Source organism: Blennius ocellaris, assembly GCF_963422515.1.
Source record: "Blennius ocellaris genome assembly, chromosome: 15".
Taxonomy (NCBI): Eukaryota; Metazoa; Chordata; class Actinopteri; order Blenniiformes; family Blenniidae; genus Blennius; species Blennius ocellaris.
Genome location: NC_137664.1, coordinates 6,558,404 through 6,623,334, shown reverse-complemented (window position 1 = coordinate 6,623,334; position 64,931 = coordinate 6,558,404). Strand labels below are relative to the sequence as shown.

Here is a 64,931-nt window from a genome sequence, read left to right as displayed (position 1 = left end):
TAGTTTTAATGTTATTCCTCAGTTTTGTTCGTTATAACTTTGTAAACACTTTGTAACTTTGAATAACTTTTAACATGTTATTCTAATACAGCAGGATCGATGTTCGTCACCTTGAGACCTTAGAAATCTACACCTAAGCTCTTCACCACAGGCCCATTTTACAAAAAAAAAAACCCTCCACTTTTGGCTTGAGGTTTTAGCACGGACGACCGATTTCTCTATGCAGTGTAAATTTCTGTGTTGGTTTATTTTTCCTAAAGCTGCACAACACTTAGACTTTTACATTGTTACACTTGCCTGGTGCCTCCATGGCCAGGGGGAGTCAGTGTCTCATCATCTGGCTGTGCATGAAGTTAGTTAGGACACTTTTCCTTACTTCATTTAACTGCTGCATTGCACCAAAAATCTCACACACAGTGGGTTTTTTTTGTTTTTTTGTTTTGTGTTTTAACGGAGCCACTGTGCTTATGTTTCAAGTGACGGGTCCCAACTGATGTTTTATCTAATCCTGCAGAGCAAAGGTGAGCAGAAACACTATGCATCAAACTGCCACGTCCCATTTGGGCACTTAACCTCCGTCTCAACACCCTCACGTTGTGCTTTATACTCCAGGGACTGCAGATACAAATGGAGCACGTTCAGCTTAATGTAGAGTGATTTGGATTTTCTTATTTTTCGTTTGACACAGTTGTAATGTCTCACGCTGGTGTTTTGATAAGCAGATGCCAACAACTACTCTTTGTCTTCGGGTCAACACCGATGCTTTAAAAAAAATAAAATAAAAAAATGCGTTAACACTTTTCTCATCAACCATCGCAGATGTGAAGATGGGATGTTTCTTCCCTTTTTGCATGTGCAGTATATTTGTGTTTTGTCAATCTGAACACTGTGACTGCACCACTTTAAACTGGTATTGAGGTTTATGTATGCGACGGCACATTAAAAAAAAAAAACAGAAGCTTGCTGCATCCCCCCCCTGCAGCAGCGCTCGGGCCCGGTGAGTGATGGCCACTCAGTCGGTGCAGCCCGGTGAACTGACAGGTCTTCAGAGAGGCCACGCCAGTTTCATAAGCATGAGTTATCCTCGAGGGGAGTCAGTCACACATGCTGACATGTATTCCCTGCCTCCAGACATGAACTCGGAATGAATCGACTGCGACAGAAAACATGGCTTTAAAAACCTCCTTTCCCAAGCATGTCACGGTTTTCCAATGCAAAGCATAAATGATACGAGGTTGAAATAATAGCTTTTCAGCTTAATCTTTTCCACACTGCATGTGTAACCCTTCATGGAGGGTCGTATAATTACTTTATCAAGTGGCTATATTTGCTCAACTTGACATTTCCTGGAAACTCGCCATGATAAGTGCATGACATTTACAGAATATATGATTAAATATCTGCGGTAAATTAGGAATACTGTTAGATTAACGCCTATCTCAATAATTAGCGTTACATTAGAGCCTATATTATTGTATTCAGTTTAATCTAACACTGTCACATTTAATTTGGTCCCTCATGCAATAAAGGGAGAGGAACTGCTTGTGTAGAATTTTTTACAATCTAGAAAATGCACAGTATATAACACGTCTACTTTACATTGTTTTTTACAAAAACACACAGTGCACTGAAGTATTTGAAGTTGAAAATAAAAAGGAAACCAAGCAAAACATGAAAATATATGAAACAGCGGCAACATATTTGATTGTGTACACCACTCCCTATTGAATTAGTATAGACTCAGTGAATCTATACAATAAGTGTGCCCAGTAAATCATGCTCTTTGATTTGTCCTATTTAAAGAGCTGATAATTTGTGAAATATAGCATTTTGATTAGTTAGCTAGAGCATGTGTCGAAAAATTATCATGACTTCAAACAGGACTTGGAAGGATTCATAGGGCGACATTAAATGGCTAATACTGTGTGTCAGCCCCAAACCTGCACACAAATCACCACAGATGAAATAATGAATGGAGGGTCGATATTATGACTAAAATGTTCCTTCGCTATACTAAAAATGTTGCTCTGTTTTGTAGGTATATTCAGCGAGGCTACACTGATACAAGTATGCTGGTTTCCACTTTAATAGTGATAAGGTTTATTTATACCAGAACACATCATGAAATAATAGTATTTCTTGATGCAAAAATGTCATTGTGTTGTGCCTGTGACTTTTTTTTAATGATGATATATTTGAAAATAAACACAATGAACTTTTTATGTTAGCTGATTGCATTTTTTTTTAATCATTACAAGTCAATTTCCCCTCTGATTAAACTTTGAAATCACAGATTGTTGTTTTTGTCACATTTGAAAATTACAGCTCACTTTTTTTGGGGGGGGGGGATCATTGCCATTTATTTAAAACTATTTGAATGCAACTAGAGCCAAGATCTGAAACATCTGATTATGAAAATATAGTTTTTATGTCATTATTACTCCCTGCATTCAAAAATTCCTGTGTGATTGAAATGCTGCAGTTTCTGGAAAAAAGAAAACCCAACACTCTATTGTTGTTTTTTTTCTTAAAACATAACAATAAAGCCTCCTGGAGAGGCTGAATAATGGATGAACGGAACACATTGGCCTGCTGAGTACAAATCACAGTGGAACCCCAGTTTGCAGCATGCATGTACTCTCCCGGGAGTCACAGTCCTGGCAGTCGATATTTAAGAGCCACGTCAAGTGTACGAGCTGTAATTAAATGGACGGCAGTTTTTGGATTGCACTTGTTATTTTGCCAGCTCGAGTGACAGCGAACAGACTTATCACCATTGCAGCACGTCGTTTATTTGCAAATCGATGACACTCGTTTGGACATTTTCCTAATTTCACTTCCAAAATGTTGATGAACCTGTTATGAGCTGCTGTTGTTCTCTTGCTTCACTTTTGATGGAAGGTTGTATCGACAAACATAATCCTACACAACCACATAACTTTGCTTCAAGCCAGTGAAGATGGAAATGAGAGTTGAAGACCTGAAAAGGAGCTAAAAATGTCAGAACTTCGTAAACAGGTTCAATCAATGGCAATAGATTTAACTCAGGTGGAGTGAAACACAATCTGACACCCACACTGCATTGAATGAAATGCGTTTGATTCAAATGCTTTAAACTGCTGCAAAAGAGCTGCGGTTATCACAAAAAAAAGCACTGAAATTAATGATAATATTTGCAGTTTTCAGTTTGAAATACCAGTGACATTGCACAATTTTCACTTAATTAATCATCTTTTGCAACTGCTTCCTCTCGAGGAGCATCTACACATCCCAGGGACTTTCCGTCCGCTGTAGTCATTAGTAGAAATATCAAATGGGTATTGATGGATGATTACCCATCCAATATATCATTTGAAGAGACTGTTGGTTGATTTCAAACTTTTAAACACTAAAATCTGAACGCACTCATGCCACACAAAACAACGCATTTTCAGAATATATCCTCATCAGCTTATGAATTATGAATTATGACTTTTTTTTTCAGACAGTCCCCATTGCCTTCCATTAAAAACTGTTTTTTTCAATCTCACAAGTAAAACTAAAAGATCCATCCTCCAATGTTTGCATTTCATTTTGAAGAAAAGTTGTGACCGAGTCACCAGTTAACCCTACATGCATGTTTTTGTGGGAGTAAACCCAGACACACACAGGGAGAACATGCAAACTCTGGTTTCCACCTGCTCGTTCTGCAGAGTAAACATGTTGCCACTTACTCACAATGTGAACTTCAGACTTGTGGACTCAAATTACTCCTACTCTTACTCTGTAAAAATGAAGAAATGTTCATTTGGATCCCTGCTCGGTCTGATTATTTAAAAAAAATAATAATAATAATCTCACCTATTTGCAACACCTTTTTGTCAACTCATCTTTTCTCTCTCTGTGCCCCCACAGGCGGATGGTTTCCTCTGCTGAGCTCCGACAGGACTGAGGATCCTTTCGGCTCGACCCCGGCTGTCTCCATTCCTTGTCTGGTCGCTCCCATCCGATGGAATTAGACATCATTACTTAATCAGTTTCCTGGCGGCGCGGCAGCTTCTCGGTGCTAATAAACTGCCCCAAATCTTGCTCTGTCTGGGAAAAACAAGCTCAAAATAAAAATAAGCAGGTTTCCTTTGTAGCCATTGGTGGAATAAAAGTGGGAAAAGAGCTGACTTAAGAAGACTCTGAGTGCCCGCTATTTGTGCCAAGATGGATGAAACGCATAACAACAGGACTTCCTTGGCCAAAGGTGCCAAGGACATCGCGAAGGAAGCCAAGAGGCACGCCGCCAAAAACTTGAACAAAGCTGTTGATCGCGCCTCGGATGAATACTCTTCCCATCGCAGCTACAACCGCTTCCAGAACGAGGATGAAGAAGAGGACAACTACAACAATTACACTCAGCAGGACGGTCGCTACGCCGACAACGCGGCCAATGACGAGGACGGGGCCTCCAGCGACGCCACGGAGGGCCACGACGACGAGGACGAGATCTACGAGGGGGAGTATCAAGGCGTGCCCGCCTACAACGACGGCAAGCCGCGGGACGGTCAGGTGGCCGTGGGCCAGCCGGTCTCCGACAGCCTAAAGAGCCACAAGGAGCTGGAAAATGAGAGGCAGGCGGACGAGGAGGAGCTGGCGCAGCAGTACGAGCTCATCATGCAAGAGTGCGGCCACGGGAGGTTCCAGTGGCAGCTGTTCTTTGTGCTCGGGCTGGCACTCATGTCGGACGGCGTGGAGGTGTTTGTGGTGGGCTTCGTGCTCCCCAGTGCAGAGACGGACATGTGCGTCCCGAACTCTGGTGCTGGATGGCTCGGTAAGGACCGACGTTACAATTTGGAAAGAAAAACCCTGTCTTTCTTTCAGATACATCCCTATGAGGAAAACAACAGTTACAGTAACACTGAACACTTTTGCTTTGGTCTGCCATTTTTAGTAAGACCGTTAAATTTAATTTGAATTCATTTTGGCAACAACAACAAAAAAAAAAATCTACTGCTACCACTTTAACTAACAGTTTGACTACAAGATCATTCAAATTCAAGAATTTACAATTAAGTGTATCACGAACAAAAATCATGGACTAATAATTGACAAATATTTTTGGATGAGCTGCATCAGAATCTGCTGTGTCTCTGTGAGCTGGACTGGCTCCGCCCACACATGCCCATCTTGGGAAGAAGAGGAAGTACTTCCTTTCGTGGTGCCATATGCCAGATCACATGGCGTCAAAGGGAAGGCCGACCTTAATTGGGATTGGCTAAACCCCTGATGACACTATTTAGGGTTTGATATCTGATTTGCTGATGAGCACACTTTTTTTTTTTTTCCAATGAAACAAGCCAGGGAGAGAGATGACAGACCTTCACTTCTGGTGAAGTTATGGGGATACATAGATAATAGAAAACCATTAGAAAGCGAATTTTGCATAATTTGATTGAGGACAAGGTTAAAAATAAAACCCAAAGCAAAGCTGTTTTACAAAGTAAAGAAAATGCTCTAGATTTTTCTCCAGAGCCAAAATGATTCATTAGGTTTTCCAATTTAAGAGGAACCACAGCATTCTTATTAGGTCAAAAATGAGCTGGGAGAGTTTTAATACCAAATATTTTGTAAAAATATCACTTAATGTGACACAGGTGACTACTAATTGAATTTTTTTCTGCAAAGGTACAAAAATAAATAAGTCTTTGTGTGACTGTTTACAGTAACTTGCACAACAAACATTGCACAGTAATTGTCTTCCCTTTATGCAGATGTGCATTTCTTTGTACTGTAATACCATCTGGCACAATATGACATGTTGAATAATGTTGCATAACTGATTAGTGCTGTGCTTAGTAGAGAAAAATAACAAGCCCCCTGCAAATATTGGCTTTGTGGTAATCATTGCAATCACAAGAACATGATTATTTGGAGGGACTTGTAAGGGCATTCGTGTAAAATGACGTGACCCTCAAAGGGTCAAATATATACATGAATGAATACCCAACTCAATGTTGGAGGTTTTAACAAAGCATCTGTGATGAACGCCACCATAGTCAGGAAGAACACACAGCCTACTTCAAATGACAGTCTCACAAAAAAAGTGATAGAAACCAAGATGTCTTATTCTCTTGTGCTGAAGTTAGTATCGTCTGTAAAATGCTTCCTCTTTAAATGCCTGAGATTTTGATTCAATGTGGGGAAATGTTTGACTGTCACTCAGTATGTGAGGATCACAAATATCTGGCGGTGTGAGTGACAGCGGTTCTCCTGGTCTGGACAGGTCGGGGAGACCAGGGACAGATGTAACACTTCCATTTTCTCCAAAGAGGATAACTCTGGACATGCAGAGTTCAATGCATTGCTTAATCCTCATGTTAAAAAGAAGCTTTGGGGGCAGGCGTTATATTTAAAGGAGCTTAACACTGAATGTTTTGTGGCGGAACACCTTGTTTGTCTCTGGATGCATTCCTTGCAAGTTCTTGAGGAATGAGCTGCTGCCTGTAAGGTGGAGCTTGAGGGGGACAAACACGGGATTAGATTAGTTCTACAGTAATTCAACAACCTGGATGAGACACACAGCCACATCAGTGTTGTGGCGTTTTTGAGCAGGGTTGAAGGATTTAGCTCAAAATATGTTCCAGATCTTGAGGCCGATGTCCAAATCGTGACAACGATCTTCTTAATTTAATCCAGCTCTGTTTCCACATGCAGCACATTCAATGCAGAGAGTCGAAATTGATCCATGCAGACTGCTGACAAGGACCGACTGGTTGAACTATTGAATGTCGATGGGTTCATCTTTCTGCCAATGATTTGTGTTGGTAATGACATGCAATGTTGTGCATGCAGACTGGTGGTGGGTGTCACTTCCCACTATCACTTCATCCCTTCCGGAGCTGCCAGCAGGTTGTCATGACTGCAGGTATTTGGATACACGAGTGGGAGGTTAACATAGCTGCGTCTCACCCACACTCGGGGTGAGACGCAATTTTTTTTCTTTCATATCAAACATAGCTGAACAGCTCCAGCCTGTCTTCCTCCACTGTGCATGGATGCTTAGTGATACATGGACGTTTTAGTTATTTACAAATACCCCGAGACGAAAACACAACTCCTCCTGTCAAGTTATGAATCTATGGTTTTATAACCCAACAGTGGAGGAGAGAGAAGTAACCTTGTTTGTTCAGATGGAGCAAATGGATTTATTATTCACCCAGATTCCTATTCTGACTCATCTCTCAGTGGGAGACAGGAGGGGAAAGAATAGAAAGAATGAGTCACTTTCACACACACACACACACACACACACACACACACACACACACACACACACACACACACACACACACACACACACACACACACACACACACACACACACACACTACATAAATAAGGAATGTGTCCAGACACTCACTTGTAGGCGTACTCAACCTTACGCTACCAGGCTGATTGGTGCTTTGATTGTAGATAATTGTGAAGGTCAGTGACTCTTTCAGTGGACAATATGAGGGTCCTTAGTGGATGTTGTGCTGTAATACAAAAAAGAGAAAACGATGCATAAAGTTCCTGCACAGCTCTGTTTAGTTACTGCTGACACTGCAGTCTGTGATGTAATGACTTGAACATGAGCCTACTATTATTTTACCATTTTACCATTATGAGTGATGAGTAATGAATCACTATCATGAAGTTGTGCTGCGGAGCTGCTGTCTTTCACCATCATGCTCAAAAAAGCTGACTTTCAGCTTTCGCTTGTCAGTTGCTGTTTCAGTGGTTGCTTTTTCACTTAACTCCAGTTTGCCGGAGGATTGCCCCACACGGTACTAACAGCTAGCTGTGGCATAGAAACAGTACATCAGTACAGATGTGTGCACATTATTAGGACCAGGCTAATTAACACAATGTGAGAGTTAACTCGTCATTTTTTTATTTGCAGTAACTTACAGTTTGGTTTTTAAAAGGAGTAGTTCGTGCCTGTACTTACTAAGTTTTGTGATGAGTGCATCATTTATGTACATTAAACCTTATTTGCAGTAAAACTCTATTTCCAGTGTTATTTAACATTGTGTTCACCCTGGACCTCTCTGTATTACTGAATGATTTTTATTATCGGAGGAAACAAAATCTATCCTCCTTTCATAATGGCAAATCTGCATCATCAGCAGACCATGCTAAACTCGTAAAAAAAGGCATTTTAAAATTCAAATGATGCACACAGAATCCAGTGTATAGATCAACCAGTGAAGATATAAATGAGAGTTTTTCTCTTTGTACTGATGCTCACGTAATGACTGATCCTGGTTGAACTTCACCGAATCAATGCACAACTTGCCAAAATGTCAGCAAGCACAGAGGTTATTGCAGAAAAAAAGTTTGTTAAAGCTTTATTGTTGAGGTAGCTTCCATTTTATTGAGTTTTCGTGACTATAAGTTCCACTTTTTTTTTAGTTGGCTGGTCATGGACCTTATATTAGGGGTTGATATAATTTATTAACCATCAGAAAGGCCAGTGGGGCTGGAGATGGACTCAGAGAGGAGGATCCAGTCCAAACTGAGGGCCTGTCCACACAAAAACACATCGCTTTTGGCCAATCATCCACATGGCGCAGCATTTTGGAGCCTGAAAATATGTTGGGTTTTTTTTAACACGGGTTCCAGAGTGTGGAAATTCTAAAATCGCCAGTTCAGATTTGAGGTGTGGGTAGGACATTTGTGGGAAAATGTCGTCTCTCACATTGTCTATGATGTCCTGGCCAGCAGGCCTGTTTCAGCATTGCATTTGGTGTCTTTGGGCATATTGTGTTCTGGAGATGGTTCAAGGAATCCATACTGAAGTGGAATTTCCTCTTTAAAATCATTCTTATTGGCTGGTAATTTTTGATTCCCATCCCTAATATACTTCAAACTGCCTATTTTACTCAACATTTTTCTTCCCTTTGATAAAATATAAAAGGTGAGATGATAACTGGATACGGCACATTCCTGTTTTTATCCCTCTTCTTTTTTTTTTTTTATCCCTTGCGTGTCCTTTGTGTTACCCGCCTGCTGTAATCCCTCTCTTACACCCTCTCACAGCCTCTCTGTGTCTCATAACCACGGCGGCGATCTAAAGATATGGGCCAGAGTTAATCTCTGCAGCATTGTGCTTCACTGCAGTTTAGCCATGGTAGACTGGCTCACGTACCTCCCGAGAGAAAAAGAAAAGAAAGAGAGAGAGAGAGAGAGAGAGAGAGGGGGGGGGTGAGCAATGCTTCTATGCATCCATTTTTTCCTTGTTTCCTTCAACACATATGCTTCCATTTGTCTGCAGGTGTTTTTCTGCACCGCAGTTAACATTCTGAGTAAGTTCTGTTTAAAAAAAAATTAAAACTTCCTCCTCAAATGAAGCTTTTCTGCAGGTTTTGAACAAACTGAGCACATTGAGGGCTTTTACTGAATCAGTGTCACTTTCGAGGAGCTTTGCGCAACTTTTGCAAATTTTTTTCACGACTTCAGACGGCTTTGTCTGGCGCAGCGAGTGTACGTGTACGATCACGCGAACGATGCTGACAGCTATAGTTGCTCAACACAATGCGATGATGAATTGGCTCAGCTGCAACTTGTGGTTAGCTCATTAAAATTTAAGGGATAACAACAGTTTGCTCTCGTCTCACCGTGACAATACAGCCTCACCATAAGACCTATTCGGCCGTTTACTGTGCGGGTGGATTTACTCTAAAATATGAACGGCTGAAGCCCCAGTGTGATGTATTGATTAGACATGAAAACATATATGTTATTAATGTAGTTTTTACAGTACTATAAAAGGTCTTGGGGAGAGTGACGCATCAATAAATCTGCGTGATCAAAAACCGAATTTAATAACACAATTACAACTGCTGTAAAGACGGTTTGAGAGCTGCAGAGCTGCTGCCTCTCTCTATATTTACTATAGAGTTGACCCTGAAGAGCAGTTTTGCCACACGGTTGTTGTCGTCCCACTCAGGTGAGACACAAGTGCTCAGTATTTCAGATAAACTCCCCCGTTGCAAAATACAAACCTGCAGGTGTAGATGTAATTAATACTCCAGGACGGTGCTTCACTCTCTGGGGTCTTCTCTTCCTCTTTTCTTCTGTCTCGCTCCCCGATGCATCCCGGCCGTCAATCACTCACGGCCCCTCCGAGAATCGCCCTCATCTGCTAAACTCCTGAAACTCGTGTTACTGAATGTGCTGAAAGTTACCGCTGAGGAAATTAACGTGTGATTCTGCCACCGTGACTGCTGTCTTTCCCAGTGTTTGCGCTCTCCTCTCATCCATGTCAGGACACTGTACGGTGGAGAGAAGCAAAAGCAGAAAAATATCAATAGGGAGCTACACTTACACATAAGAGCTAATTACAAACGGAAGAGAGAAGCCTGCTTGGAGACCGGTGTAGACATCTTAAGACTTAGCTGAAATAATCCCTTTGGGTGCCAAGACAAGCTGCACAGTGTACCATTTAAAAAAAATATAAAGCTAAAAGGATGTCTGCTCTGGCTGAAAAAAAAAGATTAACTTTAGAGTTATTGTGCAACTTTACACATTAATATTGACGTGAGCCAGAATTCATTCAGTAGTACTTGTAACTTCCATGGGCACTTTCTATCTCTGGTACAGGAGAATTGCCTTTTTGGCTGGAGATGTTGCTTCTTTTATTCGCATTTCAGGGTTGATGTAGTTCCCTATTCATATCTTTTTCCAGCTGCTTTTCTTGTGATTCACTACTCGTTGCTGCAATGTTTGCGAAAATGTCGATTCTCGGAACAAGAAGTTCCCTACAGACAGTCCTGACATATCTAAAGCCAAATCGGAGGAATTAGTCGATTCTGCTGTGGTTAAAATGCTAAGTTATACTGTATTCAATTTGGTTTGATTTAAACTGAAACTGCTGGAATTAGACTGCATGTGCGCAGTTCACTTAATGACATTACAGGAGCCGTCTTCTCAGTCTCAGTGCACAGCAAAGAAGTGACACGAGCCCAGATAAAACAACTTATTGACTGCTTATAAATATCATCTGGAATCATTCCTCCATCCCATTTCTTCACATCCACACACAGACACTCCCAACAGAGAGTATCTCTCTTACTAATGTGTCAATAATTAATAGGCAGTCAGACCACAGGAAGAAACTCACCCAGGCACTTGTGAAAAGTGCAAAACCTACACAGAAAAAAAACCTTGTACAGATGAGAACGTAGTCAGAATTATTTATACAACATATTTTTAGCAAAGCAAAACATTTGTGTGCCTTTACTCATTTGATTTATACGGTGTTAAATGGAACATATAACACCAAGATGTACATCATGTGGTCAAGAACAGATCTTGGACTATGCTTTTAATATAAAGGTGTTGAGGATAGAAAGAGACTCTAAACTTCTTCTATTCCGTTAGATTTTTCAGTTTCAGTTGTTCCCTCTGAACAATTAACACACATTACCGAACGTAAAGATCTGTGACGTTCCACACCGCAGACCAACTGCTGACAGTAGTAAACACATTTGTTGTTTGATGACTACTAATAAAGCTAAATCTCAAGAAAAAAAGGAGGTTGTGTGTGCACAGAAGGAATCCAGCAGTGAGATAATTAGTTTCGTTGTTTCCATGCTGCAGATTCTTCCTCTGATTGGTTTGCAAAGTGGTTCATCTCACCCCTGTTGGTGAAAACCGTTTATTCTGATCAAGGTTGGTCATCTGGAGAATTTTCACTGTTGTTTGACTTTTAAACTCATTTTAATGAGAATATAAAAAGCCCTTGTTACAGGCTTGTTGTAACTTTCTAAGACGATGTCAGAGATGTCCTTCAGTATGACGTATTAGGTAAACCTGATCATTTCCAAACCTACATGATCTTTCACTTTTCTTTTCTTTTTTCCACTTGCTTTTTCAGCCATGGCTTCATGTATGATACAAAAACACCCAAAAGTCAAGTGTCGTCTCTCGGTTCCAGCGGGTTTTAACTGACCTTTTGCTAATTTACACGAAAACCTTCAAGGTCTGACCCCGGTTTGAACCCAGCAGGAAATCACAAATCCAATCTCAGAAAGATTCATACTACCCCATCACCGCCGCCACCCTCCCCCTTTATTACAGATACAAACCCAGCATGAGCGTGGCCATAAAACAAATGAGCCAGTTTTTACAGATAGCATCTTCTTCAGTACACGCGTTCAGATTGTAGCTACACAAATCAAAAGATGCTGTGCAGAATGCAGCAGCTTTTGATGCTCGGCTTGATATTTGCGCGGCCGCTGCGGCGTGGCTTCCTCTTTATATCCTGCTGCCTATAGGAGAGCCCGCTCTGCGGCAGCACTTGCACAGATCCAGTGGCTGTCACCTGTAATGAATCACTAGCTCTCAGCATCATGTCTGCGCAGCTTGATAAGCCCCTCTGCTTTCAGCATATCTGTCCCATCACAACAAACACAACGAGGGCAGGGGGAGAAAAAAAAAAATAGAAAAGAAAGAAAGCTTCCTTTTCCTCACCGAGCGTTCTCTGTGCCGCCGCCCCATCAAACAATCGCATCTCCCTTTCCACATGCATTAGCATTTTTATTAGCACATAGAGAGTAAAGTGGATTATTTACTAGGCTGACAACCTTCACCTCTCTCCACCGCCGCTAAAACCGGCCCCCTTTTTTCTTTATGCTGCCTTCTTACGACGAGGAAGAGAAATGACCTCAACTTCCTACGGGTGAGCAGCAGTAGGAGACAAATGTCTGGATTTAAAAACACACCAGGCTGAGTTCAACTACTGCAATGATTTCTCGACAGTCACTTGAAGAGTCGTTACCTGATGGTCATTTCATCAAGAGGAATAATATCTGGAGTTGAAGCTTCATTATAAACTGTTGTGAAAAAGGATGTTTATTAAAGTGACATTATCAGGCTCTTTTTTTTTTTTTTAACTTAAAATGAGTTAAATGTCAAATGATGTGGTCACAAAGGGAGAAATATAGTTTGGAAAGTCCACTCAGCGCCGTCATTGTCCAGCAATGAGACCAGCTCCGTAAACGATTTGCTGAGTATGGTACCGCCACCTGTAATCAAATTACTCGTCTTTTCAAAGCCAAATGTGGGGCACGCAAATATTGCATATAAACAACTTGATAAGTGCAGAGTTTATTCATATAGGATAGGAATATCTATTATTGACCAGGAACATTGTGTTACATTTCAAAAGAAAGGATGCCGAGTTTAAAGCTGGCTTGGCATGACTATAAAGACAAAGGTTCATGGACACATCCGGGCGTTTGTCTCCCACACCTACATAGTCGTCGATAGGCTTCCTCACTTCCAGCCTCTTTCCATGGTGGCCGCACTGTCTACGCAGGCAATGCTGCAAATAAATCCTGCTGTCAATATTTGTTGTTGCCTGCCAGCGACAAAGAATCTCCTGACCTTCTGCTGCACTGTTTGGTTCAACAGCAAGGACCTGCAGGAGGTGGTGAGGGCGGCACATTGCCTCATAAATACACCACTACCGCACCCCAGAGATAATCACTCGACTGACCTGCAGAAGCCGAAACCTGTAAATGCTGTGTTTTGTTACACAACAGAAGAAGAGACGGGAGGTTTATCGTACCTCCAACTTTCAATTTTCATGGGGCATAAAACCTGTAACGTCCCCTGCAGTGTATGGAGTACTCACATTTATTCTTATAAGTGCCATAGTAACATTTTCCGTGTTCCTACACGTGTGGCCTTTTTCACTTTTGTAAACACCTTTATTATAAATACCCGTGTAAACACCAGTATAAATGCAGTTTTAAAGAGAATAATGCCAATACAAGCATTCTTCATTCATGTTTTGTAAAATAGGTTTATAAAACATTTTTAATTCACTCTCTACACCTCATCATGTAATGTTGGAGTAAAATATTTAAATCTGATCCAGATCCTGCCTCTTGTGAACCGGACCACATCCACATCCAGACATATTGAGTATCGATAAACTGAGGTAATTAAATGCAAAATCTCCAATGCAGTTAAAGCAAAGCGGCGGAAGAGTATTGTTGACGAGAGTTACGGAATTACGTGTTGTAGTGCCCCAAGCGAAGTCCATTTAATCGATCCCTGTGGTGTTTTGTGCACTCTCTCAGTGGTCTGTCTATAGTTTGGAATAATGCACTTGGAAAGAACCATTTGGGCTTGTATTTGGGAGACCACTGCAATATCCGAGCTCTGACGCTGTACCTGTAACTGCATAGGGTGTCTGTAAACTGTCACTACAGAAAATTCATCCTTCATCTATTCTCATTTAATTTGTTTTCACAGTGCTCGGACTTCACAGATCTGCATTACTTCCACTGTTCTCGTCAGACACGTTTGCACCTAAATCCGTTTTCACCAAAATCCAACGTACTGCACACTCACTACCTGCACCGCAGCAAATGGCAGGAAGCCAAAATCTGTCCTGAGCTCCTCAGAGGAACATTTTCGTGTAGGCATCAGTTTGGGAGCGTCGTTTGAAAAAAGATCACATTGCAGCAGATGCTGCTGCGGCATGGAGAAATCTTTGTATTTGTTAATGGAATGAAGGAGCTACCTCTGAAATAAAATACTGGTGATGAAAACTGTAAAATAATCAGAGATTATTTGGTTTAAGGAAGGATTTGTATTTTTTCTTTTTGAAAATTGGATTTTTATTAAAATATCCTTCAAGACAGTTGTTTTTTTAGACCTCTCTAAAAAAGGATTTTGTTATATTTTATTAGCTGCTGTTGCCTCCCTGTTTGAAATTGAACCGGGACTTTTCTGTGTGTACTTTGCATCTGGGCTTATTGGGGTTTGTTTTTTTTGGGGGGGGGGGTTCATTTACTCCAGCTTACACTTCTAATGACATGCTTCTTACGTGAATTACCGGCTGTAAATGATAGACTGCCAGCCGAGATTCACCCTCTCACTCATTGTCTGAGATAGTTTCCATCACCTGTTATCCAGCATTTACCGATTATCCAGTGAGCATATCACTAACACGCATCCATTTCTCCTTTTGTAACGGCGCAGTTGACTGCAGTGTCGTTAAGTCTATGGACAATTCATTTTGTTGGCCTCACGGAAATGCCCTTCATTTTGAGCGAGCTACTTGAAAGTGTTGCAAGAATGCATGAATGAGAACAAGTGCAGGCTGTCTCCGTCTCTCAAAAGTGCGAAATGTATTTTATTCACTCAGCGGTTTGACTAACAAACATTTGACTCCAGATGGTTGTGATCACACCTCTCTCTCTCTTTCTCTGCTCCTCTCTCTCCAGGCAGCATCGTGTATCTCGGGATGATGTTTGGAGCCTTCTTTTGGGGCGGCCTGTCGGACAAGGTGGGCCGAAAGCAGTGTCTGCTCATATCCATGTCCGTCAACGGCTTCTTCGCCTTCCTCTCCTCATTTGTCCAGGGCTATAGTATGTTCCTCCTCTGCCGCATGGTGTCTGGCTTTGGGTGAGTTCGCTTTTTTCTCCACTTTGCACCCCCCCCCCCCCCCCCCCCCACGTGTTTGAGGTACTGGAGGAGTTCCCCCTTGGAGGATTTCCCCCATACCAGCCTCCCACCAGTTCCTCCACCGTCTCCAGTCCCCCAAAGTCAAAGCGCATGACGAGGTTATTTTAACTGCCTGGCAGGAGCTCGTCCTCGCCCTCCCTGAGCGGGAGAAGCCGAGGCACAGCAAAACAGAAACATTTGCAGAAGCAAGCCAAGCACAGGAAATGAACATCTGCATGCTTTAGAGCAAGAGTGGTTTGCTTGAAAAATGACATGGCCTCCAATCGCTGTGATCTGACATTCTGTTGAAGCAGCATTGATGGCTGCAACTGATGCAGGTCTACCAGGAGAGCAAAATATAAATTAAAGTCAGAAGGAGCCATTGTGCGCCTGCGGGCGTTCGTGTGATTTGTTTATAAGTGGCAAAACGAAAAGTAAAGACGTATAGGAAATAAGTATATTGCCATACAGTCTGTAATTGTGTTGGCATTAATATGCAGTAGTAGTGCAGGATATATACAATCATATATACAAATATCCACTTACTGCATATTTCAACTGGATTTGAATTATGCATATCTGACAATGCAGTTATCAATGCAAAGCAAAAACTCTAGATTTAACTATGTATAATTGTATTTGTGTTCAAAATAGGTCATCACACTCGCTATAACACTCAATGAAGGTGGATAATTTAGTGAAAAGCAGCCACACAAGTCTCTGCAATGATGACTTAACACCATGTAGTTTCACCAGCTTTGATTATCATTGATTATCTGCTGTTACTGATAAAAGACTCATTGTTTGTGAAGGCAACTTCTGGTACCATCACTAATTACTGAACCGTTGACTGTTTTCATATGTTAGCTTTATAACCACTCACTCTGTCTGATAATGAATTTTCTATAGCTCGTTCACTTATTTCTCAGCTCTTGTTTTCATTTTGTTTTTGTTTTTTGTTGTTGTACAAAACCTATAGTCTGACCTCTAAGTACAAGGAGATTTATCTGCATTACTAGTATAATTGTTTCCAATTTCAAATACATATTTGTCAGTTTTTATTGAATACGCAAAGATCTCACCATTTTATTGAGTAAAAAAAAAAAAAAATCCGTCCTTCTGAATACGTTATTGAGTTGATTTGCTCCAAACATTTATTCCCCAAGCTTTAACGTTGGCCCACTGCTGCTAACTGATTCTTTACTCAGTCTGTCTCACAGATTTGAACAAAAGACACCCCACTCCCACAAACCTTAAATAGTAATTACTGCTTGCCAGCTGACATTAGTGAGTTGATTTCGTTGCATTTCTTTAAATGGAGAGTAAAGTTTATCACAAGTCATTTTTAGACCGCGAACAATAAACCACTGCACTGCTCACGTTCACCATTTCTTATGTAAGGTCAATCCACTCATCCACTAATAAAACCCGGCAATTTAAAAGGTATGATATTGGCACAGTCTGATCTCTGGCAATTCAGCAGTTTCCAATAGAAACAACATAAGCTCCTTGGAATATATAAAACTGGTGATTTTATTTGCTTCGTGACTCCATAAAAGGAAGTACATATAATCACATCTTTTTTTAATACATATACCTGTGATGTTATTGAATGACCAAAATGTGCACATCTCCACAGGCTATTATTAAATTCATACTAATATTTACTTCTTGAATGATAGGATCAGGTGTTTAATGGTTCATTATAAACCCAATCAACACAGGTTAAATAACCAACTGTGCATGATTGGTGTCAAATGTCAGTTCTTAATTTGCTGGATGGGTCACTTTGAAATAGAATATTAAAAATTATATAATAAAGAGCCTATACAGACTTTTCAAGGCACCGCTACTGCTTTAATCACAGTTGCATAAGCCACCAGAAAGTCTCTCACTGTGGCTTAGTTTGAAAAATGGCTTCCACCCTAATGGCTTTAAATTTTTAATTAGCGGCTTTCTCTTTTACGTTCTCACTTAATTCTCAATCTATATGCAGAACCAAATGTATGTGGGACAATATATGTATTTGTCTGTGGGGAATGTGCAACATTTTTTTGTGGAAATGTGCCGAAATAAACCAGAGATGCTAAGATTGTTGCCTTTTGGAGATCCTCAGTCGTGGAGAAATTATGAGGAAGCATTGAATGTTCTCACCAGTTTGTCTGGATCCGGCTTGTTTCATTAAGCTTTCCCTTACCTCATTAACTTTGGCACCATGAGCCATCTCAACAAACGGTAATGCAGAAAAATGCGATTCACTGTCACTTTGTTAAATCATGCAGATTATGTTTCTTTGATGCTCCTAATGACTTACATAAAAATATTAGTTGAAATTGCTATTTGCAAGATGTCCTTTTAAAATCATTCTAACTTCTTGTCAGATGAAGTGTGTTTTAACTAAACTATGTTTTAGTGATGAGAACCTGTATGCCTTAAAAAAAAAAAAAAAAACTTACTGTGGGACAGTGTTATTCTGACGTCTTCGTTTTAAATGAGGACGGATATGGGTGTGCAGACTCCTTCCATATTTCTCGTGCTCTCATGAATTAGCTCGTCATGCATGGATGTAGTAAGAAATCAAAGCGTCACAGTTGGCTGCTCAGGAGAGGCAGCTCAGTGGTAACAGCTTGTTATACAGCACGGATCAGACTTTAAAGGGACAATTCAACAATTTGGGGAAAATGCACGTTCCCCAAGAGCCATTTTGCCTCTCGGCGATATTTAAAGTGTAAAGTGAAGCAGCAAACTTTGTAGCTTTACTGAAAACTGTCAATCACACAGAAAAAAAATTATTAATTATAAAAGGACAAGTTGGTCAAATTAGGTTTCAACTAACAACATCTAGACAACAGCTTAAAGCTCTTATTGATTTAATGTAGTACGTGCAAATCAAGATCTCGCGATATCAAGTGTGCAAACGGGTTCTTCAGACACAATGCCTCGAGAATCTTCAGCAGTTTCCGTGACAGCAAGACGTGAACAAACCCGGGGATGATCCGTGAAATTTAAATGCTGGAAATATGTGTTTTTATGAGTGTAATGATGAGTTTTCTCCAGAATGGTATTGACAACGTATTAGAGATGTACATCAACAACTAAAACTGGGTCCTAAATATTTCATTTTTACCATGTGGATTCTGTAGTAACTTCAAGTATTTTTGACTATTATTTCATCAGGTAGAAGTAATATTAGTTCAGGAATGTGTTATTTAACAGTAACAGTAGATAATCCCTGAATACCCAGCCTGCACTGTTTTTTTTTAATTCCCTTACCTTACTTGTCAGTTATTTTTACACTTAGCTTTTCTTTCTTCTGATACATGTTTTGCGTTCTTGAGGTTATGAGACGAACCGCAGACACTCTGCAGTGACATCGGCTCCTGCTGACTCTGTTGACACTTCGCTGGCGGTCCAGCCCAATGCAGCGATCCATCACTTCAACACGAGACACGATATTGTGTCTGAGCCGGGAGATGCAATGGGAAACCTCCACGCCGTCGTGAAAATATTTATTTATAGGCCTGAACATGTGCGATAATGAAAGGAAGATCAAGGAAAAGACATGAAGATGCAATGTAATATCCTGTGTTTAAGACAATATGGCTCCTTCTCGTTTTCTTTGGTCAGAAACCAAGAGTCTACTTTCTCCCACCAAATGTTAAGGTCGCGCAGTGTGTTTTGTTTATAATAGTACAAATGAGGCTTCTGATGGCTAATCTGAGGAAACTATATCTGCAGGATTGGTGGCGCAGTGCCGATAGTGTTCTCGTACTTCGCGGAGGTGTTGGCTCGGGAGAAGAGAGGAGAGCATCTGAGCTGGCTCTGCATGTTCTGGATGATTGGAGGAATTTATGCCTCGGCCATGGCCTGGGCCATCATCCCACACTACGGTGAGTAACTTTTTTTTAAAAATAAAACTGTTGGTGTTCATTGAAAGTAAAAGGTAAATATGAGTTTTCTCGTTGCATGTTAATTATATCACTTTCTCTAAATAATCAGTTACCTGAAATTGTGTTCGTCTCTTTAGTCAAATTAATAAAGTTGGATAGAAAAGTTAAACTATTAATCGTAATCAGACATGATCCGCTCACGTAATACGTCCAATAGTTGGAGCAACGTCATTATCTAATCACAATGTAACTATCAGGTTGAATTTGTACCAAGAACCATAATATTCACGCTTATTGCATTTGGATTTATTGGAATAATGTTAATTTTAACTGTAATTATAACTGTAGTGTGCAATCATCAATTCTAATTCTTTAATCGCAACTTTGAAACATGAAAATTCGTATCATCTCCCGTTTTTAACTCTAATCACATGAGTAAATTATCCCAAATGTGCGAAAAGAAAGAAAAGCCACCATTTTAATGACTCAAGAAACACAAACACGCTTGCCGTTGATTTAACTACACCAATGAACCCATAAAGCACACACTGCAGTAGGAAACTGAATAACACTAAGAAAACCCATGAGGAATAAACCAACTCCACACAGAAAAGCCCTTTTGGCCGGCAGCTTTAAATCGTACCACGATGGTAAAGTAATGACCGCTACTCCACCATAATGCCATGTTTCCTGGATGAGCCATCTGAACTCTATGAGAAGTTTTACAACTCGATGATGTACTGCCTCATCTTGAACTGGATAAAGTGGTATAGAGGATGAGTTAAAAGCATTAAAGTGATTGCTAATAGTATTTATATTCCTCTTTGACTAGTCTATTATGGTGACTATTCGGAGCTAAAACTGAGCTTTTAAACTTTAAGCTTAAACGTTTCTCATCTTTGCTTTTAAAGAGTTTCATGTGAGAATCAAAATGACTCTGCTTCATTGATTTTCAATTCCACGATTTCTAATCTCTGTGTCTTGGGTTCGACAGTTATTTATTAGTTATTTTAAATGTATTGGAGAAGTGTTTTTCTTTTTTTCTTTTTTTTTCCTTCACACACTGTTACCTGTGAACATTTCGTTTCGGGGCTGAGATTAGAATACAGTGTGCTGCAGTCATAAAGTGTGGAGGATATAACGACATCGATGACCTTCTTAAGATCTGTAAATGTGAAGAACGACCGGATCTTGGTTGTTTACCTCGGCTGAATGAAGAATCCACCACTGTAGTCACTTGAGAATCACTGCTCAGAGTTACAAATTACATCATTATTGACTGTTTGAAAGGAAAAAAAACCTCCTAAAATCACGAGGCTCTCTATTTTTTTTTAGAAGAAATTAAACTATTTATAATCAGTTCATAAAACACACAATTTTGCAAAAAGCCAAATATGGCAACCACGGTGTCTGATTTTAACACGACAGAGCTGAAATTGAAAGTCACTTCACTCACTTTCAGACCCCAGCGAGCCAGGTTTCAACCAGGAAAAGTTCCACTCGCATCACTCGTCAGAACATTACCGCAAATAGAAATGGCTGTACAGTTTGACTCGGCGGTTTACTGTTTGTGCCCCTGACGATGAAATCCCCCTCCGCCGTAGTGAAGCACGAACACCGCAACGCGACTCTCAACGCACAGGGAGCGCGGCAAATAGTTCCTCCGACCGCGGGAGCTTAATTTAGACATCTCCGGGGGGGGGGGGGGGGGGGCATTTGTTGTCACACATGGATAACACATTGCTTATTGAGTGTACTGATGCACACAAACAAAGAGGTGGGCTGAAATATTAAGCTGAAAAGACCAATGCTTTAAGATTTTCCCCAAGTTTTACATTGTCTTAAAGGAGAAATATCACGTCTGTTTCACCTTGTCAAGTCCAATATTATGAAATACACTTAACCAGCGACGTCTATTAAAATGTGGCGCTTTATGAAGGGAACTTCACTACACTGATCCAGACCAACAGTTTATATGCATCTCAAATATTTTTGTCCATTTCGCTTCAGTTTATTTTTCTTCCAGAAAGCAGTTCCTCTGTATGAGAAACTTCATAATGTGTATAGTATGAGTGGGAGCGGGAGGATAGCGGCATACGGAGGAGGTGTGTGTCAGAAGATAAGAACAAAATGAGCGAAATGAAATCAATCCGGTATAGAGGGCTGCGGAGGAGAAAAGAGGAGCGGTGAAAGAGATTAGAAGGACGAGGGGGGAAGGCGAGGTGGAGAGTGCGTTTGATTTATGTGGCCTGTGTCAGGGATAATCGAAAGGTGAGGGGATACAGCAGAGGGCTAAAGAGAGGCGGAGTCGCAAAGCAAAGACAAAGGCAGAGAGAGAAACACTAGGAGAAAGAAAGAAGAAAAAAAAAAAAGAACAGAAAGCAGCTGCATGAAGAGAGAAAGCGTCTTTTGGTTTGTTTTCACTCTCAGGAGCATGTTGATGTTATAATGAAGCCGACCCTCTCCCCCTGCCGGGGACTGATTGTGACTCTATTATTTGTGGACACTGACTTGATTAAGCGCCTCTATAAAGAGGTCTTCTTATCGAGAATGAAGTCACAAGAACTTCTATACAATATGGAAATAAAACAATCAAAGAGAGAGAGGAAAACATTTTCATGCTACCCATGAAAAGTAGCAGTTTAGAACATTTTAACCAGACCGTCATAAAACAAGATGCCTGTACAAAAATGGGGACCAATTTAACTTTGACATCCGAGTTTTGGCTGAGTGAGAGTTAAAGTTATTGTGACCCTGTTCGTTGACGTTTGGCTGAGATTATTTCAAAGTATGTGATGAATGTTGAATGTGAAGGCATCCAGGAGCTCACGGTCGACGACAAATCAGCTTATGTAGGGGATTTTTACCACAATGCCATCTTTATAGAGAGGGGGGGGGGGGGGGGGGGGGGTGCAGCTCAACCACGTATTGACCAACCTGATCGTTACGGTGAACTTTATTAGAAATGCGACCTGTCAAACCACACGGCTGTTTAGTTTCAGTGAGTCTCGTTTGATTTCGCAATTTTCTGGTTCACTGTGTGTTTTTTTTCCCCCTCTTTCAGAGCTCTGCTTATGTTTTAGAAGCTATTTTTGCAATTTTTAGGCAATTTTTTAGAACATACTGTATCTTGTAAACACTGAATATTGAAATTTGATGTTATTCCAAGACATGATGCAATAATTCCACTGTTGTCTTTGTTTGATCAGTTTAATAACATTTGCAGTTTATATCAAACATTTAGTAGAAAAAGACATGCACTAGAGTTCTTGGTTAATTTGGCTGGAAATGATGGAATCTCTGAAACAGAAGCCCTGGTTTGAGGTTTTGAGGTTCCAGTTGCACAGGAATGCATTCTGTATAAATTTTGTCATACGTCTGCCTTTTTATTATAATCAATTTTTTAAATGAAGTTCCAAAATGGACTTCACTTAAGTAGCGAGTTATTACGATTTCAGCAGTCTGCGACACATGGCGCTCAACCTCCTTTGGGAACAATTTGTGTTTCAGTCGAAGGGAAAGGGGGGAGATATTACAACCGTCCATGGTGCCGTAAGACAACCAGCTCTTCCCACTGAACCCTCCTGATTTCACAAATAGCTTGAAATGTGCCAAAATAAAATATTATCCTCTTCTAGTTATTTCGTCGACTAAAATTACAAATACTTCTTTAGGCAAAGTACTATATTAATAAAAGTGAATTAATGTTTACACTTAGAGTGGCATTTTTCTCCAGTATTACGTCATTATTAGCCAAAAGCACAAGTGTTTTTTTTTCCCAGCTGTGATGCATGGCAGTATTCATTTCAATCACTGTTTTCAGTAACTGCAGCTAAAGCACAGTCGATGCTTCTATGCACATGAAGAAAAATATTTACCCCCCCCCCCATTCATACCCAGCGCTATCTGCTTCCATCTTATGGCTCCTTCAGTGGTTGCCACCATCTTTATTCATGTAAGTGAATGTGAGAGTGCCGGTGGAGGCTCATAATTGAGGTCAATTGATTAGACGTCAGTGTTTTAACACTTTTTTTTCCTCTCAAGATGCAGTGGAGTGTGGGTAATAGGTTCCGCCGCAGTGCACTTTCCATTGACTGGTGGACAAAGGCCAATGTGTGCACGTGTGTCTGTGTGTCTGTGTGTTTGTGTGTCTGTGTGTGTTCCGTTTTCTGTTACCGAGAAAGTGACACAGTAAAGAAAGTGGTAAACTGCAAGAAATGAGACGTGCGTATGCGCGCGCGTGGGTTTGTGTGCGTGCGTGTACGATGTGAAACACATGCGTCTATACTCTCTGCGCGCGTGTGCTCGTTCTTTCACCAATCTGTGCTTTAAACTTTGTGTCATAGCTTTGCACAATGGCCAAGGACAGTGCGTGTGTGTGTTTGCATACGTGTGTGTCTGTGGTGCGTACGGGTGTGTGCGTGTGTGTGTGTGCGTGTGTGTGTAGCGCTCACTTACTGTGGAGTAGGGACATAAATCTTTCTGAGTATCTGAATCAGTCAGCCATTCCCTCCAGTCCATTATAGCTATAATCCCCCTAATGAGGTTTGTACTGGTACAGGCTCGAGCAGCCCCACAGGCCACACACACACACACACACACACACACACACACACACACACACACACACACACACACACACACACACACACACACACACATTTGGCCACACTAACGTTGCATGGACACAGACATAACTGTATCAACAAAAAGACCCAAAAATTCAATCACTGTGCAGTGACTTCTGCAGCCAATCTAATATATCATCTAAATTGAATTTGTTCCAAAGCACTTTTTTCTTTTTTACTTTACATGGAAAGTAAGGGAGAAGCTGTGACAAAGGGCGGTAATTTATAAAACATTAACCATCTTTTAGTCATATTACTCATCTTTTTTTCTGAAAGCTGCATGCTTTTCCAGACGTCTTGTTTGATGGCAGACACTTAATGCTGATCACATCCCACTGTTAGCCACAGGTCAGTTAAACTATTGTCTTTTTTTTTAAGATGCGTAACTTTCTGAGGTAATAAAATATGTTTTCTATTGTTTTGGGTTTTTTTTTTTTAATTTAATGTAAAAATTCAATTAAAGGCTGAGGAATCCATAATGGTGTAATAATAGTGTTACAAACCATTCATCCATCTATAACGCTTCATCCTGCAGAGGGTCGCTGACCCCGGCATGTCAAACATCCCAGCTGACGTATGTTTGATGTGCTGTGACAGCAGGTTTCAAACTGCCATCAAACTCCATCAGAAAGCAAACACAGACCAATAGACAAGTCTCACACCCTCACATTCAGACCAAACAACAATTTTACAGTAATCGAGGACTAAAGGTGTAAAATTAAATAAATAAATATACCATTAAATAGTTACTTAATTGTGTCATCAAGTAATTAAAACTGGAAAATTGGATGAGGTTTGCAGAATAGATTGACAAATCAGTAGAACTTGTATTTTAAACTGGCGTCTATTAAATCCGTGGGCATATAGTAAATCTCTTAATATTGTCTAAAACTGACAAATCAACAATGTCCACACTTTTTCAGCTTGTGAGTTATTGAAAAAGACAAAAGGACAAGGGCTGTTTCTCAATATGCGTACTTGTCCATACTTGCGTTGTCGCATACTTGTGAAATGCCATCAGTCGGAGTCAAAGTACTGATCCACTTCAAAAGTGCGCATCTTACCGAGTACGCATGAAATGCCTGGATGTGTACTCGCTCCACCCACAGTATTGAGAATGCACCAAGACTGGACTCGTGTAGACTTGGGAAGCCAAATTACCCATCATGCATTTGGCAGGAAATGGCGGAAAATGTGTTCTCGTGTCTTGCAATTCCGTACTTCCGAAATCGTACTTGCAAGCATGTACTCGCAAAGTACGCGAGTATGTATCTGCGTATTTTGAATTGAAAAATGTACTTCTTACGTTGACATTTCTTGCTCTTTGATATTTCTGCCTTGTGTTTTTACTACTTAAATCTCACAGTAAACACAAATCAACCACTTTTAAAAAGGAAAAAACTGCTATGTTCATGGGGTTTCTGGCTACTTGAGTATAAAAGACTCAATGACTTCCTTTGTTTGCATCCTACATGCAAACCTTCATGGAAGCAAATATTTACATGCGAACATAATAAGAGAAAATCAGATTCATCAACTTGACCACAGGTCGTTGTGGCATCACTGCGATCTGCCATTGAATCATGATAATTGTATACCCTGATATAAACCGCAGTTTACTTTTTCTGAATGGGACCATAGCCCAGGCTGAACCATCTGATCTCTTGTGGATCTCTATTTTGATAAAGGATGTGTTCACTATCCGCGAGCCTCCTGCAGCCGCACCCTCATAAATGAGCAGCACGCAAAAATCAAGTTCGAGCGCCGGTCTTAATTTAAAGAGGCCACGCTTTTTTCTCATTTCTGTCGCAGTTCAGAATCAGGAGGGAAAGTGATGAAGCGGACGAGTGAGACATTAGGAGAGAGAAATGAAAGGACTGTAAATCTACACATGCAAAAAACACGCAGTGACACTGGGGAAGTCGTTGACCTGCGGGTTAATTAATTTCATCAGCTTGTGGCAGAGAAACATCGTGTGTGTTTGTTCGAGTGTAAATGGGCGAAGGTGTAAAACACACAGCAGACACAACCTGCAGGGGAAGAAAGACTGCTTAATTTATTTCTTTTTTTAACGTCTTTTCCTGTTGTCGAGGCTGCGCTCGTGACCTGATGAAGGTGCAGATTTTAATTGTGTCTGTTGTTTGTGTCCCTCTGCGCAGGCTGGAGCTTCAGCATGGGATCGGCCTACCAGTTCCACAGCTGGCGAGTGTTTGTGGTGGTGTGCGCGCTGCCATGCGTCTCTGCAGTGGTTGCTCTCACTTTTATGCCTGAGAGCCCACGCTTCTACCTGGAGGTAAAACAGAGAGAGAGAGAGAGAAAGAGAGAGAGAGAGACGGAGTTTTCACAGCACATTTCTCTTTAAAGACAGAGCCAGAGATCTTCTCTGTTTATGCGCGATAAAACTCAGCGGCAAAATTATAGTTTGTGTTTGAAAAAAACGTAATTTCCTTCATTGTTGCACTCAGAATTATGACAAGATAAAAATATCTTTTACACAGTGTCACACTCACCCCATCCATTGTTGGCTATGTTGGTGATTTTTAACCCTTCGCAGGGCGCTCACCGATGGAAAGGGTAAATTAGAAATGTTAAGGTTTTGTTGAAGGATATTTCCTGTAGCTGTAAATTTCTTGCAAAGTGGTGTAAAAATAACCGAAACATATAGATAACATTACTATTCTGATTTCAATGTATATTTGATTTTTTTTTTTTTAATGACCAAAGGATGAATTGAACATACTTAGAACTTAAGAAAAAAAACAAGTATTTTGTGTGTCTATAGACTTAGCAATTTATAAATACAGTGTTAACTGATTTAAGATGTCATTGATTCTGTTTCTTTTCGCACAAGATTCAAACTTCAAATGAATTGAAATTGTAATAAAATAAAGGTTCTGCTCTGAAATAATACAACCGCAGTTATTTGCTGAAATAAAGGATGCCTAACATACTTTGTAAACCAAAGTACTCAACAAACATTTATAAACTCCACCATTCATAGGGTGTCAATAAAACACTAGATATGGGGACATTTCTACACAATGCCTAATCTCTTTTGGTTTTACAGGATTAACAAGAGTTTTCTTCAGTTTGAAAGTGTTTTACAAACAGTAATGGCTCATTCTTAATGTTCATTAAAGTGCAAATCCAAATGGTTTAAGTAATTAAGTAAGTAATATGGATCCTTTTACTGTCTACTTAATTGAATATTTTGAATTCTTCTGATGTTTACCTAATTTTATACATCAAACTCAAATATTCAAATTGTTTTGAAGTTTATGTAGTTCCCCACTGAATAAATTCAGCTTGAAAAACTGAATTGAATCATCTCAGGCAATAAACAGTTTATTTTGGTTGTAGTATTTTATCTGCATTTACAGAGTTAGTTGAATAATTCACATCTCAGCCACATGTTACTCTTGCTATGCTGTTCGATACTTAAAAGCACATTAATAATTGATATCTACATTAATCTCATTCGGGCAAAACCTCTAAATACGTATTAGTCCTACTTGGTCATACGTTTTCTGGATTTTATTAATGGGATGTGAGAATGAATGTCATGATGTGTATGAATGTGGTTGCAGAGTCTGTTTAACTTAAGTAAATGAACGATTCCCCAGACGGGGAAACACGACGAGGCCTGGATGGTGCTGAAGCAGATCCACGACACCAACATGCGCGCCCGCGGCGAGCCCGAGAGAGTCTTCACCGTGAGTGGACGGCGCGCTGGCCTCGCCACTTTATTATCTCTGCTGACGCCGCTGTTGCTGCAGTGCCATTAGCAGGTGACAGATCAGTATCTCCCCCTGCAGGTGAACAGGATCAAAATCCCCAAACAGCTGGACGAGCTGGTGGAGATGCAGAATGAATCAGCCAACCCGGTGCTCAAGGTCCTCTTCAAGATCAAGGCCGAGCTCAGAGGAGTATGACGCAGTTTTACTTTGTCTCACTCTGAATTGATCCAGGTCGTTTTCCTATAGGTGCCGTAAACATGTGTTTGTTTGTTTTATCATGTCCAATAGATCTGGTTGACTTTCATGAAATGTTTCAACTACCCAGTGAAAGACAACACAGTGAAACTGGCCACAGTCTGGTTCACTCTTTCTTTTGGGTGAGAAATCTTCTGCATTGTTTGATCTCAAAAATGTGTGTATTTCATTTTGTTATGTTATTGTATCATGCCAACTTATTATAGAGCATCAACGCGATACTTATTTTTCAATATTGTTCATGTTCTTCTACACACCGACCCCGGTCCTTAAATATCTGAGAGGATTATGTGGTTATGTCAATGACTGTATCATTCTTGTTCATGTGGATTATTTTCAGCAAATCACAGTAATGGTAACGCTACTTTGAGCTTTCAGCTTTGTCGTGTGTTTTTTTTTTTTAATGTGTGTAGGGTTTGTTGGGGGGTATTTTCTTTACTTTTTTATAATGACTGAAAGTTTAAGTGACTCTGTATCATGAAAGTGTCTCAGTGATAAGGCTTCGCACAACTTCACCAGGTTCTACGGACTCTCCGTGTGGTTCCCGGATGTGATCAAGCACCTCCAGGCTGACGAATACGCCTCGAGAGTGAAGATTCACAACAACGAGCGAATCGAAGATTTCACCTTCAACTTCACCCTGGAGAATCAGATCCACCGAAATGGAGTCTTTCTCAATGACAGGTACGAACGCCTTTATGCACAGACGGACTTCAGTTCAGGCTCAGATGTTTTCCTGCGATTGACAGACACACAAAGATATTAATGAAGAAATAATTAAAAACACTGTTACACATTGCGACCTGAAAATGTGAGAACCGCTCGGCTCAGTTGTTGTGCTGAATCGCTGCTCGTCCCGTTCTGGGATAGCAGCACTATTAGTCATTCCCGCAAACAACACGCCACTGCAGGTAATATTAATCCTTCCTGTTTTATCTCCTCCACCACCAGGAAATTAAAAGGCTTATCTCTTTCTCTCTCTTTCTCTCGCTCACTCTCTCTCTCTCTCTCTCTCTCTCTCTCTCTCTCTCTCTCTCTCTCTCACTCTCTCACTCTCTCACTCTCTGTCCCCGTCCCCCATCTGTTGGTCCTCCTCATGGTTATGATTCTCACTTACACGAAGGCCACGGAGAACACACATTGATATGCTGTTTTTGTTCTTTTTGCGTTCCCACTGGAGGCCACATTGCATTTATTAAGAGATTAAATCAGGCCTGAATAGGGGAACATGCAGCAGATCACACAGAGGATTAACCCTACGATATGCACCGGGGGGGGGCCTCGAGGTGAGAGAAGCGGTCTTGGGATCAGGAGTTTTGGAAGATCAGATTCCACAGCCGACGTGTCTCCACTGTGGTTCCCTGAGCATGACCTTTGACCCACCTCCGCATCTGAGAAATAGGATTGGTCAATGCAGAAAAACGATATTCTGTGCCACGTTCGACATGCGGAAGAGAGACATAGAGGTTTTCCTGAGGAAACGCTTCCCCTCAGTCGTTGCTGGGATGACAGTTTTTCAAAGAGGAGTTAGGGTAATGCAATGACTCTGTCCCGATCATCACCTTGAATCGGTCTGCCTCTCAATGAACGAGACTGTCTTGTACAGCCATAATCTGTAATCGTGCGGGGTAATCACATTACATATGATTGCAATGCAGTGAAGTAACATTAAGCCACAGTGGATTTCACTGAAGTCCAAGATGAAAGGTCCTGTGAAAGAGAGAGAGATCGATCCTGTGATAGTTGGATTTGTTGATCGGCATAAGGTTGTCGCAGTTACTGAATCATCTCTGACTCCAGCTTTTATATGTGGAGTACATGTAGTCCATAAACTTTAGAATGTTAATAGTGAGGCAAAATCCTTCAAATATGACCTCATTTTTAACTATGTTATATTTACTTCTTCTTCTTTTGCATATATCTGGCCTCCATGAATGTGTATTCCAAATTCTGAATTATTATTGACTGTGTAGTTAGTGTATTTTCAGATTTACTTGCTGGGAAACTTACAAAAAAATACTGTGATACTTACAAGTTACTGAGACTTTTGTGAAAATATTGCTAATCCATGTTCGTTCGCTTGGTCTTTTGGTCTCTTTTGAAGTCAAACGTCTCTCCGCAGGTTCATCAGCATGAAGTTCAAGGCGGTCACGTTCATTGACTCGTCTTTCCTCAACTGCTATTTTGAAGACGTTTCATCGGTGGGCTCCTCCTTCAGAAACTGCACCATTGTGGACTCTTTCTTTTACAACACCGGTGAGTGTGCGCCCACTCAAACCCACCGGCATTCAGACCCCCCCCCCCCGCGCCGAACCGCAAGTATTCAACCAACCCAGAAAAATCCGATTATACTGTGGGTGTCATTCACACTAGTCTCAGTCAGTTTTCTGCGTGTCTGTCTGACAGTTCATTCTGGGCATACAGAATAGGTTATAGGACTTCTTGGCTTTGCCTTATGTAACTAAATTACTGGTTAACCTCTCTATAGCCTGTACAGATTGGCTTTCTGAACTATCGGTGTCTGTACGTCACAAACAAGTGAGCCAGTCCAGCCTGCAGAAAACCTCAAAGAGGCAATATCTCGCCACGCAGACTCACACAGTGAAGCCGCTCTGTGTATACACACTTTTATTTATTTATTTCTTATTATTATTATCAAGAAACAGACCGGGGCTCCTGCGTCAGCATCAGCATCAACAAACATCAAATTGTGTCCTGGCGGGGTTAGAAAAAAAAAAATAGTAATGCAATCAAAGCATTTTAAGGTTGACAAAGACAGAAGCAAGGAAAGGGAAGAAAAAAGAAAAAAAAAAGAAGAGGAAAGGCATTTCAACTTACATGGAGCTGAATCAGACCTTGTGGGAGTGCGGGGTGGAAGAACAGTTCCCTCCAGCACTCAGGAAAGCGCTGAACATGGAAACAGTAAGGGCACGTCAGGCTGGCCGGTAATGCCCTGTGGGAAACGTGCTCTCTTTGCCCTGTGCAGTGCGTCTCTCCGGAGCAGAGGATGAAGAGAAAATTAGGAGAGACAGAGTGAAACGGTGGGGGAGGAAGGAGTGTGTCATGAGAGCAGAGGTGAGAGCAGGGGATGTTTCCTCATTGCTGCACCTGCTGGAGTTTATTAAAAGATGGGACTATTTATGGAGAGCCAATCGGCATCTAAACGACACAGAATCAATGCAATTTTTACTCAAAGGGGCCTTTTTTGTGGCATATTTGAGCCTAAAATATTGTAAATGAAGAAATGAAGCATTTTTCTAGTAGACATTTCTTTTGAGTGCACAACTTGTTTTTTACTCCAGAATATTGTACTACATCATCTCTACCTGTTTATCTAATTGAAGATCGCAAGGTGCTGTAGCCGATCCCAGATCATTAATCCATCACTTGACAAACACATTCAGACTCACCAAGTCCTCTCAGAAGCATGTTTTTTTGGGACTCTGGAAAAAAGCCAGGAGAGAACATGCAAACTTACCTGACTAACCTTTCTTTTCAGGATCTGTAGTATATCTGATTATAATGACTTTTACAGTTTTTAGATATTTGTTTAAAAACATGAAATGTGTGAAGAACTTTTTAGCGTTTGTATTGTATGATACTATACTATCATTATCTTATTGTATTGTCTCCTCCTATATTATATTATATATTACTCATGTGATGTTTATACAGTATTCTACCATAGAGTTGTGTACACATCCATAATTTCTGAAAATGTCATATTGTCTTGTAAACTAATAACATATTGTATCCTAACTACATCATATCACACTGTATTGAATAGTGATTTGCTGTATCATATCTTTATATCTTACTGTGTCATATTATGTTGTATCATATTTTATTATGCACTATCATACTCTATGTCATCATATCAAACTATCTTATCACCTTGTATCGTATATTAACAGAAATTATATCCTTTTGTATCGTATCATACTGGATGTGATTATATTACATTGTGTCATATAGTATATTGTCAAAGTCTAGTATATTGTTTAAGGTATTGTATTGTTCTGTCTACTTTCATACTGTATTGTATTTCATTACATCATCTTATATATAGTTGCTTGTGCAAGTAGTCAAAATCCTTTAATACTATTCTGTCTAGTTTGTTTAATGACTTTATTTTGTCATTTAGCAGATTTATAGGATTATGGCACAGTTATTTAACATGCAAACTCTACACAAAAATAGTCTGAGCCTGGAATAATTGTAGTGGGTTTAGACTTTTTTTTCATATATATGACCTTATGACCTTTTATTGATACATCATGCAAAGACTATCCTTCATCAAAATGGATCCCTCCCTTTAAAATATATAGTTTTGCACAACTTTCCAACACAGTCGAATCTGAACTTGTCTCTTATATTTCCAGACATTGACGATGCCAAGCTGACAAATTCAAGGGTGATCAACAGCTCCTTCCACCACAACAAGACGGGCTGTCAGATGACGTTCGACGATGACTACAGCGCCTACTGGGTCTATTTCGTAAACTTCTTGGGAACGTTGGCCGTGTTGCCCGGAAACATCGTCTCCGCCCTGCTAATGGACAAAATAGGGCGCCTGAGCATGTTGGGTATGATGACAGAGGACCTGCTCTGACTTGTAGCTCTGGGATATGAATAGCAGTCTCGTGACATTGGCCTTTAAGTCTGCAGTGACCTCTAGTGACGTAGAGAAGCTTGTTTCGCCTCGGAGATGTGAGACTTGTGCTGCACTGTGTCCTGCAGGAGGCTCCATGGTTCTCTCAGGCATCAGCTGCTTCTTCCTTTGGTTTGGGACCAGCGAGTCGATGATGATCTTCATGCTCTGCCTCTACAACGGCCTCAGCATCTCTGCATGGAACTCTTTGGATGTGGTCACTACCGAGCTGTACCCGACAGACAGGAGGTGAGACCTGCACTCAGTGTAACCCCCCCCATTCAAAAAAAAAAAGTAATAAAATAAAAAAAATTTATGGACATAAACAGTCTTTCTTGAACATGATGGTATCTTGATGGAAGTAGTTGTGGCTCCCAAAACCTCAAAATACTTTAAATATAGGTTGTTGTTTTTTTGCAGATTGTTCACCATCTTTCCTTCTCCTGTTATATCCAGTCGTGGTAAAATATTGTTATAGTTGACTTTTTTAGCTGCAAAACTCTCCCTTAACTGTTTCAATATTATTTTGGTTTTGGTTTTTCAGTCCCCTTGCTGCATCCTTTATTTTTGTAAAAAAAAAAAAAAAAAAGTTCCATTTTGTAAAAATGTTCTATGACGTTTAAAATGAGCTTATATTTTCACTGAAATATAAAATGTATTTTTGTTGATGCCAAATACATTTCCTATAAATGCAAATATATCCTTGCATCCTGTTCCAACTTTGTTGAATTCCAGATTTTTATTTTTTTTACAAATCAGCTTCACTTTGAGTTGAAAAAAAGATGAGGAATAGTTTTTATTAGCAAATCGCTTATCTGGTTAAAACATTTCAGTACAATCTAATAAAACATACAGCTTTGATCCTAAAATATACTTATCTTCAATTTGTAGGAGCAGAATTGAGAAGATATTATCAAATAAGTACAGTTACATTCTGTAGAATCAGAACATGTTCCATCAAAACTTCCACTTCATGAAATTAAAAAATGTCCATATATTCAATGAACGCTTGATGAAACTATTGACTCACCTTTACAATTTTGAAACTCATTTTCATCAATATTCTCCAAAGTTTATATTGTATGAAGGAACATGTTTAACTGCATTTTGAGTGTGTTTTTATTTTTTTAGAAAGCACAGAAACATTTTTTTTACCTATATGATATTTATGCTTGATTGAATTGATTTAAAATGAAAAAAAAAAAGCATTTCAGATATAATCCAGCATTGAATGAGACGTACATCCTATACATTTCTTTCTCCTCTGTCCTCAGGGGCACAGGCTTTGGCTTCTGTAACGCCATGTGTAAGCTGGCAGCGGTGCTGGGGAACCTCATCTTTGGGTCGCTGGTTGGCATCACCAAGGCCATTCCCATCCTGCTGGCCTCAGCTGTGCTGGTCGGCGGCGGGCTGGTGGGGCTCCGACTGCCAGACACACGTGCCAACGTCCTCATGTAAACCTCGGCACAGACCGGTATGCTGTTTACCAGGTATTTACTCAGCGTACTGAACAATGAATCGTGTACGAGACGAGCTTTGCCGTATTTATTATTTGATGATTAATGTCCAAACACACACACACGCAGATACACGATAAGGTCATTGTTACGTCGTTTCTGAGCGAAATACCTGGTAACGTGGAATGGCGAAATGCAGTTTTACGGAGCTGTGGGTGTACAGAGGAGGGTCATCTGGAGTGTCGGTGTTACAAATGTACGAGTCGGTCAGTTGTGATTCTTGCAGGGTCTCGGAGAAAATTGTTGCCAGCGGTGGTAAAACTCTGTAGATCAACAGCTCATTAACTCACCCGGGCTGTTTCACACATGCAACCCACGAGATGCATGTGCCAAAGCTGCAAAAAAGGCTTTGTCTCCAAACAACCTTCCTCTTCCAGACTTCTCTCCATCTTTGCTCAGATTAAAGGAATAGCTTGACATTTCATCAAATACACTTCTTTTTAAGCTACCACTTAGTGTCGAGACTGGAAGTGAGGGATACTGACGACTTGGCTCAATTGATCCCGGGGAGAAAAAAAAACAAAAAACAATCAGCGTGTGTCCACCGATCAGCCAGAACTTTATGACCACTGGCAGGGAAAGTGAATCACCCTGATTACCTCTTCGTTTATTAGCAAGTGAAGAATTTGTCGGCAGTTGAACGAGCCAGCGGGCCAAAATGTGACAGAGTCACGGGCAGCCAGGTCTCCACCTGCTAAGTTACAGGACTTGAAGGAAATGCTGCTTCACATCTTTGGTGCCAGATGTCACGGCACACTCAGAGGTCTGATGGTCGTCACGGCTCATCAGGTCGGGGCTGCGTCACCACCAAGAGTCACCGACACGATAATATGTAAGTGGTCTAAATGTTGTGGCTGAACGGTGAGAGTCAGGCTAACGACTTCCAGTCTTTATGCGTAGTTTGTCGAACCAACCGGCACTGTACTGAGCAAAAACAAATTAAGAAGTGCAAGATTTTATGAATTGTTTATTTGACGTTTGTTGAATTCTTTATTTATTCATTGTTTTAAAACAGTTTTGAGGTACTTTCATCTGTTTCTCAACTTTTGCATCAGTGGTCCATTAAAGGCTGATGATACTTGAGCCTTTTACTGGAATTCACAAGAATGACATGGCCACAACAACAACAACAACAATGTAGTAGTTTAGTGAAAACTAGCAACTTCAGCAGCTACATTTCTAAAGTGAAAAAGAAGTTTACATTTTCTGCTTTTTACAGTCAGAGACTTTTGGGATTTTAATCCTCTTTGTCTGAATGCTTCCTCGCTCTCTCTCTCCCTCTCTCTCTCTCTCTCGCTCTCTCTCTCTCTCTCGTCTTGTGTTTGTCTTGTGACGCTGAGCTCACCACGAAGGGCATCGCTCTCCGTTTGCAACCTGATCTGTCAAGAAGAATTTATACTGTAGGAAGCTTCCATTGATATCAAAATAAGTTCACCTCATTGTTATTTTGAAATTTTTTTTTTTTTTTTAGGGGTTTCCTTCTTATCGAGTTTCATTGTTGACGTTTCCTCATCGTGTCTCTTGGGCCGTCTCGTCCTGTTTGTCGCCTCCTGCCTTGCTGCTGCTGCTGCTCCCCCTCCAAAACTCAAAGGCCTTTCTCTAATGTCGTGCCTCTCTCTCTCTCTCTCTCTCTCTCTCGCACCCATTTTGCTGCTTTTTTTAAAATTTTCTCCTCATTTCTAAAGCTTTTTATCTCTCGATGTCATGGTGTGTATGTGTGTGTGACTGTGTGCACCATTGGTAAACCCCAGTGATCAACCCTTCTGTGGAGAACCTACAACATTCATGTTTTTTGCTCTACCAACAAGCTGAGATGTGTTAGGCATTTCATTCATGTGATCCATTAAAATTAAAAGCCACGTTTAAAGGGTCAAATCACCCAAATTCCCAAAATATATTTGCTCGCATTTTGTGATTCTTGTGAAATGCAACAAAACTTCATTTTAGCTCTTGTTGAAATTATTAACGGTACTTCAAGCACATCCAGGGATTTTCAGGATAAATATTTAAAAATGACCCGGGTGGACAAAAATCTTAATTGTGCATCTAATGTGAGATGAACTGAATATTTATTGTTTTGTAACAGGTATCATCTGTTGTTTCTCAACTAAGGCTAAGATCTCCAGTGATAATGTCACAATTCAATGTCACAAGTTGCATTACCTCAAACATGCTGATAAAACTCTTATTTGTATGTTAATATTTGGTGTGAAGACTTAAAATTAGGTGATGGCTTCAGAAGAGGTGGAGGCCGGATATTGAAGCTGATTGAGTCTCCATCCAGCACCAATAAAAATAGCAATAGGTGAGTGACAGACTACATTTTAAAATTGTGTAATAAAGATTGTTTTGTTTTAATCCAAAGCTAATTAAAAAATCTTTCACCATTTGTAAACTGATTATTTCATTTTTTAAAAAGTGTCATTTGTGATGAAGATGCATTTGTGGGATGAGCAGTGGAGCCGAGTGTGTGGGCCGGATAACATTGATTTCTGCTTTTCTTTGCTGGTGTTTCATCTGATTTGGTGGATCGACGGATTTTGGTCCGAAGAAAGAAGATATAATAACAATTGAACTATTTGACCATGAGGGGTGTGTGAAGAGGCCCGTCACCGCCAGCAGGCTGTGGATAGTTCTTCTACACAGTATTGATTCAACACTACAGAGGCTCTCGTTGCGATAAATGAAAAATGTAAATTGCCAATATGTCTTGTTTCTTTTGCCCCAATCCACCAAACAAGAATCAACACTAAAGAAAAGCTCTTTATCATCAGCTCCTCCCACAAATGCATATTTTTTACAGATGTGGCATAATTGCGGGGAAAAAAATGGAAATAATCAGGCTTTTGTTTGTAATACAAGGTTCTGGATGTAGAGAGAATGAAGCGCTGTGCTGTTTGCGCGACACCTCTGCAGTGAAGTGAAGTGTTGGCGTCCCTGCTGCTGTCATAGCAGGCAGACAGGCTTCCGAAGAAGCTTGACAGGATGTGAGGCTCCTGGCTGCACATCTTCTTTTTTTTTTTTGAAAAGCGTTGCCGTGTCAGAGACTTTTCAGATGTTTTACACAATTGGAGGTAATAGAAGTTTGGAGAAGGATTACAGCGTACAAAACTCTGAGGCAGTTTATCCAGAACAATTAACTTTGGTACATAGCTTGCTTAATTCTTTTTTTTGGACAAATTGTATATGAGATGCAATTCTTGGGTATGACTTTTTTTTTTTCACGGAGCCAAATCATAATATACTAATCGTTAATCAAGGGCTGAGGAACTGATATCAGTTTAGTTTTGTGATCTAACAGGAGAGTAAATGGAAACTATGTCAGGTAGAGCTTCTTTAAAATCAACAGCTTTGTTTTTTTACAGACAAAGCGAACTGATTATAATGCACTAATATTGTTTTTGCATTGGCCATGCAGTTGAGGATACTACATTTGACTCATAAAACTTCAACTGAAACAAAAAAAGTAATTTAGTTTTTTGGGGATTTGGGTGAAAAGACTCTTCAAAAACCTGCAATGAATTGAGATCCTGCTGCTATAACAGTGCTTCAGTGGTGAAATCGGAATCTGTGCTCATTCAATAACACAAAAGCAAGTCCAAAACAAAACAAAAAACACCTCTCTTAAAACGTGACATTGTTTCTCAAAATTTTCTCCATTTCGCATGTCACACGACCTCCCACGCGCAGCTACTTCCGAAGACGCTATTTTTTATGACCGAAATGCAGCTGTGCCAAGATAAGACTCTCTGCTTTCCTGTGTTTGATGTCCGTCCGCTCTTCTGCACCGCGGCCCCCCCCCCCCCTCCCTCCGAACTCCACCACTTGTGCTGAACCAGCTCACTGTTACATCCTGTTTCCAGAATGAAATCCTGCATGTTTGTCACTGAAGTCCCCCCCCCCCCCCCCCCTGTCCCTCCCCTCTGTTATGTGTGCTTTCTTTCCATTTCGGTGTCTTCTTCGCTGTTCCTCTGCGCGGGCGAACAGACGTGATTCCCGGGTCAAAGGTGAATGTATCATTCTCGTGTGTCGTCCGGTTCGTTGTGGACAGGTGTTCAGTTGTACCGAGTTGACCTGCAGGGTCGTTGTGAAAGGGCATGCCAGTGGTGAGGTGACTGTATGTACTACCAGATGTTGTCCAGCAGAGGAGGTCAGATCTGATCTCACAAGGAGCTTTCTGGATTTAATCACTGGAGCCGGGTTGGGGGTGGTTTCATTTCCAGAATTGTGACTTTCAGATCTGGAAACTTCTGCTGGCAAAACAATACATAGAGGTGTGTGTAAAAAAAAAAAGAAAGAAAGAAAGAAACGAAACTTACCTGTCCTCGATATGATTTATTTTGATAAGAAAAGGCTCAAGTGAATGCAGTGTAAAGGTGGATTCCTCTGGTGTCTGCATATTGAATAAAGAGTTTCATTTGAACCGCTGTGAGGGTTTTTTTTTTTTTATTGACTCTTCTCAACGATGGAGGCTCCTCACCAGCAGATGGAGCCATTTATACAAGGGTAACCCCCCCTCACCCAGGTTTGATAAGAATTTAGACTATGAGATGTATTTCAAACAGAGATCTTAATATGTAAATCAGCAAAGGAGAAACAAGCACAACGATTACAGACATGCACATGTGGCAGCCGTTCCTACAATTAAATATAATTATGAAGTGCAAGCGGTACAGTAACAACAGAGATGGCAAAAGTATAAGTTAATTAAGAACTTTAGATGTACATTTAAGTACCCACAGATATGAAGGATGGGTTGATAGATGCCTTGTTTCTGAGGAACTTATATCATCGATGTATGAAGTATTATTCAGAATCTGTTTGGGGGTATCACACTTTCAAAACAAAAACTGAATATTAAGCATGTTCATGGTGAAGTAGTTTATTAATTATTTTATGCAGGACAAAAAGAGGACAAAATTGAGCTTATATGTTACTGTTAAATTACATCAATACCAATACATAAGTTACATTAGATGTCCCTCCTGATCAGGTTTTGGGGTTTTTGGGTCCCATGTTTGAATCCAAGTTGCCTGTAAAATTGTATCCAATGTAAAAATAAAAATAAAAAATACAGTAAAACTTGCAGAACAGAAACATGCATGAATGAACTATATCTGGTTTTGCAATGTTTTCAATGTGCCACATTAAGGAACATTAAAAATATAGTAAATCTTTGAAAGGTGGCTGAGATATAATGATAACTATGTCTGATGTCTGATGAAAGCTTTGCTCCCCATATTTTTGAAGACTTTATTATGTATTCTCTCACAACTCCAGCTTCCCCAGTGCTCTTCAATTTTCCTGTGCCTTCCCCTGGCGGAAGTTTTCACGCCGGCCTTCAATGTAGTTTAAATCAGGACCTCGTTTATTTTCTGATTTCAGCCACAATGTTTTTTTTTTTACAGTCGTTGCTCTCATGCACATTCACGGTTTGCCATTTCAGGAACTTATTATCTCATTTCTCCATTTGTGTATAGGCGTGCCGGTGAGCTTCTGCATGGTGTGTACACCTGCATCCTGTCGCGGTCTGCGCGGGGGAAATGCCATCTCAGTGAGACAGATCGAGATAATTGCATGGAGGTTTGTGGTTAATTATCTCTTTGGGGAGTTCAGCTGATGAGCTCTCAATTTGGAAATGGTGGAGATTATGCCAAGACTGTGGTACATCACAAAGATGTGTATCAGAGAAAGTCTGTATATGGCTGGGATGAAATCGTTTCAGTGGTAAGCAAAGAAAAAAAAAGCTCACCCGTTCAAGTGTGAAACCCAAGGTTTGTCAGACAGGTGTGAGCAGCACAGCTTAGTGCTAATGTGTTTACATTCATTGACGCAGGCTCATTAAGCATATTTGCTCCAGGAAACCTCTGTGTCACGTGATAACTTATTAGTTAAAAGCTTAAATGCAACCAAAGAAAGGACTTTGCAAAGAAAAGCAAATAAAGTGCCATAGATTCAGTATAATAGAGTATAGTGAGAATAAAATGATGCGATTACATTCTGAATGAGCATGTTTTCACAAATCCCTCTTCACACTACGGGTTAGATGGGCTGTGCATCTTCACAGGTCTCACAATTCAATTCAATCACGATTACTATTTCAACGATTTGATGCATAACTATGCCTCGCATCCTCAATTTTCTCTATGACTGCTCGTTGCTATCTTTTCCCATTCATGAATACAAGCAGTCGAATAGCTATGAACTGGCTTTTTCATTTAGAAAATGACAAATATAAAAGCATGACTTTCGAGAAGGCAAGTGTAGTTTCAACAGTAAATACTAAAATGGCCTCAATACACTGCAGTGTACTTCAGGAGAGAAAATATTTACATGTTTGGCACCACTGCTTTATTTTATTTTTTGATTACAAAGCAAAACTAAATTCCTTCAATAGGGAATTATTTTACTGCAGGGGGTACATACTGCCCAGTCTGATCTGCAGGGGATTAGAGGCAGTAAAAACAAGCAAAATGGTCGATAAATACCACATATTCCAAATGTTGGCTTTTGTAGAAAGCGGAAGGAGCAAATTACAAAAACTCAATCAATCTTGATGTAAAACCTGAAAAGGTTTAGATTGTTTTAATCAGTGCAGCCTAACCATTTTGTGGGTTCCAGTAATTAGTAGGATGTAAAAAGAAGAAAGAAAAAAAAAGATTCCTTTCTGCCACAGGGTTTCTCTTCAAATTATGATCATGACGTCTGCAGCTTTCAGCAGCCATATTTTCACAAAGTCACAGTTTGGCTTTCATGCAGATGCTGCTTTGCTAGATTATTTCACTCCTCATCAAACCTCACACAACCAGTTTAAGTCTTCCTCAGACGGATATGCTCAGGGTTTTGCCCCTGAAGGTCATGAAGTAGAGCCTGGAGCCTGCAGACTTCGACATGACGAGGAAGAGGAACGGGTCCAGGCAGGCGTGGAGGCAGCACAGACACACCGCCACGTTAAAGTACATGTAGAGGCCTTCTGTTCGGTCTGCAAACAGCTGCACGTAATGCAGGAAGTGCAGGACTCCGGCAGGCAGGAAGCACACCAGAAATATGCCGAGTACCAGCGAGCTGGCCTTGATGTACATCGCCCAGTCGAAGTGCGATCGGTTGAGCTCGCAGATGATCCGGCCGAAACACGCCACCGTGACCGCCAGCGGCGCCAGGAGGCCCAAGACGGTCAGGACGAGGTTGTAGTAGAGCAGGAAGTTGTGCGAGTGGTGGTAGAGGGGCAGCACGTCGTGGCAGCTGGTGCGGTTCAGCTGGGGGAGCCGGTAGCTCTGCTGCACGAGGAGCTCGGGGCCGATGGCCGCCCCGAACGCCGCCCACACGGCCAGGCTGACCCAGCCGGCGCACGTCCTCTTCGGCATGCTCTTGTACATGAATGGGTGCACCACGGCCAGGTAGCGCTTGACGCTGATGCAAGCCAGCGTCAGGGCCGAGCAGTAGAGGTTGCCATAGAAACAGGCCGTGACCAGCCGACAGGCAGTCTCTCCGAGAGCCCAGTCGTTGCCATGGAGATGGTAGCGAACCTTGAAGAGGAGGGAGACGAGGAGGAGGAGGTCGGAGGCGGCCAGGCTGCAGTAGAGGATGGCAGAGGACACTTTTCTAATTTTAGTGGCCAACAAGCACAGGATGGCCACGTTGGCCGGGATCCCGACGGCGACCGCCAACACGTAAACGACGGGGATGACCCTGGTGCTCACGGGGCCGCGGAGGTACGCCACCGTGCCGTCGCTCAGCGACCGCAGGGCTGGCAGGGGCCGAGCTGAAACGGGAGTGCGAGTCCCATTCAGGACGAGGATCGTCTCGGAGACGGGCTCTGCGAAGAATGTCCTGGGCACAGGAAAAACAAGCCCCGAGCTGTTCCTCCGCTTTTTGTTCCCTCGTCTTCCTGCGACACAAACAAGAAAGTCAAAAGTTCAAGTCACTTTATCATCCCCATATGAATGTTTACGCACGTAAATATATTCTTAAGAACTTAGTGCAATGCCCTGAAGGGTTTATACATTATTCACCAGAAAACAAATACACTAGGCTATATCTAAACGTAATATGTAGTATGCTTTACATGCAGATTGAATCTATGTACCTGCGTTCCATCAATCCATTACATTAAATCTAGTCGGTCAATACATTCTACATTAAAGCTGTCAATATGTCTAGTTTGGCAGAAACAACAACATCTCTAATAACACTTTTAAATAGCTTTTGTATGGCTAGAAATTGAGAGCTAAACTATGAGAACATAAGATGAGAAGCAGAAAAATCTGAAAGCCCAGAGGAGAAAATCATGTTAAACATTTTGAAATTATATTAATTATTGCCAGAGCACATACCATATATATTGAATGTAATACTTTACAATAGTTCATGTTAACTGTGTGATTCTGTACCACCTTCCTGGTGTAGAAGATGTCTATTTAACAGACTACAGTGTTTAAGACACTGTGAGAAGAATAAAGAACCTCAAATAAACAAGAAACAAGAAAAAAACAACAATTTAGCTGGGTTTCAGTTAGATTATAGAGGCGATTAAATTACTCCAGCTCATGTGAAATGAATTCCAAAGAAACTCTTACCTTCTTTTTGAAAAGTCTCCCAAATAAAAAGAAGAAAAATGAGTGAAAAAATAAGTTTCCTCATGTTTTGTTTTCACCCCCTCCAATCCGTTGACTTCACAGGAAAATCAAACTTGTGCTTGTGGTGCGACACTGTGTTTCACATCCTCGCAGCTCAGTGTCACCTCTGAGGCTGAAAGCACCTCCCCAAACCATAACACCCCCCCCCCAACAAGAATGTGCTTTCTCTTTAGTTTCTGTTTAAACTCGTATTGCCAGAAGAAAAGACACTGCAGCACATCATTGATTCACATGTGGCACTTTTGAACAACCATCTATAATTTACATGCAGTTTGAGAAATGCATTATCATCTTTTCACTGGTGTTTTTTTTTGGGGGGGGGGGGGGGGACTGTCCACATTTTCTCACTCATTTCCCCACATTAACGTTGAATACCTGCTTGTTCAGACAAGAAGAAATGCCTGCTGTTTCGTAAAAATTAAAAGGTCTGCCTTTTCCGCCACATAGTTGTAGTAGTTGGAATTTTTCTTAGCAATAGAACGATGCCTCCGGGAGAAAGATGACGTGAGGCAATATGAGGACGGGAAGGACATTTATGTCTGAGAGTGATAAGCATGTCTGTACATGAGAGGTTTTGTTTAGTCTTCACTTCCTGGCTTTCTTCAGGGGTTTCGTTTTTTGTTGTTTTTTTTTTTTTTAGCTGTTCTTGTAATTTACCTCTATAGCTTTTGTATTTCTTAATATTTCGAGCAAATGGACCTTTATGATTTACTAATGCAGGGCTAGACTTTAGGAAAAGTGTTACTCTTTAATGTTTTAATAACATTCACACTGTTTTGGCATTTTTGCTTTAGCAAACTATCTCGTACTGCCAGTTTGTGCATAACTACAACTGATTGACGCATTCAACTTGAAAATGTCAACTAATTATGAAAGAAAAAAAAAAAGCCAGCAAGTAAAACTGGTGTGAGAGACAGTATGAACATTTTTACTCATTTTTTCCTCTACTGTAATCCTCATTTTATTATTTTCTGAACAGCATATGATATTACACAAACACAGAATGTTTTAACTTTAATTTTAATTATGTTTATAGATCATTTTAAGCATTAAATCATAAAATAGGTCTGATTTGTGTGAGTTTGAGTCAGTATCCCTGATGCTTTCACAAAATTACGCAAAAAGAAACATTGTGACTTATTTTTATTCTATTTACACGCTGGAGTCATTTTTAAAATGACTCTTATCTCTTGGCTAAAAAGGGCTTTGAAAAAAGACAGCAGCAAAAATGGGGGAAAAATTGCTAAGACCACAAGAAATGTAAAAAACCTAAAGTAACTCAAATTTTTATGCTTAAAAAAAAGAAGAAAAAAACATGCAATACTGCTTTGAAAAGGAGCCAAAATGTTTCAAATAGATAAAATGTCTAAATGACCTAACATATGCTAACAAGAAGGGTAAAACCACAAAAACCCAGTATGAAAACCACATTTCACCATCCTGGATTGTAATTGAAACTTCATAAATGCTACATTTGTGTGTGCATCATAATTATGTATGAAACTTCATAAGCTGCAATGCCTTTATTTTGAAGGTTTAACATGTTTTGCGGCTCCAATTAATCTTGATTTGGTGGAAAATTCGCAAAAAAGAAAAAAATGGCTCTATTGGTCATAAAGCATGCAAAGCCCTGCTATAAACATCCCTGCAGTTTGTAGAAATTCAAATATAAAAGTTTCATGATGCTGTAAAAGTCCAAAACACCTCGATGTATGCACACTGAAGTTATCATTATCTATTCTCTCATCCTTTTCTCTTCTCATGGTGAAACTTCATCTTCTGGAAAAGTGTCGCAACTTTCAAAACACGCGCAGGTTTGTGTCTCACATTTTTCTGCTTGTACTAGGAAAGTATTTGTTATCGGAGCACCGGCACCCAGCTGCCTGCAGATGTGGCCTGTGCGCTTGTTTTCATCTCGTCTGTTGATCAGTAAAGTGGGAAGACGTGTTTTCAGATGCGTTGTCAGTTTGACCGCAGATTGTCCACGACACACACATTTGTTTTCTCCCACCTGTGACATTCGAACTGAAACAAAACCCCACCGTGACTCAGACCGAGAGCTGAGGAGAGACTTGGGTTTGAAAACAAAACATGAACTTGTTGTTTTGTCATTTTGGGTAAGAGGGAGCGAAAAAGTCGCAAAGGTCGTATTTACTGTACGACACAAAAACAATCCTGCTGTTTGATTTGTTCTCTTTAGGAGCCAACATAAATACATATTGTGACGCTTTCGCTTTTCTTTTTCAAATTGCATCTGTGACGACCCACACATATGACGCACACGTCTATTTCGGTCGCACGACGTACATTAAGAAGCTCCTTTCTTCCTTTAAACAACAGCACTGCATCTGCACCGAGCATCTGTTTCCTGTGTCATGCTGCAGTCGGTGTGAAGTAACTTCTCCCTCCACTTTGTGTGTCTCATTTTCCATGAAAGCTAAAAGAAACAGCAACTTCATTTCTGACTGGCTTTGTAACAAAGGAGATAAAAAAAAAAGGAAAACACATGATCTCAGATATTTATTTTCTGACAGGAACTCAAAGAGAACTTAAGTGTGGCCCTCGAACGATATTGTGAATTTATATCAACAATTCAACTCTATAAGGAGATACAGATTCCTTGAAAGACAATTTAAGCTCAAACTAGGAAACCTTGAATCTGAATCAACTCTTTTTTATCGTCTCTCCAGATTCAGGATCTTAAAAGTTAAATTTAACTATTTCAACTTGATCCGAACAAAAATCAGACCACTGGGGGGGACGACAGATTTGAATTAAACCAGAACCGGAAAAGCCTGATCTGAACCAAGCTTTGACTCTTTACATAAGACAGTTTAACTCTTTAATCCAGAAGCAAACTCTGAACGCAGATCTGAATCTAACCTGGACGCCTAATTAAACTTTTTAAATGAGTGCTGACCCAGACCAACACTCACGTCTCTCTCTTCAAACGTGACCTGGACTTTTCAAACCAGATCCAGAAATGTCTCCAACCCCAAACTGCATGCACAGACACGCAACAGCTAGACCCTTTAAAACAGACATGAATCAAGACTGGACTCTCTAATCTGACCTGTGCTTTTTAAACCTCTTCAAAACACAAATCGACTCCTTAAATCACCTGCTCTCCGTAAACCAGGATCAAACTCTTTTAACCAGACTCTAATCTTGATCAGAGTTTTTGATGCGTTTCATTTTAAACGTCACCTGGATGGTTTGAACCCCCCTTGACACACATTGAGAATCTTTAAACTACAAGAGGAGTTCTAAAATCAGAATTTCCTTTTTTAATCCAGACTAGGATTTTTAAATCGGGTCTAAACCTGAGTTTCTTGCTGACTGTAAAATAGAAGCCTGAACCAGTCCAGGACTCTTTAAACCAGAAACCAAGAAAAGAGCAGCCATCTTTTTTTCCACCAGGGGGCGACATAAGTCTTTATCAAACTAATTTGACTGTACCTCTTGATGACTTTTTTTTAGTGACACTTTTTTTTTTAAGTGTTGGAAAAGGTAATGACATCGTCACTGCCACGGGACTAGTTCTGTTATCCAAAAGTGAAAGTCTTTGAAGAAGCATGTGGAGGTGCTTATACTTTTCTCTGGAGTCCCTCAGGACGAATCCCAGGACCTGGGAGCTGCAGCTTCGTCACAGATGACAATGATAAGAGGATAATTGTAGATCATTTCCGGCAATTATCTGCTTTTCTGCTTGGAGTGGTTATATGACACAGCCCTAAACTGAGTTAGATTGTTTTTTTCTTTTTAATTGTACGACAAACCCAAACTAACTTTCAATTATTCACTATGATTGAGGTGAATATGAAGATTTGATGTGTGTCATTCAAAGAGACAAAACCAAGACTTCTTGGATCTTAGATTTTATTTTTTCCACCTCTGGCCTGCTACTTTGCTGACAATGTCACTGCAAAGTCAATGGAAGATTTTATGGCTACTGGACCTGCTGCAATGGAGGCCGGGTACTTTTTCATAAAGCGTTAAAAAAAACCAACATTTTTGCACACTATTATTTGAAAATGAAAGCTTTTCCAGACGCTGTAACACACTGATAAGGGTTCCAATAACACTACACCGCTGTTTAGTTATGTTCATGTTTAGTCTGGTATATCTCAGGAAATCATCAAAACTATGTTACACAAGCATATATTACGTCATTTTGTGGGATTTGCACCAAAGCCAGAATTTATTGGGTGGGATGAATTTTACGATTTTAACAAGCCTCATGTTAACAAAATGGCAGTGGACGAAACCCTGAACATTTTCTTCAGAGGAGTGAAAGAAACCTGCAGTTTATCTCACTTTGGTTTGGGATATTTTCATTAATCTTAGATGACGTCAGTATGAACACCCTACATTGTCAATTTTCATGCAAAATTATCAAATATTGACTTTGATGCATTGATATTTCTTCCGGGGTGCCAAATTACATGTCTACTACCCTCTGGAGTCAATTCAGGAGACATATGTCCTATTAAGACAAGACTTTTCAATATAATGACCCTTAAAAAATTCAGCCATGCATTCTGTAGTGTTGGGAGTCATTGTTGTGAATATAAGTTAAATGAGTGACTTTTACATTCATTTTTGCACTATAGACTATAGGAGCAAACAATTATTGGAATTACTTATTGATAAAATACAAATATAAAAATACTGCTGCATCACTATTTTTACATCAGATTTATCGAATAGTTCGAAACGACTTGACAATTCAAATGTTGGAGGATCCTGTCATTCGACTGGCATTTAAAGAGTTTAAAAGTATTTAGATCATTTGATCAGAATTGAACCAAATATAAAATAATTTACCAAAAAGAACTGAATTTTTTTTGAATTTCTACTGGTTGTGTTGCTGCTTTATGGAGTGAAAACTTTTGTAAATTAAAAGGGAAATACATTATTATTTCACAGCACTCACACGGTTCAGTTTGATTAATAAATTTAAAGTTTGAACAAACAAAGAAGAAATATGTGACCAAATGAAGACAATATTAAGCTTATTGAGACTTTTCATATTCTCTGTACTTTAAAGCTCGAAGCCTGTAGACAAACTGAGATTCAATATTTTGGCACCTTTTGAATTTTGCACAAAAACCGTGGAGGTGTGACGCACAGTGAAATGATTTAGTCACTGCAGGGAAGGAAAATGGAGCCGTGTTGCAAACAGCTTGCTCAAACTGTTGCATCACAGTGGCTTCGTGTTGACGGACGTTGATTTCATCTTCAGTGACAGAACAGTTTCTCAACCAGAGAGGGAAAAAGATAAAGATGCAAAGAGTGAAAGAAGATGATCTATTACAAAAAATGTCACATAATGCATCAAAAAAAAAAATGTTGCTTTCTCTTTTTATTAATTTATTTTATAGTCATGAAACGTAAACTTATTATTCCATTATTTATTTATTTTTTAAACTCTCCTTGTGTTTATCCTTTCTATTGCTTATTATGTTGCCTAACTGACATTTATTTTGTTGGAATTCAACCTTATTACATCCATTGGACAGTTATAGTGTATTTTACTAAATCAAAATATAATCCGGTAAAATCGTTTATAAACATTTTAAATCCATTCCTTTTTTTACATTTTTGATTCTCTTAAAAAAAGGTACATAAGCAAGCTATTGTTACTAGTGTCTATCCATCTTGTACAGCCTCATTCAAACATGACATTTAATTGAAAGTAAACTTACATTTTACAACAAGGCAAGTTAAAAAGTCAGAACAGAGTGTCTTGGAAACATATTTTTTAAACAAGTCTGAATCATTTCAAAGATTATTTATAGGAATTAACTGTCTTAAACAATCTTAAACGCATATTGTGAGTAAATTCATAGGGAGATATGTACTTTTAGAAGTTGTACATATGGTAAATCCACTTACAGACTAAACAATGCACTCATATTCACTCGGACAGACAATTTAAGGGTTATCAATCAACCTCGAACACTTGTTTCTAACCCAAAGATGCAGAGTACATGCATGCTGAGACAAAAAAAATGTAAATTGTTTTTTTCTTTGTCACGTTGTGTGTTGATAGGTTGAGTGTGGTTGAGTAATCCAACACTTCTCCTCTCTGTGCGAGAGAATAATAAGCAGAGAGAGTCCTTTTTTTTTTTGCCAACTCATCGGTGCTGATGGGCTTCCTGTCACGGATGACAAACCATCACTCTGCTGGGTCACTTCCTGATGGGGTGAGACATCGGAGGGGAGGGGGGGAGGGCAAATTGGAACCAGACCCATTAGAGACGTGTCACACTGCAATGATAACTTTAAATACTTGTCGTATCATCCACTTTAATTTTATTTTAATATTAAAAACTGTCCCTCCTGCACTTTAATAATCAAACCTTTACTTATGTCTCATGAATAAATAATGCTTTTTTTTTAATATATTTTTCAATAAATGGACCCGATTAGACTGGATTGTGTAATTATGCTTCAGCATAGCATTTGCAAGCTGAGGTTCAGTAGTATAATCAATCTTGGGGAAATGTATTCTTTCTGTTTAACCCATCCTATTCATATTTAACCTATAACTGCACTGGACCACTGGTTTGCATCTTGGGAGTCAGGGGTCTTCCTCAGGTGTTCACTATTTTATGTATCAATTCAACAAAGTGAAATATTGGCTTTTCCTCCAAATTGTGCAGCATTACACAGAAATCACTCACCACACGTTTTATTATTTTGGTTCCCTAAGTTCATCAATGGTCTGAGGAGACATTTCAGAGCCACTTTGAGACTCAAACTTTTCTCTAGACCACGAAGATTTAGTGTGTCTGCAAAAAGCACACGTTGAAGCTTTCTCAAGAATGACAGTGATTCGGTGGTATGTGGATACTCAATAAAAACCACATTGTGCTTCCAACGTGGTTTTAACCAGAGCAGTCAGCAGAGAGACAATGAGTCAGGTGGAGCTCCAAAAGTTTTTTTTTTCCCTCCGCCGAGTCTCTCTCCATTTCATTCTGAGGTCTTAGCCGAACTTTACATTGTTTTACATACATTAAGATATTCATATGTGATGCATCTCCTTTTGGCAGTGATTTTTTTTTTTGTAGTTTAAAAAAAAAGAGCGTTTTACGCCTGAATTTTACGTCAGTCTGTTAATCGTCAATATTCTAAATATTTACAGATTTACAGACTCAAACATATTATGTGCATTATTTACAATATACAATTTTTTTTTTTTTTAATACAAGATAAAAAATGTATTTTCATGTTTGCCCAAATCAAATAGGTAACATCTCATATTTATATTCAAATCTAATTTTCATACTTTTTAACATTGTAGATTTTATGTGTTTCTTGAATTCTAGGAGAGTTGCTGACTCCTTTCCTGTCACTGTGACAGTTCGTTCCATTGCTTTGGAATTAAATCTTAATTAATTTCCGTCATGAAATTCATGACGGAAATACTATTTAACAGCTTGAACATGAAAGATGTCCAACTGTAATTTAAACATCAGCCTGAATGCACAGTAACTGTTTTGCTGCTTCTTTATTTCAGTTTCTTCTAGTTTCCTCTTCAGGTTTCTTTCAAAAACTCTTCACGTAGTACTCTTCAATTTAACAACCGTTGATTCATCTGACAGATTTAATATTGTGTTGCACTACATTCTGTCATTAATTTCTCAGATAATCTAATCCAGTAATTTAATAACACAATGTTATATAACACAGAGTTTCACAATAAATCAGCGTTTTTCAACCTTTTTTGAGCCAAGGCACACTTTTTCATTTGGAAGAATCTCGAGGCACACCACCACCTGAAAATGTTAACATTTTAAACTCTGTAGCCTATATTAACAATATAAAGTCATTCTCATAAATGCTTTATCAACAGGAATAAAATAAATACAGGAAAAAGTATTTCCCAATTTCTTTTTTTTATTTTGACTCACTCAGTGTGAAACCTGGACCTGATGGATGAACACAGAGCTGATATCCTGGTTAGATTCTTCCTTTTCAAAAACTTCTCCATCACTGTCACTGACACAGTACTTTGATACAAGATGGGAGCAACCGCAGGTGGTGGTGATAAACAAGACTGACTCTTTCAGTTTCGATTTCAACGGCAACATTCTGTGCTGCCATCTATTGGCGAAGAGTATTAATGCATGATTACTCTGCAACATAAATGTTTTTTTTAGAAAAAAAAGGTGAAATTGGATAATTTCCCATAGTACACCTGACTATATCTCGCGGAACGCCAGTGTGCTGCGACACAGTGGTTGAAAAACACTGTCCAAGAGAAACACATCAGGGGTGGGGGGATATTGGATGTGTTTAACAGCCATACCACAGCAAGAGTCACATCACATTTGAAACACACACAACACGGCCACCCCCCCCCCCCCCCCCCCCCCCCCCCCCCCCGGGTCAAAATGTGTATAAATGTGAATAATGAAGCAGAGGGAAGCTGAAAATATCTCCCAAAGGCATCAAATTACAAATGAGACATTCCCATGTTGTCCAACAAAATTGGGTTTTATTTACATGCTTGAGTAACACAAAACAAACAACAGGCTCCCAGAAAATGGCGTCTCTGGTTCACCATCGTGAAGCTCTTCTCTTCTTCTGTTGTTTTGCTTTCTTCTCTTGCCTTCTGGTTACAAACTTCTTTCCTTGCCCCAAATCTGAAAAACAAAATGTGTTTTGTGTTAAACAATGCTGGTTAAACAGCCTATCAACCAAGGTTAGTGCAGCTCTCCAATTAACTAGATATAAAATAAAGCCCATCCAACCGATCCAGTCACTTTTCAATGATGAATAACACCTTGTCTTGTCATTGAGGTGCTTACTTGGATTATTGTTGGGCTGGTTCTTTTCCGTCGGGTTGGAGGAGCAGTCAGAAGTGGTGACCTTTGTCTCCTCTTTATTAGGTTGTGGTGATCTTTAATAAGCAAGAAGGAAAATTGTTAGTTTCAGTTCAGTTAGCCTTTTTTCTTAAAATACTAAAACTCCTCAGAGTGGTAGAGTTTGGACAAATACCTGTTGACAGAGGCTGAAGGTTGTTGTGAGACATGTTGTGCCGGGGCCTGGTCCTGCTTGTTCAGGTCAGACGGACTATATTTGGACCAATATTTACATCCGGGCCAGGTGATGCTGGCAAGTAGTGGCTCAATATAGTCACATTCATAAGAACTGCAGCTGTTGCACTCCTCCAGGGGTTTGCTGTAAGATTTCACATTGGAAGATTAACAATTATTACACTGAACAGCTTGCAAAAGCACAATGATGTTGAACATTTGTAACACTTTGCAGCTATTTCATTGGTCTGTTTGTTTAAAAAGACTCAAAATCATCAGAGATAAAGTTTGGACAAAATACCTGTTGACAGTCTCTGCCATGTCCAACTCCTCCAGGTGCTTTTCGTCGTTTGAAGTCTTTTCTTCAGTGAAGGTGATGCTGGAGAAAAGAGGCTGAACATAGTCATATTCGTAAGAGCTGCAATTGTTGCACTCCACCACATGGTTGCTGTTGGACCTGGTGATGCTCGCAAGAAGTGGCTCAATATATTCATCCTCCTCAGAGCTGCAATCATCAGAAAGATAAACATTACAGGTCATTACACTCAACAGCTTGCAAAAGCACAATGATGTTAAATATGTGTAACACTTAGCATCCAACTCATCATTGGGTCTGTTTTAAAAGACCAAATCATCAGAAAAAGGGAGTTGTGACAAATACCTGTTGACAGTCTCTGCAATGTCCAACTCCTCCAGGTGCTTTTCGTCGTTTGAAGTCTTTTCTTCAGTGAAGGTGATGCTGGCAAAAAGAGGCTGAATATATTCCTCTTCCTCAGAGCTGCAATCGTCACACTCCACCACATGGTTGCTGTAAGAGTTCACAGTGGAAGATAAACAATCATTACACTGAACAGCTTGCAAAAGCACAATTATGTTAAATACGTGTAACATTGAGCAGCTATTTCATTTGGTGGTGTGTTTAAAAAGACTCAAAATCATCAGAGATAAAGTTTGGACAAAATACCTGTTGACAATCTCTGCATGGTCCAACTCCTCCAGCTGCTTTTCGTTGGTTGAAGTCTTTTCTTCACTGAAGGTGATGCTGGAGAAAAGAGGCTGAATATACTCATATTCGTAAGAGCTGCAATTCTCGTACTCCACCACCTGGTTGCTGTTGGACCTGGTGATGCTGGCAAGCAGTGGCTCAATATATTCATCCTCCTCAGAGCTGCAATCATCAGATAGATAAACATTACAGGTCATTACACTCAACAGCTTGTAAAAGCACAATGATGTTGAATATTTGTAACACTCAGCAGCTACTGTATTGGTCTGTTTGTTTTAAAAGACCAAATCATCAGAGAAAGGAAGTTTTGACAAATACCTGTTGACAGACTCTGCAAGGTCCAACTCCTCCAGGTGCTTTTCGTTGGTTGAAGACTTTTCTTCAGTGAAGGTGATGCTGGAGAAAAGTGGCTGAATATATTCCTCTTCATCAGAGCTGCAATCATCACACTCCACCACATGTTTGCTGCAAGAGTTCACAGTGGAAGATAAACAATCATTACACTCAACAGCTTGCAAAAGCACAATTGTGTTAAATATGTTTAACATTGAGCAGCTATTTCATTGGTTTGCTTGTTTGTTTGTTTGTTTGTTTAAAAGACACAAAATCATCAGAGAGAGAAAGTTGTGACAAATACCTGTTGACAGTCTCTGAATGGTCCAACTCCTCCAGGTGGTTTTCGTCGTTTGAAGTCTTTTCGTCACTGAAGGTGATGCTGGCGAAAAGCGGTTGAATATATTCATCTTCATCAGAGCTGCAACCGTCACACTCCACCACGTGTTTGCTGCAAGAGTTCACAATGGAAGATAAACAATCATTACACAGCTTGCAAAAACACAATGATGTTGAACATTTGCAACACTTAGCATCAAGAGCTGAATGTTACAAGTAAATTTCTCCACTGTGATATCAATAAAGGCATATCTTATCTTATCTTATCTTATCTTATTGTATTGGTCTGTTTGTTTAAAAGACTCAAAATCATCAGAGAGATGACGTGAGGACAAATACCTGTTGACAGACTCTGCAAGGTCCAACTCCTCCAGGTGGTTTTCTTCAGGTGAAACCTTCACTTCTGGAAATAAATCTTCTTGCACCGAGGGAAACTCATGGCTTGTTTTTTCCTTGCCATTTTCCACCTCTTCATGCAAGTCTTTCAGCTCTTTTTCCAGAGCACCGATTTTCTCCTGCTGGTCATTGAGATTTTTCAAGAACATCGCTGCAACTCCCATCACCTCCGCCGCGAGGGTCTGTCTGTTAATAGTGGGAGCGCCACTAATGTACTGTAAAACACAAGCAAAGACCATCATTAGACTTGCTCAATTTAATTTTTGCCTCAGTTACCGTAGAAAACGTTATTATGGTCTTCAATCTTCCTTTCATTTCATTTACATCCAAAATTACGTGGTTCTACTAGAATTACTTGTATTGAACAACAACTTACATTCAAAATCTGGACCACTCCGTGAAGCACATTCCCCTCTCCGGTGTCCATCTCTGGAAGCTGTGGTGGGACCGTCAAGTTGTTCATCGTGTTGTCACGACAATCTGCAGCAAATATTTAGAATAAAATATTGTCAATTTTTCACACAAAATTGACAATTGGTAAGGTCACCAAATGTACTTTTTTGCATTCAACTCACAGTTTTGACGGAAATAGAAAATGTTGTCTGAAATCAAATCCTTGAGAAGAATCTCGCAGTGGATGAAGTCTTTCAGAGAATCGCTGTCGCGTGTGTCACAATCGCTGGAGGGTGAAGAACTGGAAATCGAACTGGAACCTGGAGAGAAACAAGTGACTGCCAACGCTGAACGAAGCTGATCCGGACTGAAAGGAAAAGGCCAAATGGGTTCTATCTATCTGCTGTCTGTCCTTTGATGTGTCCTTTGAGGGCCTCAAGGGGCGGGGCCTCGTGGGGGAGGAGCCTCGTGGAGGATATCAAAGGACCTTTTATCACTTTGATCTTCTCCAGTTTTTTTAAAGAGCCATTTATGACACATCAAAGGACAGACAGCAGATAGAACCCATTTGGCCTTTTCCTTTCAGTCCGGATCAGCTTCGTTCAGCGTTGGCAGTCACTTGTTTCTCTCCAGGTTCCAGTTCGATTTCCAGTTCTTCACCCTCCAGCGATTGTGACACACGCGACAGCGATTCTCTGAAAGACTTCATCCACTGCGAGATTCTTCTCAAGGATTTGATTTCAGACAACATTTTCTATTTCCGTCAAAACTGTGAGTTGAATGCAAAAAAGTACATTTGGTGACCTTACCAATTGTCAATTTTGTGTGAAAAATTGACAATATTTTATTCTAAATATTTGCTGCAGATTGTCGTGACAACACAATGAACAACTTGATGGCCCCACCACAGCTTCCAGAGATGGAGACCGGAGAGGGGAATGTGCTTCACGGAGTGGTCCAGATTTTGAATGTAAGTTGTTGTTCAATACAAGTAATTCTAGTAGAACCACGTAATTTTGGATGTAAATGAAATGAGAGGAAGATTGAAGACCATAATAACGTTTTCTACGGTAACTGAGGCAAAAATTAAATTGAGCAAGTCTAATGATGGTCTTTGCTTGTGTTTTACAGTACATTAGTGGCGCTTCCACTATTAACAGACAGACCCTCGCGGCGGAGGTGATGGGAGTTGCAGCGATGTTCTTGAAAAATCTCAATGACCAGCAGCAGAAAATCGGTGCTCTGGAAAAAGATCTGAAAGACCTGCATGAAGAGGTGGAAAATGGCAAGGAAAAAACAAGCCATGAGTTTCCCTCGGTGCAAGAAGATTTATTTCCAGAAGTGAAGGCTTCACCTGAAGAAAACCACCTGGAGGAGTTGGACCTTGCAGAGTCTGTCAACAGGTATTTGTCCTCACGTCATCTCTCTGATGATTTTGACTCTTTTAAACAAACAGACCAATACAATAAGATAAGATAAGATAAGATAAGATATGCCTTTATTGATATCACAGTGGAGAAATTTACTTGTAACATTCAGCTCTTGATGCTAAGTGTTGCAAATGTTCAACATCATTGTGTTTTTGCAAGCTGTGTAATGATTGTTTATCTTCCATTGTGAACTCTTGCAGCAAACACGTGGTGGAGTGTGACAGTTGCAGCTCTGATGAAGATGAATATATTCAACCACTTTTCGCCAGCATCACCTTCAGTGACGAAAAGACTTCAAACAACGAAAACCACCTGGAGGAGTTGGACCATTCAGAGACTGTCAACAGGTATTTGTCACAACTTTCTCTCTCTGATGATTTTGTGTCTTTTAAAAAAACAAACAAACAAGCAAACCAATGAAATAGCTGCTCAATGATAAACATATTTAACACAATTGTGCTTTTGCAAGCTGTTGAGTGTAATGATTGTTTATCTTCCACTGTGAACTCTTGCAGCAAACATGTGGTGGAGTGTGATGATTGCAGCTCTGATGAAGAGGAATATATTCAGCCACTTTTCTCCAGCATCACCTTCACTGAAGAAAAGTCTTCAACCAACGAAAAGCACCTGGAGGAGTTGGACCTTGCAGAGTCTGTCAACAGGTATTTGTCAAAACTTCCTTTCTCTGATGATTTGGTCTTTTAAAACAAACAGACCAATACAGTAGCTGCTGAGTGTTACAAATATTCAACATCATTGTGCTTTTACAAGCTGTTGAGTGTAATGACCTGTAATGTTTATCTATCTGATGATTGCAGCTCTGAGGAGGATGAATATATTGAGCCACTGCTTGCCAGCATCACCAGGTCCAACAGCAACCAGGTGGTGGAGTACGAGAATTGCAGCTCTTACGAATATGAGTATATTCAGCCTCTTTTCTCCAGCATCACCTTCAGTGAAGAAAAGACTTCAACCAACGAAAAGCACCTGGAGGAGTTGGACCATGCAGAGATTGTCAACAGGTATTTTGTCCAAACTTTATCTCTGATGATTTTGAGTCTTTTTAAACACACCACCAAATGAAATAGCTGCTCAATGTTACACGTATTTAACATAATTGTGCTTTTGCAAGCTGTTCAGTGTAATGATTGTTTATCTTCCACTGTGAACTCTTACAGCAACCATGTGGTGGAGTGTGACGATTGCAGCTCAGAGGAAGCGGAATATATTCAGCCTCTTTTTGCCAGCATCACCTTCACTGAAGAAAAGACTTCAAACGACGAAAAGCACCTGGAGGAGTTGGACATTGCAGAGACTGTCAACAGGTATTTGTCACAACTCCCTTTTTCTGATGATTTGGTCTTTTAAAACAGACCCAATGATGAGTTGGATGCTAAGTGTTACACATATTTAACATCATTGTGCTTTTGCAAGCTGTTGAGTGTAATGACCTGTAATGTTTATCTTTCTGATGATTACAGCTCTGAGGAGGATGAATATATTGAGCCACTTCTTGCGAGCATCACCAGGTCCAACAGCAACCATGTGGTGGAGTGCAACAAATGCAGCTCTTACGAATATGACTATGTTCAGCCTCTTTTCTCCAGCATCACCTTCACTGAAGAAAAGACTTCAAACGACGAAAAGCACCTGGAGGAGTTGGACATTGCAGAGACTGTCAACAGGTATTTTGTCCAAACTTTATCGCTGATGATTTTGAGTCTTTTTAAACAAACAGGCCAATGAAATAGCTGCAAAGTGTTACAAATATTAAACATCATTGTGCTTTTGCAAGCTGTTCAGTGTAATAATTGTTAATCTTCCAATGTGAAATCTTACAGCAAACCCCTGGAGGAGTGCGACAGCTGCAGTTCTTATGAATATGACTATATTGAGCCACTACTTGCCAGCATCACCTGGCCCGGATGCAAATATTGGTCCAAATATAGTCCGTCTGACCTGAACAAGCAGGACCAGGCCCCGGCACAACATGTCTCGCAACAACCTTCAGCCTCTGTCAACAGGTATTTGTCCAAACTCTACCACTCTGAGGAGTTTTAGTATTTTAAGAAACAAGGCTAACTGAACTGAAACTAACAATTTTCCTTCTTGCTTATTAAAGATCACCACAACCTAATAAAGAGGAGACAAAGGTCACCACTTCTGACTGCTCCTCCAACCTGACGGAAAAGAACCAGCCCAACAATAATCCAAGTAAGCACCTCAATGACAAGACAAGGTGTTATTCATCATTGAAAAGTGACTGGATCGGTTGGATGGGCTTTATTTTATATCTAGTTAATTGGAGAGCTGCACTAACCTTGGTTGATAGGCTGTTTAACCAGCATTGTTTAACACAAAACACATTGTATTTTTCAGATTTGGGGCAAGGAAAGAAGTTTGTAACCAGAAGGCAAGAGAAGAAAGCAAAACAACAGAAGAAGAGAAGAGCTTCACGATGGTGAACCAGAGACGCCATTTTCTGGGAGCCTGTTGTTTGTTTTCTGTTACTCAAGCATGTAAATAAAACCCAATTTTGTTTGACAACATGGGAATGTCTCATTTGTAACTTGATGCCTTTGGGAGATATTTTCAGCTTTCCTCTGCTTCATTATTCACATTTATACACATTTTGACCCGGGGGGGGGGTGGCCGTGTTGTGTGTGCTTCAAATGTGATGTGACTCTTGCTGTGGTATGGCTGTTAAACACATCCAATATCCCCCCACCCCTGATGTGTTTCTCTTGGACAGTGTTTTTCAACCACTGTGTCGCAGCACACTGGCGTTCCGCGAGATATAGTCAGGTGTACCATGGGAAATTATCCAATTTCACATTTTTTTTCTAAAAAAAACATTTGTGTTGCAGAGTAATCATGCATTAATACTCTTCGCCAATAGATGGCAGCACAGAACGTTGCCGTTGAAATCGAAACTTAACAGACGCCAGTCTTGTTTATCACCACCACCTGCGGTTGCTCCCATCTTGTATCAAAGTACTGTGTCAGTGACAGTGATGGAGAAGTTTTTGAAAAGGAAGAATCTAACCAGGATATCAGCTCTGTGTTCATCCATCAGGTCCAGGTTTCACACTGAGTGAGTCAAAATTAAAAAAAGAAATTGGGAAATACTTTTTTTCTGTATTTATTTGATTCCTGTTGATCAAGCATTGATGAGAATGACTTTATATTGTTAATATAGGCTACAGAGTTTAACATTTTAACATTTTCGGGTGGTGGTGTGCCTCGAGATTTTTCCAAAGAAAAAAGTGTGCCTTGGCTCAAAAAAGGTTGAAAAACACTGGTATAGAGAATGGATGGAGTACAAAAAACAGTTGATCTTTCCACAATCACATTAATCCAAATAAGATTCCTTTTTTGGCTAAAAGTGGTTCAGAGCTTTATGTCACTGTGTCTGCATGAACGAATTTACATTCAACACAGTTCCACTCAGTATGTTTGGGTTTTTTTTGTTTTTTTTGTAGCACTACCTTAATCTCTCTTGACAAAATCTCCTCGTATTAAAACAGAACGGCTGCAGCGTCAACGGAAAGTTTAGGTTCATCATTTGCAAATGTAGTCCCACCAGCTTTAGTTTTAAAGCACATTTATACAAACACACAAACACACACGCACACATACACACACGTAACACATGTGGTTCCACAGTTGTGGTTCAGTCACCAGATGGTAAAACCCAATACGGTGAGCTGTTTTCGTGCAGACGGCCAGTCACTCAAAATGTGGTATTGATTACAGTTACTTACTACTTCTTCAGAAACGAGTGAAGTTGCTTCATCAAGAACAACTAGTTAGTTGCGAGACTAATTCCTGTCTATTGACACTATGTGATCTGTCAACACTGTCTGATGACAGATTCAGTCGTTAAGAATTTAGATGAGTCAGTTGGAGGACGATCCTCTATGATGTGGACGTTTGCATTTATTAAAAAAAGAAAAATTAACTGGATTCATGAAGTGATGACAAATTGAAGAAGGAGCAGCAAAAACAGCTGAAGACTGACTGTCAGTTCGGAACTAATGAGACACACCTCTCCAGTAAACAGGAGTTTAGTGAAAGAGCCACAATAGCTTCAGCGAGTCGTACAGCCAACTATGAGAGAGACAGCAGCTCTGCAGCTCCGTTTCCAGACCCCGCCCGCTTTAAACTTTAAATTATGTTTAGAGTTCATCATTCACTCACATACTATTACATGAAGCAGTGGTGTTACACTAGAACACGTATTCACAATGTCGGCGTCTGTATAACCTCACACTCATGCTGGGTTTATTAAACAGAGAACAGACAATGATCTCATACTGGCTGAAAGAAAAAAGAAAAAAAGTTTGCGTCGGCCCGAAAGTTATGTGACCCAGCTGAGACATTGTCTGCACATGAAAAGAAAAATGTGTTAGTTTTGATCTTTTTTGTCCGGCAGCAGTTTCAACGCTCTCATTGTTAAACAAGTGGTCGTATGTATTCGCTTTAGCAGCAACATGCATCAAAACATCAGGAATGAGCTTCATTCAACCTGGAGCTGTGCCACTCTGGACCTAATCTCTCACAGTCTGCATCCTGCCTCCTCCTCCTCCTCCTCCTCCTCCTCCTCCTCCGACAGCAGGAATGAGCTTCTGTTAGTTTAGGAACACCCAGACCAGCAGGCTGTAGGAGCAAAATGACCTCTGCTGTGCATTCCACGTCCAGCTGTACTCTTTCTCATGACATTTAAAGCAGCTGTATTTATATGTTAACATGGTATCATGAGACTACTGGCACAGGAAGCTAATGGTCTTCATCATTTATATATATATGTATACATAGAGACCAATCACCAGAGCCTTTTCTGCGTCTTTCCTGCCGTTGCTTTGGCTCACGGCTGCATTGTCTTCACTCCGAACGGAAACTGCTTTCAGCAAGAAAGAACAAAAAACTCACAGCAGGCTTCCTGGGGAGGAGCGGTTAAAAGCAACACGGGCGACAGCAAAAATTAAACGTTAAGGGTATGAAGAGGCCAGTATTAGCCGGTATGAACTGGTGATAAGGTTTGAATGTTCGGCTGCACAGTGGCCTCAGCTCACAGGGGAAAAACTTTACTGTGACTTTGCTTGTTCTCCCTGTTCTTTCTCCACAGCCCACATAAACATGCATTTGAATCTAACTGGTGACTCTAAATGGCCTGTTGGTGTGAAGGTGAGTGAGTGAGTGAGTGAGTGAGTGTGTGTGTGTGTGTGTGTGTGTGTGTGTGTGTGTGTGTGTGTGTGTGTGTGTGTGTGTGTGTGTGTGTGTGTGTGTGTGTGTGTGTGTGTGTGTGTGTGTGTGTGTGTGTGTGTGTGTGTGGTCTCAGTGTACTTTGCCTGGTCCAATAGTCAGCTGGGATCAGCTGCAGTGACTCATCATCCCGAACTGGATGAATCATTATACTATTCTACACTGATTCATTCAACTTAGGACCATGTACAGGTGACTGACGGCCTCCATGTGATTTTGAATTACTTACAACCATTATATAAGTGTTCTGTTTGCGAGAGGAAGCTAAATTACAGAGATTTAAAAAAAAAAAAAATCGTACATACACATGGAGAACATGCAAACTCCACCCAGAAAGATCTAAATCAAACTGCAATATGTGTGTGCATGTATGCATGCATGTGTGTGCATGTGTGTGTGTGTGTGTGCGTGCGTGCGTGCATGCGTGCGTGCGTGCGTGCGTGCGTGCGTGTGTGTGTGTGTGTTGTGGGAGGGGCTTAATGATAATAAAGTGAAGTGATAAATCCAATATATTTCAACTGGAACAAAACTACTTACAATTCTCTTCCGTTTATTTGAGATGTCCTTTAATTGTTTTTTTATTTTTTATTTCTGCATCCAGAGTCTAATAAACCAGTTATATATTTGTATATGTTTAATGTATGTAATGAACATGTTTTTAAAGGAGGTGAGTAAAACACATTCAATTCTCTAACTTTAATTTCTGTCTGATCTGACGACACTGTTTGAAAAGCCCGTCTGTGAGAGTCATGAGCAGAAAGTAGGAATAATAAAAAAAAAAAACAGGTCATTGTGTCCATTATTTTTGTGAGGAAATGGGTTTAGTCTGGCTGTCTGAGCTCAGATACCGAGTCCTGGTGGATCCAAAGCTCCGGATGAATGAGTCAGACGCCTCGCGCCCCCGTCGTGTCCCTCTTCTGTCTCTCCTCATCCCCCACAGAGAAACTAATCAGCACATTTCACTCTGCCTGTAACACACATACTTTGTTCGCCACTTCTTTTTTTTTTTCATTATTGTGCCTTTATTTGAGTGTTTTCATCCCCACACACAGTTGGAAACTCGCGTTTTCTCCAGTTTGTTTGTGAAGTTTACCAGCAGCAGTGGGAACCGTTCTCCCGTGAGAAAGGTGATTACGATCTGAACAGTCTGTTTATTTACCCTCGCAAACAACTTTTTACCAGAGAAGCCGAAATAGGACTTGATGTCGTAAGCGTAGAACATTAAGGCACGCACATTTCAATTTAAATGTAGAAGGACGTCATCTGAACTCGTCCCTAAAGGTCAGACGAAGAGTGCTCTACTTAAAATTGTTCCAAAACACATAATTCTTGCTGGACCTTGTTGCTCCCCTTGTTGCTCCACTTGTTGCGATGATCTCACAGTTTCAAACAGAGGAAGCACTTAACCATCTCCAGGGATGATGTTGTTGCCATCATATAAATACATTTGTTCATTTAACCGGGGCTGATTTTCTGCATTTCTTCTAACTATGGACCATTTGATTTCTCCAGTTACTCCATTATAAAAGAAAAAAGTCTATTTAAGTCTGAAGCAATATTTTGGCTCAAGCTTCTTTTTTTTTTAACGTAAAAACGGGTAAAAACATCTCATTTGTCCTGAGATGGAATGTTAAGGAAAAACTTTAAAGCCTCCATGTTTTGTGTCAATTTAGCCTAGCAGCTCGAGAAGTGGATTTGAGACTGTGTGATTACCATGCATAGGGAGAACATGCATTACTGCGAAGCCCATAGTCATTTTTCTTCTTTTTTTTCATACACTGATTTAAGTAAGTGTACATTTTTGAAAACAATCAACCTTTCTAGTGACAAATGTGAATATTAGCATTGGAACATTATCTTTGAAGAGGAAAAGTGAAATGAATTGAGTTAGAATGCTGCTTATAGTTATCGGTATTCAAATAAACACACATAATGAGCATTTTAAATGTTATTCAGTCCTTTAGCTGAGTTGCTTCCTGTTCTCTTTCTCGCTGGAGGGAACTGGCCTCGCTCTCTTTTGTTCTTTATTTTTCCTGAAAAGTGTCCTAATATGAGCAGGAACGTGTTGTTGTGTTGGAGCGGTGGCCTTTCCTGTCTGTGGAGCGTGACGGGATAAGGTGACGTCAGCGTGCAGGAACGTGATTTCTGATTGGTTGATCCTGCGTGTTTTGGGACTTGGGGCGGAAACGGAGCTCCAGTGGTTACACCCTCGGTCCGGATGAAGCGCAGCAGAAGGAGCCTGGAAGAGACGCGATAAGCAGCGAGGAGGACCCGCAAAGCAGATCGAGATCCTGCAGAACAATGTTTCCAATGGCTCCTAAAACCTTCCTGTTGGTTCTGTTGTGTGTTTGCTCTGCCTCTTCCGTGGCGAACAAGAATGGTAAGAAATTCCTACTAGGATTTTTTTTTAATTATTATTATATAGTAGGAATAAAACTTAATTTGCACTGCAACTTGCTCAAAGCTTAGCATATGCAATTATATAATGTTAACTCGTTTTTTTTTTTATTTCAACAAATTGTGACAAAAAATATCCATATTTATGTTATTTTGTTACACAGACAAATATCATGGTTATTTGTTATGGTACTCATTTAATATTAAAAGTTTGGGGCGATCAACCTATTAAAAGACATTTCATGCCAGAAATCTACTATTGCAATAAGTTGTCGTACTTCATTCACCCATTAAAACAATGTTTGCAATATCAAATTAAGAAATCCCACATTATTTAGTTGTAGCAGGGAATTATCTGCTTTATTCTCAATTGTATTGATTGTAAGGCTGAGGGCTGGTTAAATGAGAGATATGGAAATACATTGGTTGATATTTGATATGATTTCTATGTTTTGGGAATTGTGTAGGTAAGGCTACTTTCTTTTATTTATGTATTTTTTTCCTTCACGATATAGAAGTCAAACATTAAACATTAACACAGGTGCTCCATTCAAACCAAACGACATGCAGTGCCCCATTCAACCACTAGGCAACAATGTTGGAATCTATTTGAAGCCTTTTTCTCCAGTGAAGAAGTAAGCCAGACTAATTTAACTTATAATTAAGATTACAAACATTGTTGTTGTTTTTTAATTGATGGACTATAATATATTGATATATAAATATAAAGATGTTTCTTACACTTCTATCTACTTGGTGGTTAAACGACAAACAGCTTTATGACTGAAACTAACATTTGATTTTACGGTCGACCTCTCACAAAATACTTTAAAACTTAATTTAAAACAATTATGGTACTGCTTCATGTAATAGATAAAACTAAAACTATAAACAATTATTATGAGCCATTCACTTCCATTTCTCAATTATTGGATGACTAGTATCTGTAACTCTACCACTTTACTAACTTCCACTTTTTTTTTTACATTGGATCACCTAAACACTTTTTTTTCCCCCTGTTTTCACAGGAACGCCCCATGTCAGGACTTTCGTCTTTTTCCCCAGCTCAGTCACAGATGAACCAATAGATCTGGATTTACTTAATTACGATGAAGACTTAAACTCCAATCGGTCTGCCGGCGGGCAAGCACAGAACTTCACAAGCCCCAAGCTGAGAATTTCCGAAGAGGCGCTGCTGTTTCTGACGGGCCCCGTTTCCACCATCTTCATACCTGCCTTCTACACTCTGGTATGCGTTATCAGCGTACCGATCAACGTCTGCGCCATGCTGGCCTTCGCTCGTGGCATCCGGCCCAAGAAGCCGGCGGCCATCTACATGCTGAACTTGGCCACCGCCGACCTGCTCTTCGCCGTCATGCTCCCCTTCAAGATCTTCTACCACTTCGGCGGCAACAACTGGATATTCGGAGGGACCATGTGTCGCGTGGTCACCGCCGCCTTTTACTGGAACATGTATTGTTCTGTTCTGCTTATCGCGTGCATCAGCGTGGACCGGCTTCTCGCCGTTGTGTATCCCATC

At 40.2% G+C, this 64,931-nt stretch overlaps 3 protein-coding genes across 3 annotated transcripts in view; 2 read left to right on the top strand and 1 right to left on the bottom strand.

Annotated features, from left to right (window-relative positions):
• Positions 1 to 4,191: 4,191 nt before the first annotated feature.
• LOC308140678 (synaptic vesicle glycoprotein 2C-like) lies at positions 4,192 to 34,090 on the top strand (the record flags this gene model as incomplete). The annotated part of the gene is made up of 12 exons (XM_080510554.1): positions 4,192 to 4,798; positions 15,252 to 15,432; positions 19,210 to 19,361; positions 26,149 to 26,282; positions 27,613 to 27,702; positions 27,805 to 27,915; positions 28,015 to 28,103; positions 28,501 to 28,665; positions 30,104 to 30,237; positions 32,364 to 32,567; positions 32,722 to 32,881; positions 33,907 to 34,090. 12 exons carry the CDS (start codon positions 4,192 to 4,194, stop codon positions 34,088 to 34,090), a joined length of 2,211 nt encoding a protein of 736 aa, XP_080366680.1.
• Positions 34,091 to 40,494: 6,404 nt separating this feature from the next.
• LOC308140524 (proteinase-activated receptor 3) lies at positions 40,495 to 42,838 on the bottom strand. The gene is made up of 2 exons (XM_080510341.1): positions 42,726 to 42,838; positions 40,495 to 42,037 (listed from the first exon to the last, which is right to left on the bottom strand). The coding sequence occupies exons 1-2, from the start codon at positions 42,787 to 42,789 to the stop codon at positions 40,971 to 40,973; spliced, it is 1,131 nt and encodes a 376-aa protein (XP_080366467.1). The 5' UTR covers positions 42,790 to 42,838; the 3' UTR covers positions 40,495 to 40,970.
• Positions 42,839 to 63,238: 20,400 nt separating this feature from the next.
• Positions 63,239 to 64,931, top strand: part of LOC308140630 (proteinase-activated receptor 1-like) — a 3,249-nt gene continuing 1,556 nt past the window's right edge. The window contains exons 1-2 of the mRNA XM_080510477.1: positions 63,239 to 63,374; positions 64,420 to 64,931. The exon at positions 64,420 to 64,931 is cut by the window's right edge and continues 1,556 nt beyond it. Of these exons, the coding sequence (XP_080366603.1) occupies positions 63,296 to 63,374; positions 64,420 to 64,931 (591 nt within the window). The 5' untranslated portion in view covers positions 63,239 to 63,295. The remainder of the gene's footprint in view (positions 63,375 to 64,419) is intronic.

Excerpts from the sequence above, each read along its gene's own strand:
- LOC308140524 (XM_080510341.1), bottom strand. The coding sequence starts at position 42,789 with ATGAGGAAACTTATTTTTTCACTCATTTTTCTTCTTTTTATTTGGGAG. Across the intron at positions 42,038-42,725 it reads GGAGACTTTTCAAAAAGAAG|GAAGACGAGGGAACAAAAAG; the intron begins GTAAGAGTTTCT and ends TTTGTGTCGCAG.